Source organism: Podarcis pityusensis (assembly GCF_964106645.2).
Source record: "Podarcis pityusensis genome assembly, chromosome: 2".
Classification (NCBI taxonomy): domain Eukaryota; kingdom Metazoa; phylum Chordata; class Lepidosauria; order Squamata; family Lacertidae; genus Podarcis; species Podarcis pityusensis.
In genome coordinates, this window is record NC_138029.1 from 110,293,000 (window position 1) to 110,363,723 (window position 70,724).

Below are 70,724 nucleotides of genomic sequence, written 5' to 3' on the forward strand. Positions count from 1 at the left end.
GCAGTCGCCCCTCTCCTGAGGGCAAGGAAATGTCTCTTCTCTCTCTAAGTTTTGTATATTTTGTACATTAGTAATAAACATGGTGGGAAAATGAGTTATCTAATTTAACCCTTGTCGTCTGGGCTGGCTGTTCTTTTCCCTGGCAAATAAATTACATTGTATTCATTGAACCAGGGCTCGAGGGGGAAAGGGGTGAATGGTTTTGAATTATTACCTGAACCAGCCAATTCTCCAGCATAGGCTGGCTTGAGCGGTGCTCTCATGGAACCATCTGTCCAAGAGTGTTTCTTTTGCAAAAGAAAACGGTAAAAGAGTTTTGCTCCACAAACCAGAGACACATCTCCAGCCTTCAGTTCCTGCAAGCTCACATGCAGCAGATGAAAGCGATTACATTCTCTAGGAACTATCTAGTTCCCCAGCAAAGTACTCTGAACCTTCTGTCTGTCCCAAATCTACTACCAGTGAGCCTAGTTTCTAGTACAGTGGTACCATGGTTTAGAACCATAATCGGTTCCGGAAGTCCGTTCATAAACCAAAACAGGTTGTAACCCAAGGCGTGCTTTCGCCAATGGGGCCTCAAAAAAAAAAAAACATTGTTCGTAACCCAAAAAAATTGAGTTGTAATCGAGAAAAAGTTCGCAAACTGGGACACACACTTCCGGGTTTGGCGTGTTTGTAATCTAAAACTTATGCAAACCAGACTGTTTGCAAACCAAGGTACCACTGTATTACAAGAAGAAAAACTTATCTCAATCCACTTTCTTCATACAACTCTGTCAAATGTCCCTGCTTGCTTTCTCCTGCTGTTAGTGAACTCCAGCCATTATTTTTCCACGCAGAGTTGCTTCATTTAGGTTGCCCCTTTTTTGCACATTTGCTAAAACAAGTTTGTTGTCGAGTGCTGAGAATTTTTAAAGTTTTCTCTGAAGTTGAGCCAGGCAAGTTGGGGTTGACTCCCCTCTGCCACATAGGCCAGGCACCATCATGCAACTTGGCACCCGTCATCCTTGGCTGCTGTTGGGAGTCTCAACAACATGTAGAGAGGCCCACAGGTTTCCCCAGACGTGCTGTAGTTCGAAGAGACCCACTGTCTTGGCCTGTGTGTCGTCTTCACTAAACATGTTTCTCTGAAGCCTTTCTAATCTTCTGATAATTTCCACATGCATTTCTTAACGTGCAGGCATTATCTTCCATAATGCCAATGTCAAGGATAATAATAATAATAATAATAATAAATTTTATTTATATCCCACCCTCCCCAGCCAAAGCCGGGCTCAGGGCAGCTAACAACAATAAAATAGTACAACATTCTAAAAGCATTTCATTATAAAATTAATTCAACTCAAATTGATGGCAACCATTAGGCTAAAGTTCTGTGAAGATTGCCAAAGGAGGGAGTCAGGCTGTGCCTTGGCCAAAGGCCTGGTGGAACAGCTCTGTCTTGGAGGCCCTGCGGAAAGATGTCAAGTCCCACAGGGCCGTAGTCTCTTGTGACAGAGTGTTCCACCAGATTGGGGGCACAGCCGAAAAAGCCCTGGCTCTAGTTGAGGCCAGCCTAACCTCTCTGTGGCCTGGGACCTTCAGGATGTGATCTGGGCATAGTTAGCTTGTTTTCTGAAAGGGGCTTTCCCATTTCACACCATACATGAAACTGCAGAGCTACAAAACTAGGTATGTCATCAGTTTTGGGGTAATATCTACCAAGGGCAGGACATGACATTGTAAAGCCACTGACATTAACATCACCCTTGGTGGAAGCAGTTTAACTCGGGTGGCTTTTCTTCCTCCAAAGTTCTGCAGGATAGGTTGAACGCAACAAATAATGTGTAGTTTAAACAGTGATGGGTATGTGGCAGTCGGTCCTATGGCTCCTAAGCTACTTACAGCAGACTTTCAGAATATATAGGTGTGAATTTAAGGTGGCAGTAATGCTCTACCACTGGCAAAAGAATGGCTGACTCTACCCTTAAGCAGAGGGAGAGCCCTGGCTCAGGTATTAGTTTTGACAGAGCTGATCTGATCTGCATCTCGGAAGCTAGCCACTGCAGTGGTGATGCTGTCCCATTGCCAATAGGATTCAGGTGCCAGCCTTAGTTGGCTTTGGTACTTAGAACAGGGAGGGCATTGTCTTGTCCACTGCCTCAGGCAGCAAGATGTCTTGACCTGGGCAAAATGGGCGAGCTGTTCTCAACAGGCAGGTAGCACCATGATGGCTCAGAAATAAACCTAGGCCTGGATCAATTGGAAGACCTACAGTCTGGTCCTGTAAATTTACCAGTCCGAGATCCTGTACGAGTTCTTCTGGAGAAAGATGTTAACAACAAAGGAGTATTTTGTTGTAGGATCATGAATGGTTCATGGCGCCTTCCCTACATATTACAGTTGCCAGCTGGAGGCTGCTAGGAATAGTTTGTTGTGAGGCAGCTGCAATGGGCATGGATGGGGAAACTTGGTGCTTTAGAGCTCTTGGGACTCCCATCAGCTGGAGCAAACAAGGTCCATGTTCAGGGGTGGTGAGAGATACAGTCCAGCGACATCTGGAGAGCTTCAGGTTGCTGTTGGCTCATCATGGATGGAACCATCTTTTTCTTTTTAAAAACCACTTCTGTTGCTTATCATCTAGGGTAGAACCTACAGGAAAATCCTACATGATACCCTCCTTATATTGTTGGAACTCAACTTCCCTAAGTCCCAGCCAACATGGCCAATGGTCTGGGATGATCAGGCAACATCTGAAGGGCACTACATTGGTAACCCCTGCATTATGGCATCATGAGGTCATTTCGATTTCAAGTCTTCAGTTCACTTTTGAGGGCTGGATTCAACCAACTAGCTCCACCAATGGGAGCCCACAGAAGACATTCAACTGCTGCAACACGGCTCCCCTCCCTGTGCATTTGCTTGTGCTTGGGTGGGGGGGGAGTTGGGAGAACCTCTGGAACAGAGTGCAAGAGAAAGAGGGGAGATCCTTTCATCATGCAAATATAAACAATACACATAGCCTTGAATTCCTCCCTCAGTTTCATAATTTAAGCCATGGGTAGGCAACCTAAGGCCTGGGGGCCAGATCCAGCCCAATCGCCTTCTCAATCTGGCCTGCAGACAGTCCAAGAATCAGCGTGTTTTTACCTGAGTAGAATGTGTCCTTTTATTTAAAATGCATCTCTGGGTTATTTGTGGGGCCTGCCTGGTGTTTTTACATGAGTAGAATGTGTACTTTTATTTCAAATGCATCTCTGGGTTAATTTTGGGGCATAGGAATTCGTTCTTTTCTCTTTTTTCCCCAAAATATAGTCCAGCCCCCCACAAGGTCTGAGGGACAGTGGACCGGACCCCTGCTGAAAAAGTTTGCTGACCCCTGATTTAAGCTTTCTCTATAATTTGCTTAATTTGTTGATATCATTTGTATGCCTAAATTGTTTCTAGAGCTAATTTTATCCATTTCTCATTGAACTGTTAAAATGAGGAAGCTGTACCACAGCCTAGAGCTTATGTTGATCCATTTTTGTCACCTGATGAAGAAAAAAAAATTACTGGCAAACTTGCCTGTGTCCACTTCGTTCTGCACAATATAGTTTGCTGCTCTCAGAGAAGGGTGGAGAATGTTGACAGGGCGCCTCTTGCCAGACAAATACCCCAAATTGTGGCTAGAAAGTGGAAGTGGTGGGGAATATGGAAGGCATGCAAACTTTGCCCTAGACAGCATCTTAGGCTAAGCAATGCAAATTTAGCCTGGCTTCTAAACAGTCATTGTGCTGGCGTTAATTACAAGGCACCACGAGTAAATTAAAACAAAAACAAAAACTGAATGTTCACAGCAACGGAATGCAGGTTTCATGTGACTGAATCATTCGGTTGAAAGACTTTAGAGACTGAGACAAGCAGCAAAGGCTTGAAAAAGCTGTCCTTTGAGCAGACGTCACTCTGAGAGTTGTTTAGTTGCAAACCACAGATTCCTTTCCGATACACTTTTGAGCCTGATTCGAGTCCCGCAGGAACAATGGCTTATAAGGCAAATGGGACTTCACATGCAGTACCTTTCTTTGCCTGGATTCTAGGTACATTCTAATTGTTTAGCAGCTTGCTAGGATAAGGGATGCGGGTGGCGTTGTGGGTTAAACCACAGAGCCTAGGACTTGCCAATCAGAAGGTCAGAGGTTCGAATCCCCGCGACGGGGTGAGCTCCTGTTGCTCGGTCCCTGCTCCTGCCAACCTAGCAGTTCGAAAGCACGTCAAAGTGCAAGTAGATAAATAGGTACTGCTCCGGCAGGAAGGTAAACAGCATTTCTGTGCGCTGCTCTGGTTTGCCAGAAGCGGCTTAGGCATGCTGGCCACATGACCCGGAAGCTGTACGCCAGCTCCCTCGGCCAATAAAGCAAGATGAGCGCCGCAACCCAAGAGTCGGTCATGACTGGACCTAATGGTCAGGGCTCCCCTTTACCTTTAGAATAAGTCAAAGCTAAATGCTCTAACAAGAGAGAGCACTAACCTTGCACCAAGGGTGCAACATGAGGACAGCGGGTCTTGTGGCTTCAAGAATAGTGTGAAAGAAGAGGAGAATTTTAGCAGGTAGCACTTGTTCATCCCAGGACATCGCCAAACTGCACCTGACAATGTTCCCTCTTCTACACAGCCACAAAAAGGTTCCACAGCCCAACCCTTCTTTTCCATCTTGGTACCTGCGCCAGAGTTTACACAAGGTTGTTGTCACAAGGTTTGGAGCATGTCCCTGCATGAGAGTTTTCTAGCCATTTCAGACATATCCATGCTTGGTGCTCAGAATCATAGAATCATAGAGTTGGAAGAGACCACAAGGGCCATCGAGTCCAACCCCCTGCCAAGCAGGAAACACCATCAGAACACTCCTGACATATGGTTGTCAAGCCTCTGCTTAAAGACCTCCAAAGAAGGAGACTCCACCACACTCCTTGGCAGCAAATTCCACTGTCGAATCAGCCACCTGTCGTCTGATAGGATTAGCTTCCTGCATATTTCACCTTTTCCTTAGGGTCAGGCACATGTAGCCATTGCAAAGTAGCATTTTCCTGCTTTCTTCCACTGCCTTACGGAAGCCGAGCGCATTAAGTAGGCCTTTCCAGCTCTATTGTCACGAGGAAGAGGCCTTTTGTATTTTTAACCACAGAGACAACCCTAATAAGCAAAAGCGCTCGGGACAATTCGTGTATTTGGTAACTTGCCGAGTCAATGCTTGTTGGAGACATTTGTGCTTATGATCTATTCGTTTCCTATTACATATAATGTTTCTGAAACGTGTAACAAGCCTCTTAATTCTGTGTTATCCTTTTATCTCCAAGTTAAATAAGCAGTGTTGTTGGGTCTTTTTAAATCTAGATTGAAATTTTATTGCAACGAGCAATTCAGCAGTAAGGACACCTTAGCAACTGCATGGCAACTACACTGAAACATTTGTGTGTGCATGGACTAAACAAGCCGAGATTCCTGCATTGCAGTGGGTTGGAGTAGATGACCCTTGGGGTCCCTTTTAACTCTGCAATTCTATAATTCATAGTGACTGGGAGGAAAGAAGCAGATGGGGCTATTTGCCTGTTTCAGGTGTCTCTTTTGTGGGTGTATCACCCCATCCTGTTACCTGTGTAGATTAGGGCTAGTGCACTTAAACAGCGACTATTCTTTCACTCCAATTTCTGTTTTCCTTTTCCAGGCTCACTTTCTATAAGCAGGAGAAGACACCCTAGTTGTGTAAAAGTTTGGTTAGGAAATAAAGCTTTTGAATTTTTATTTCTGGCCTGGTTATTTCTCCCTTGCAAGGAAAGATGCCCCCCCCCCCCCACCTCAGGACTGTGTGTCTCAGGAGGCACATCTGCAAACGAGAAGAAGCTGTCATGGGTACCCCACACATATCAACCGGTTGGCTACTGGCTACAACAGAATGCTTGCTTCAAGCTAAATTTCGGGGGGGGGGGCTGCGGGCACATGGGCACATTGGCAATTCTAGCGCTAGGAAGCAGGACTTTAAAACTGCTTAGAGGCCTCCCCCTCAAAGGAGGCAGTGATGGTGGGGAAACACTTGCCTGCATCCTTCCCCTTGCTCAACCAACTTGTTCCCACCTTCTCACTCCCTATTCTCCAGAATTAAAAAAAAACTAAACCTGTTTGCAATTGCAGATAGCTCTGTTGGCTAGAGCATGGTGCTGATAACACCAAGGTCTCAGGTTCTATTCCCGATGGGACAGCTGCATATTCCTGCACTGAAGGGGGTTGGACTAGATGACCGCCGGGGTCCCTTCCAACTCTATGATTCTAAGATGAATATGATTCTCCTTAAACAAAAGATTTTAAGTAACCAAAATGGTCAAAGGTCTGGAAACGATGCCTTATGAGGAACGGCTAAGGGAGCTGGGCATGTTTAGCCTGGAGAAGAGGAGGTTAAGGGGTGATATGATAGCCATGTTCAAATATATAAAAGGATGTCATACGGAGGAGGGAGAAAGGTTGTTTTCTGCTGCTCCAGAGAAGCGGACATGGAGCAATGGATCCAAACTACAAGAAAGAAGATTCCACCTAAACATTAGGAAGAACTTCCTGACAGTAAGAGCTGTTCGACAGTGGAATTTGCTGCCAAGGAGTGTGGTGGAGTCTCCTTCTTTGGAGGTCTTTAAGCAGAGGCTTGACAACCATATGTCAGGAGTGCTCTGATGGTGTTTCCTGCTTGGCAGGGGGTTGGACTCGATGGCCCTTGTGGTCTATTCCAACTCTATGATTCTATGATTCTAAGTATATAAACGGGAAAGATACTGAGTAGGCTCTTCTATGAACTGTATTAAATGTATGAAGTATGTTGCCTTCTTCCTTGTTTATTCAGAGATATTGATAATCTGGATTACAGTGGTGCCTCGCAAGACGAAATTAATCCGTTCCGCGAGTCTCTTCGTCTAGCGGTTTTTTCGTCTTGCGAAGCAACCCTATCAGCGGCTTAGCGGATTAGCGCTATTAGCGGTTTAGCGGCTTAGCAGCTATTAAAGGCTTAGCGGCTTAGCGGCTAAAAGGCTATTAGCAGCTTAGCGGCTTAGAAAAGGGGGAAAAGCGAAAAAAAATCGCAACACTCGCAAGACGTTTTCGTCTTGCGAAGCAAGCCCATAGGGAAATTCGTCTTGCGAAGCAGCTCAAAAACGGAAAACCCTTTCGTCTAGCGGGTTTTCCGTCTTGCGAGGCATTCGTTTTGCGGGGCACCACTGTATAATCTTAGTGACTCATTATCTGATGCATTGTTGTAAACTGTGCAATTGTGTTTCCATCTCAGCACTTGTTTTTCAATGTGCTGACATATATGTTAGTTTCTGATCTTATCACTGTGCAACTGCTTGGAGTCACAGGACTCTGTTTACATTCCAGAGACCTTCCAGGCTTTGGGAAGTCTCACAGGAAAGGAGACGGGATGTGACGTTAGTGGTTTCCGGTTTCCTTTGTTCCAGTTGCTCTCTGCTTTCATAGAGAGAGGCTGTCTTTTCTGCCTGCGTAGCTTAGAAATAAAACTCTTTACAATGTAGCCCAAACCTCTTGTCTCTTTCCTGTGCTGGAAACTCTGCTGAAGAATGTGCCTGAGGCCTTATCAAAGGCTCAGGTCGTTAAACACGTCGGGAGGCGATTCCGAAAGACTTGGGGGAAGAAAATGAGCTTTATCAGCTTGGCCGAGCGGAGATCCCGACAATATATACACATCTATATAAATAAATAAATACAAAGGCAGCCCATCAGGCAAAAGCATCCTTCACATTTTAATTTATTAAGTGTACGGTGGGAGGAAAAAGAGAGAGGAGATCTGTAAAAATGACACCAAAATGCCAGCCTCGGGGGTGGGGACAACAAGCCGCTGGGAGACACACCCTCACTTTTCCAACCCCATCAAACACTTTTAACTTTCCTGCTGGTGGTGGAGAGGGAAGAGTAAGATGGAGTTGTTAGCTCCTTCTAAATGCTCACTCTTTCCTCCCTCAGCTGTCAGATAAATAGAGTCCGGCTTCTCAAGGAAAGGGAGGAGCTTCTGCTAGGAAAACCAAGGGAGGCGGGGCCTATACCAAAGAGGCCCCGCCTCTTTCATCCTCATTCCCGGGGCCGATTGACCAGGACTTCACCCAAGGCCTCCAGCACTTCACGCTTGTAATCTTCGAAGTCGCCATCTATCTGGTTGACAGAGCGGTCTTCCACCACCCAAAGGTGGCAGTTGGTCTCTGTGATAAGCCGGGCGTCATGGCTCACAACGATCACGGCTGGAAGGGGGAAGAGGCGGGATAGTTAGCGCATCCTGCTCTAAGAAAATCCCACTTGCTGCAAAAAAAACCCCACAAAAAAAAAAACCTTCCACAGGACAATATACCGCACTTTTCCATGTATAAGACAAGGGTTTTTTACTCTAAAATAATGTTAAAAAATGGGGGTTGTCATATATACGGATAGTGCATAGGGAAGACTGGTGATCAGTTGCAGCCATGAGCAGGAGCTTGTCAGCAGCGATTTGGTGGGTGATTGGTGGCTACGGCAAGGGCTGCTGGATTGGCTGCTGCTGCAGTAATTGGGCACGTGATTGGTTGCTGCGGCAAGGGCTGCTATGGATTGGCTGCCCCTGTGTCAATTGGCCGTGCAATTGCCGGCTGCTGTTGGCTTCTGCGACACGAGCGATTGTCAGCGTTTCTCAGTCGGGTTAGTGATTTTCGGCATTCCCCCCAAATTTTCTTAAATCTGAGTCCACAAAAATTTATACACGGGGGCGTCTTATACACGGAAAAATACGGTATGTGCCTCTTCTGGTCTCAAGAGCTACCAGAGAGAAGTAGTGGCTGGGAACACGAGCAGGGCATGTCCGTATTTGTACTGTATTTGTTAGAAAATGTATTTTACTAAGAATGAATTGTAAGGGTGAAAAGAAAACCAATGTAATGTAATGTAATGTGCCGTATTTATTTTTTGCTCTATAAGACTCACTTTTTCCCTCCTAAAAAGTAAGGGAAAATGTGTGTGCGTCTTATGGAGCGAATGCAGGCTGTGCAGCTATCACAGAAGCCAGAACAGCAAGAGGGATTGCTGCTTTCACTGCACAGCGATCCCTCTTGCTGTTCTGGCTTCTGAGATTCAGAATATTTTTTTTCTTGTTTTCCTCCTCCAAAAACTAGGTGCGTCTTGTGGTCTGGTGCGTCTTATAGAGCGAAAAATACGGTATTGTAATGTAACAGCCGCAAAATCTTGTGACTCCAATTAAGGTCACAGAAATGCAGAATCATGTTCACATGTGGTGGGGGTGAAAATACGTACAATTTTTTTGGCAAAGGGTGTTTAAGGAAATAGCAGAAATCACTGTGTTAAAGCTGACCAAAAGTCCAGGGGTAGCATTATTATCAATTTACAATGGGATGGAAGGTTCACAGCCTATGAAGGACTTGCTCACAAATTTATTGACAGCTGCCAGAATTATTATAGCTAGGAAGTGGAAGGGGAAAGGCGAATACAAAATGGAAGAATGGTATAAAGAGGTGTGGGATATAGCTATTAATGATAAATTAACATGAGCCATTAAGGTAAGACGGGGAATATGCAGGAGAAATGATTTTGAGGAGATAAGGAGGGTTGTTTGCAGAAATTGTACTGTTAAAACGGAAAGGGGTCAAACCATCGCTAGAGGTGTTGACATTTTGGGAGGTTGGATAGTTACAATGGAATGGTCTCGGTGGTGGGGTGCACAGTTTAATTCTTATTCATTTATGATTATTACTTTGTCAAAAAAGGAAGAATGTATAAAATGCAAATAAATGTATAAAACATAAATAAATAAATAAATAAATAAACCAAAAAAAGAAACATGGAATCATTGCTGTGTCAATTTGTTAACTCCCTTTAAAAGTGTGTGTGTGTCTGTTAGATAGGAAGGGTTGGAGCTGGCGGGTGGCTGGCTGTTTCACTGAATATGGAAATTTCAAGCAGACACTATATCTGGAGGAGTTTGTGAGGACAGACAAGCTATGGACTGCTAACTTACGCACTGCTATAAAGGAGTTTTGAAAGCAAGAAGCAAGAAGGCCCTCTCTTGGGCTCAAGGGAGAGAGAAACACATTGTATTGGACTTAATATGCATATATAATACTGCTTGTTAATATGTGCCATCCTGCAGGTGAAGAGTCATCTTCAAAATCTTGTGTGTGAGGTCTACTTCATCACTAGGGCTTTGAGGGTGAAACCGCTGCATGTAGGAAATGTAGGAAACATAATCCATATGCTCTTTAGAACGGCCTTCCCCAACCCGGTGCTCTCCAGATGTTCCACTCACCCCCTTTATACTCGTTGATGGCATCGCCCAAGGCATCGATTGACTCAATATCCAGGTTATTCGTCGGTTCATCCTGGGGGGGGGGGGGGCAAGAAAGTCACAAAAAGAGGATGAAGTACATGGGGTTGGGGACAGTCTCCTGGATTTGCATTGCTCTACAGTGGTGGTGGGTTGGGCTTGAAGAAGGATGATTCAGCTCCCAGGTTCTGCAGCAGCAGAAATCTTTGTAGTACAGTGGTACCTCAGGTTACATACGCTTCAGGTTACAGACTGCGCTAACCCAGAAATAGTACCTCGGGTTAAGAACTTTGCTTCAGCATGAGAAGAGAAATCGTGCAGCGGTGGTGCGGCGGCAGCAGGAGGCCCCATTAGCTAAAGTGGTGCTTCAGGTTAAGAACAGTTTCAGTTTAAGAACGGACCTCCGGAACGAATTAAGTACGTAACCAGAGGTACCACTGTACTGAGCAGATTTCAGAAAGCAGCCTTGCTGGGTTTCCAAGCATTAGCAACCGGAAGCCAATGCAGACTCAGGAAGGTGCTTTTAGGACCTTTAAGCTTAGCTCAGGATATGAATCAGAGGGTAGCTGAATGGGGTTGTGAAGAAAAGAGCAACAGAATTGTAAGAAGGTGCACCAAGGATTACCATCCTTTCATTAAGAGACAGGGAAAGAAAGGAAAGAAAGGAAGGAAGGAAGGAAGGAAGGGGAGAGAGAGAGAGAGAGAGAGAAAGAGAGAGAGAGAAAGGCAGGCAGGCAGGCAGGCAGGCCCTTATTGTGGGCCTCTCTGCTTAAAAGATCCAACAGTCTGGGACCGCTCCAATACACTCTGCTGGCGGTAAAGGTAAAGGGATCCCTGACCATTAGGTCTAGTCGTGACCGCTCATCTCGCTTTATTGGCCGAGGGAGCCGGCGTACCGCTTCCGGGTCATGTGACCAGCATGACTAAGCCACTTCTGGCGAACCAGAGAAGCGCACGGAAACGCCGTTTACCTTCCCACCAGAGCGGTACCTATTTATCTACTTGTACTTTGACGTGCTTTCGAACTGCTAGGTTGGCAGGAGCAAGGACCGAGCAACGGGCGCTCACCCCGTCGCGGGGATTCGAACCGCCGACCTACTGATCGGCAAATCCTAGGCTCTGTGGTTTAACCCACAGCGCCACCTGCGTCCCTGCTGCTGGCGGTAAGGTAAGCGCAATTCCTCGGGGAACAATCCCAGTGCTCCAAAATTGATTAGGTTCAAATTTATTGCTATTTTGTAGTAATGAGATAACTATCACAATCTTACAAGATATATCCCATACGCCGCCCCTCCCTCAAGGAGTTATGTGTGGGACTCACCAAAATGAGGACATCTGGTTCCCTACAAGCAAGTTCGGCAAAGACCACACGGGCTTTCTGTCCTCCTAGAAGGAAGTACAAAACAGAAGAGAGACAATGAATGTGAGATGCCCCCTCTATGCATAGGAACCCAAGAAGAGCCCATCTTGTCCAACACCCTGTTCTCACAGGAGCCAGGGAAGTGTGCAAGCAGGATCAGAGCACAGGAGCAATAGCCCCACTTGCGGCTGGTTTTCCGAGGCACACAATCAATCAATAAAATTATTATTATTATTATTATTATTATTATTATTATTATTGTTGTTGTTGTTGTTGTTGTTGTACCTCGGGTTACAAACTTAACTCATTCCGAAGGTCTGTTCTTAACCTGAAACTGTTCTTAACCTGAAGCACCACTTTAGCTAATGGGGCCTCCTGCTGCCGCTGCGTGATTTTCATTCTCATCTTGAGGTAAAGTTCTCAACCCAAGGTACTACTTCCGGGTTAGCGGAGTCTGTAACCCGAAGTGTTTGTCACCCGAGGAACCACTGTATTATTCCTTTATATACCAGAGAGCTTGCAGATCTGGATGGTGTGGGCGTGGCTCTCCAGGCCAAACCGCCCCAGGCATTTGCGGGCGTCCTGGTAGGGCAGGTTGAAGTTCCGCTGCAGGTACTCTGTCGCCGTTTCCTGCATATTCAGCTGGTCGGCATACTGCTGGTTGAAGAACCCGATTTTCTGCCAGGAGAGAAAAGGACAGGTCTTTCATCCTGCGAAAGGAAATGTCACCAGTCCGGTTGTGGCACATGCCCTGTCGAACACCCTCCCATCCGATGTCAAGGAAATAAACAACTACCTGACGTTTAGAAGACACCTGAAGGCAGCCCAGTTTAGAGAAGTTTTTTTTTAAAAAGCTTATGTTTTGATGTGTTTTTTATATTCTGTTGGGAGCCACCCAGCCAGATGGGCGGCGTATAAATAAGATTTATTACTACTACTACTACTACTACTACTACTGCTACTACTACTACTACCCCCCCACTCCCTTAACCAGTTTAAAAGGGTGCCACACTGAGGTGCTGTGTCAGCTTAGTCAAATGTTCCTGGCACCTCTGGACAGAGAAGAGGGACTTTACATCTTTCCGCAGGGCCTGCAAGATGGAGCTATTCCACCAGGCCTTTGGCCAGGGCACAGCCTGACCCCGCTCTCTCCTTCTGTAATCCTCATAGAGCTCTAGCCCAATAGTTGCCATTAATTTGATTCTGAATTGATTTTAGAATGTATTTTAATTAATCGACTGTGTGATTTTATGTACACTGTGCTATTCTTACTTCTTGTTAGCAGCTCTGAGCCCAGCTTCGGCTGGGGAGGGCGGGATATAAATAAATAAAAATTATTATTATTATTATTAGAGATCCCATTGCTCTGCACTGATTTTTCAGCAGACCACTCTTAGAGACATGCATCCATTATGCGTACATCCCCTGTACTGCATCCCACATCCAGTGGACCTGTGGGCACACTATAGCAGAGTTTCAGCAAGAAGTGAGGCTGCGTAGGGTATGTGGTGCCACGAAAGCTTCTTTATTTACAGCAAATCAAAACAACAAAGATGGCGAGTGTGAGCAGTGTCTCACACGTCTTCTCTGTCCGAGAGCAGAGAACAAAGAGCAGAAAACTAAAGCACAAAGAACAGAAGTTCAGTGTCTGTTCCATACACTTCCAGCAGTATGGAATGTAAATAAGGATCACATGATCCAGAGAGAATGAAATCCCAACATCCATGAGCTTCTTGGAGGAGAGGCGGGGAACTAATGTAATAGCCACCATAAAAGAAAGAAATCAATCCAGGGCCTCTCACATTCAACCCCAGGACCCTCTGCCTCCCAGCAGCTTCTTAAAAGCAAAGGTAGGAAGCCCCTCTGCCATATGTGTCTTATCAGTGAAGACATAAACTATTTGTTTTCATGGTTTCTTGGAACAAACCAGCTTCCAGCAGGACAAAGATCCTTCCATTTGGAGTCACAGGCTTGCTTTGCTATTCCAGATGTGAACTGCCCACCACCCGCTCAAAATGTCATTCCACATTCTCTGCTGTATTGCCATGGGTACTTACCAGCCTGTGGTTTTTCCTCATTTCCCCTCTTGTCTGGAAGGATGAAAACAGAAACAAAAACAAGTTAAGAGTGTAGTCCAAGGGTCTAATGACCTTCCCTGAGATACAACCAGATTAAAGAAGAAGTGCTTGAAAAGATCGGATTCAGCAGGGCCAAAATGCCAGATGCAAGGATGTTGCTTGCCCAGAGCTGGAAAGATGATAAGATACCTATGAGGGCGGACCGGCAGATGAAACTATTGGACTATTGCAATGATACATAGACTTTGGATATAATTGTGGACTGTAAACTGGATAGACTTATAATCTGCAGTTGGAAACTGTTTTTAATGAAACCATAGAGGAGGGAAGTCCTAGGATTCGAAAGAATATTTGTGTTAAATTTTAATATTTGCAAGAATATTTTTCTGTGAATGAACTTGTGAAACCAAAACACACACACACACCCATCCATCAAAAGGCAGCCTATTTTGAGATCGTGCAAAATGGAAAGGAATGATTCTGTGCCTGGTTAAGGTGCAAGAGGGACATTTGAGCAGCAGTGATAAGAGTTTGCTTGGATTTGACCAACACCTACTGTTCTTTTGGTCCCCGTATGGGCCACCAAAACACACACACACAGACCCTACTGTTATTTTGAATAAAATTTTGGGTTGGACAGCTCTTGGGATAGACATTTGCTCAGCAGTTAAACTCCTGAGGTCTAGGCCTACAAACCTGGGTAGGAGAGCGCTTGCTGGCTGCAAAGCAGAGCCTAAGGTTAAATGCTCTTGCAGAAAGCCCCAGATTCACAGGAGGTGAGCAGGCATAGACAACAGCTGGGCCTGCTCCAGCCAGACCGCCCTGTTCCCACCACAGGGCCAAGAAACACCACTTGCCCTGCAGGAAGGAACCCCTGATGCCAGCTCCTGTTTCAGCAGGGACGGTTGTTTTGTGAGCACATGGTCCTTGGTGTACCTGTAGCGCTTTTATAAATGTCGCTTAAAGGATTCTATAGTGAAAAAGTGGTATATGAGTCTACTAAATAAACACATGTGGCCATCCACAGATGGGTCCTGCAGCTCACCCCTTGCTCCCCAGCAATGGCGTGGCCCAATTCATGCACCAAGGGGGCTGAATTTGAGGACACACCTAGAGCAGCCCTTCTCGCTGCCTGAGCAGAAATGGGAAACACATTCCTGTCGGGATCAGCAAAGGCATGTGGTGGAGGGAAGACAAGCAGAAAAGGGAGGCCATCTCAGGAACAAAGCGGGATGATTAAAAAAAACGAGGAAGACCAAAAAGGGGGAAGAGGGGCAGGGCTCACTTACCGGCGTCAATTTACCCGTTAACAGCAACAGCAGCGTACTTTTCCCGACGCCGTTGGGACCCACAATACAGACTGAGGGGAGAGAGAAAGGCAGAGTCAACTTTGAGATTTCTGCGTGGCAGGAGATGTTTTCAGGAGATCCTCCCCGTGGCCTGCTCTCAAGAGCTGAGGCAGACAGACTTGAGAAGGGAACTCTCAGGCAAAAATAAAACACTGGAAGACGTTAAAACGGGGATAAGCAAGCGTGGCTCCAGATATTGCTAGACTCCCCACCTTTAGCTGTGATGATGGAGTCCAACAACATCTGGAAGGAACTATGACGGTTTCAAAGGACATCATGTAGCTAGCATGCTGAGGTGGATTTCTCGTTCAGTAAACAAGAGGCATACAAGTTTCTTAGAAGGACTTATTCACCGCCCCCGACCCCAAAATCACTTACTTCGAGATTCCATGTCAATCCCAAAGTCCAAATTTTTGAAAAGAGGCTTCTGCCCCTCATAACAGAAGTCCACACCTACAGGAGGGAAAAAGGAGGAGAGTGGGCTACAGGGAAGGCAATATCTCTAACTGTAGTCACCCTGTTGTAGGAAACCATGGAAATAAATTTTGTGTGTGCGTGCTATTCTCAATAAATATATTAATCTATATTAATCTATTATTATTTCAAAGTTAGTTTTGAAGAAGCAATGGAACCAAATAGAATCTGGAGATCTCAACAACAGTGTTTCTTTTTAGACGCAGCTTCACAATTAAATGTATGTTTTTGGTCTTAGTGGCTCGTTCTAGCTACGCAAGCCTGTTTTGCTTTCGTTATAGTACAAGTCCATTTCAGGTATGTTCTTATGTACTATTGCTGTAATATATTGTTGTAGCTATCATTTAAAATGATTGCCTCTTATAACTACAGTGGTACCTTGGTTCTCAAACAGCTTTGTTGTCAAACAAATAGGCTCCCAAACACCACAAACCGAGCAGTGTTCCGGTTTGTGAATGATTTTTGGAAGCTGAATGTCCGACACAGCTTCCGCTTGAGTGCAGGAAGCTCCTGCAGCCAATCGGAAGCCGTACCTTGGTTTTCGAATGGTTTCGGGAGTCGAACAGACTCCTGGAACTGATTAAGTTCAAGAACCAAGGTACCACTGTATCTGGAAGCAAAACACTCGTTACGAGAACTTAATATTTGTTAATATATTAATATTTGTTCATAGTATTTTGAGACACATGTAAAAGGTTATTCTTAAATGTTGTTGTTGTAGTAGTAGTAGTAGTAATAATAATAATAATAATAGTATATTAATATCTATATAATATTATATAATATATAATATTAATATCTATATATTATTATTATTATTATTATTATTATTATTATTATTATTATTATTAATAGTATATTAATATCTATATATCTATTTATCTATCTATCTAATGGGACGCAGGTGGCGCTGTAGTCTAAACCACTGAGCCTAGGGCTTGCCAATCGGAAGGTCGGCGGTTCGAATCCCCACAACGGGGTGAGCTCAGTCCAAGCTCCTGCCAACCTAGCAGTTCAAAAGCACGTCAAAGTGCAAGTAGATAAATAGGTACTGCTCCATCGGGAAGGTAAATGGCATTTCCACGCGCTGCTCTGGAATTGCCAGAAGTGGCTTAGTCATGCTGGCCAAATGACCTGGAAAAACTGTCTGCGGACAAACGTCGGCTCCCTCAACCAGTAAAGCGAGATGAGCGCCGCAACCCCAGAGTCATTCACGACTGGACTTAACTGTCAGGGGTCCTTTACCTTTTATCTATCTAACAGATGCCATTGATTTCTTTTCTTTGCGATTTTCCGAAGTCACCCAGACAACTGCCTGCCCCTGCTCCCCGATGGACTCTCCCTTGCTAAGTCAGACTCGTACCGTGCAAGCCCAGAATGGGTGGGCTGAGGGGTGGCGGGTTTGGAAAGGTGAATTTAACAGTGTACTCCTTTGGCCGCTTCAGCAGCTCGGGCACCTCGCTCGCCTCTTCATCCGGGTTCTTCTTACGGCATTTCTGCTGCTTTCGGGTCAGGGCCTCCTTGGTCTGCTTTTCCTGGGGACGGCCGGAGGGAGACAGGTTAACAGGGACACCGACCATTGGCAAGCATTCCTGACAGGCCCAATCTAGGCCGCTATGCTCTTTTAATCTCAGCAGACAGAAACCCTTATTTAAAAAGCGCAATACTGTGAACATTTTTTCCAGAAGGGCCACTGAGACTAGAACCAACCCCCCTCCTGTCAACTTCCACCACTGGAGTAAAAGTCTTGCCCTAATATCCGAGGCCACGCAGAAGGCTACGGGTGCAATCTTATCCCAACGGTTGTGCTTATTTAATCCCTGTAAAGAACACTGCAGCATGTAGTTCCACAGATTAACTCATGGAAAAGCTCTGCCGCCTTGGACCGCCCTGCTCCCAGGAAGCCCATAGAGAAGAACCTAACTGCGCAACTCTTTTTTGGGGGGGGGGGTTTCCTCCCGAGTTTGTGGGTCCCATGACAGAATACAAAGTGGAAACCTACTGCCTGCTTTGTTGACTTCCCTCCGGCCTTGAGGTCTTTCAGTTTCTTCTCTTGCTTCTCGTACTGTTTCAGAAGCTCCTTCTGTTTCTGCTGATACATCTTCTTGAAAGTCACTGGGGTGGGGTGGGGTGGGGGTTGAAGAGAGATGCAGAGGGGTGAAGAGAACTCTTAAGAACTGCGTTGGTTGGATCAATCAGCCTGGATCTGCATTCTCCTGTTGTTGGACAACAACTCTCATCAGACCCGGTCAGCACCCAATAGCCAGGGATGATGGGAGTTGTAGTTCAACATCATCTTGGAGATCTGAACTATCTTGGTCTTGAATTGGGAGTCTGGCTGTGGCCAGCAAAGACCTTGAGGCAATGGCTCTCCACCATGTTATGAAGCACTCCTTGGAGCCCAGTTTTTTGCTATCGCAGACAGCGCCTGAGCCTGGAAGTTCTATTTTGGCCCTGAAAAAGCCTCCATGGCAGGAACCCAGGCGTGCGTGTTTAAGCCACCTTAGTTGCAATATCTCCTGGGGGCAGGGAAAGGGTGTCAGGATTGCAAGTGAGAACTGCAGGCTGGCATACACACTTCATAACACCCAACACTTGCAGGCACCGGTATTTGCTAATCAGAAGTATATTGCTACCAGATGAGGAAGTTGCCCTTTTAGCTGTTATGGGTGATAAGGACGCATGGACTAAATCTTCCAAGAAGAGGTTTGTGAATGACAGCTGTTGTTTTGTTGTTTAGTCGTGTCCAACTCTTCGTGACCCCATGGACCAGAGCACGCCAGGCACTCCTGTCTTCTGAATGACAGGTGACAGAGATTCAAATCTCCCTGGAAATGCACCCTGGGAAAGTCAGGCATGGGGAAATCTAGTTTTGCAGATACCCCTAGACTATGGGAAGTGGATTCCAATGCGATCCAAGTCACTGCTTGTCGCTGAGCAGGGACTTGTTTTGCTCCAGGGCTCAAAACCAGCAGCAACCTGGTTTCAGTTGCTCAATCCTAGAAAATACATTTGCACATTTGATAAAGCTGTCTTGCTATCTCAGCACTTGCATATTGGCCAAAAAAAAAAAAAGGCCGGAGACACGTTAGGCTGAAACACCCCGGAGTTTTAAGATTCCACCCAATCTACTGAATCCCTAATCTTGAGCCCTCATGTTTCTAGAGGGGTGCCCCCAATTTCTCCTCCCATATTTAAAGGGGGGGGGGAAGAATGGAGCCACCTCTGCTTAGAGTTGGGCAGGGAGTTCAAATTCTGACACCTCATTACCGGACAAGCATTGCATAGATTTATTTAGTTATTCTGGTGGCAAAACTGAACTTTTCTGTCCCGCTATTCCCCATTCTCCCCCTTCCTTGAATTTAAATTGATTTGATCAGAAGCCAGAGCAAAGGGAGGAAGAGAAAAGGGAAAGAAATTGCCAAGGAGTCAGTTCTGAACTTTGCAGCAAATGGCCGTATGTTGGCTGAGTTAAGTCGTGAGGTAAAATATATTGAACAGATAGAGGGAGAATGAGTTTTGCCAAACATCAGCATTTCACGTTCTGTGTGAAAACGTCCATTTCCCTTGCCGTGGCGGAAGGCGTGGGAATTGAGAGGCAGCCCTGAAATCTTTTGCTACAGTCATGCGACTCCACTCCCAAGTCACAAGATCTGTGTCCTTGCTCCGGTTTGAACAAAGGAAGGAGCTTATGTTGTATCTGCAACAAATGGAGGCCTCTGGAGACATGGCTCTGGTGTAAGGAGATTTCACAGTCTAACAACATTCCACCCAGAAGGGGTGTTTTGGGCCTCTAAGTTTCTGAAGTGCCGCATGCTGAACTGGAAGTAGACCTCAATCACAGAGACTCAGACAGGGTTTAAACGTACAACAGTAACAGCAGCCTGGGCACATGGTGAAAATCAGGCCCTCTCCATTGAGAGCACCCCTTGAGCTCAGTTCAATTCACACGACTTCTAGATTCAACCCTCTGATTCTAACTGTATTTGAAAGCTGGCCTTTTAGGTCATTCGATACTTTACACTCTTTAAAACAACAACAACCCGTACAACACAAAAACGTGCAGGGAAAAGACTGCCCCGACAAGTCTAAAACCCTTCAAATTCCAAGGAATTTTGAAGCTGAAATGTCCGAAGTCAAAATCCAATTTCTCTAACTTGACGGATTTCTAGATTTGGGGGGGGGGGGGAGCTTCAGTTCTACAAAGTGACCTTATGACCAATATAGAATGAGCTTTCCTTGATGTTTCACTTCCTTAACTCCCCCCCGCAAAGAAACCCAACAGCACCCTAGAAACGGCATTGCCCCCCCCCCAACAAAAAAACCTGCCTAGTCCTTCCAATGTGGAGGCTTCTGTGGGCACTTACTGTAGTTTCCCCGGTAGTAGAAAAGCTTCTGCATGTCCAGATGGATGATATCCGTACACACGTCGTCCAGGAAACCCTGGTCGTGAGAGACAATAAGGAGGGTCTTCTTCCATGTTTGGAGGTAGCTGTAAGAGAGTGTGGAGCAATTGTTAGACAATGAAAGAGAGAGGACTGGTTTTCACAATTTTAACCCATCACCAGATGCTTTTAAAAAAGATTATAGGGGGCACATTTTCCTTGTAATGGAAACACCCTGCTTTGGAAGCAGTGGCCCAGAGCGCCTTCCATCAGCCCAGCTACGCCCCTACCTGGACAGGGATAGCCTAACTACTGTTGTCTATGCTCTGCTAACCTCAAGGTTAGATTACTGCAATGCGTTATATGTAGGGCTGCCTCTGAAGACGGTTTGAGGATATTACACCAATCCTGGTCCAACTGCACTGGCTACCAATTAGTTTCCGGGCCCAATTCAAAGTGCTGGTTTTGACCTATAAAGCCTTAAGCAGCTCAGGACTGCAATACCTCAAGGACTGCCTCTTCCCATATGAACCTACCTGGACCCTGAGATCATCTTCTGAGGCCCTCCTTCGTGTGCCTCCTCCTCAAGAGGTCCGGAGGGTGGCAACACGAGAACAGGGCCTTCTCTGCAGTGGCTCCCCATCTGTGGAATGCTCTCCCTAAGGAAGTTCGCCTGGCGCCTTCATTATACACCTTTAGGCGCCGGGCAAAAAAGTTTCTTTTTAACTAGGCCTTTGGTTGATCTGATTGGCATCCTATACTCTTTTAAAATGTGGCTCTATTTTATGGGGGAGTGTTGTTGGGTTGTTGTTTTTATTTTGACTATATATATTGTGGTTTTTATGTCGATCTTTTCTGTGAACCACCCTGAGACTTCCGGGTGTAGGGCGGTATATAAATTCAAACAACAACCACAGTTTCTATGTACAGATGTTCAGGGTTAGGCCGTCTTTTGAAATCAGGAACAGAGGCAAAAGGAGAAGGATGTAGGTAAGGTGGCAATTAGGAGGGGCTGAGAAATTAAGAGAGAGGGAAGAATTCTGCCCCAAGGAAAGCCTGTGACCTGTGTAAAATAAAACAGGGCCTTTTCAGTAGTGGCTCCCTGGTTGTTGAATGCCCTCGTAAGCACGGCCTGCTGGATTAGGCCAATGGCCCATCTAGTCCAGCATCTCCCAGTGGATACCCAGATGCCTCTGGGAAACCAGTGAGCCGAACAGGAATATAAGGACTCTCTCCCCTCCTGTCGTTTCCAGCAACAGGTATTCAGAAGCAATGATGCTTTCTCTAGTCAGGTGTGCCCATCTCCATCACTAACTTTGAGGGATTAAAAAATATTCCTGTTGGCCCAGGCATTTGGTGGTTGAAGAATACTGTTCCTGGCTGCCCCGAGATCAACACAGACACATATTTTAATCGCAAGTGCTTTTAGATGTTTTTCATTGCAATTGTGTTTTAGAACATTTTAATCCGTTTTAAAATGTTTTTACAAACACAGCAAACTGTGCATCTGTTCTCAGCCCTGGGCTCTTTGGGGAAGAAGGGTGAGATGTAAATCAGCAGCGTAGCGTGGGTTGTCAGCACCCGGGGCAAGGCAAGTAATTTGCGCCCCCTAACCCCTAACCTGCCGCCGCTGCCAGCTTCTTCTTGCTGCTGCCTGGGCTGGTCTGGTGTGGTTCTCTCCCGCGCTCAGCGCTGCGCTGGGCCGCCGCTGCACTGTCCCTTCCCCAGATAGTCCCTCGCTCTCTCTCCGCACCGCACGCCTGGCACCCACCCCCTCCACAGTGGGCAGCGACCCAGCGGCTCGGATTCGCACAGCCAGCACTGCAGTGAGAGAGAGTGAGTGAGCCAGGTAGGGGCAGAGAGCTGCGAGTGCGAGCGCGCCCCCCCAGATGTTGCGCCCGGTGCGGCCGGCCCCCCCTGCACCCCCCACGCTACGCCACTGATGTAAATTCAATAAATCAGTAACTAAGGCTCGCGTGCATCTTATTATTTCCCGCTAGGGCCTGTGTCTGCATGTCATAAACAATGCACAGCGTGGTTGGTTTTCCTTGGTTGACACTGGTGGCTTTTTAACTTTTATTGCAAATCGTCCAGAGGGTGGTGTCCATCGGGCAAGTAGGAGGGTGGAAATGAATGATATTAAGGCAAAGAAAAAAGGCTAGCACCAAAACTGCTTTGCCCACCCTTCACTGGAAAGCAGGCATGTTCACCCACGCAGGTGCCCACCCCCAGCTGCCGAGCTGTTATGCCCCCAAACGCACGGAGGCAGCAACTTACTTGTTAAGCCAGATGACGGCGTTGAGATCCAAGTGGTTGGTGGGCTCATCGAGCATCAGCAGTGTGGGCTCCATAAACAGCGCTCTGAAAGGAGAGAACGGTTAGCAATGACAAAGGGTCAAAGCTTGGTGGCAGAGCATCTACTTTGAAGGCCAAAGATCCTGGGTTCGACCCCCAGCATCTCCAAATGGGGCAGGGAGAAAACTGTGCCTGAAACTCTGGAGAGCTGATGCTGTCAGAGTAGACAATACTGAGCAAGACGGTTTGACTGTTCCTGCACAAGCAACAGACAGCATCTTAAAAAGCAGAGATATCACTTTGCCAACAAAGGTCCGTATAGTTAAAGCTATGGTTTTCCCAGGAGTGATGTATGGAAGTGAGAGCTGGACCATAAAGAAGGCTGATCGCAGAAGAATTGATGCTTTTGAATTATGGTGCTGGAGGAGATCAAACCTATCCATTCTGAAGGAAATCAGCCCTGAGTGCTCACTGGAAGGACAGATCTTGAAGCTGAGGCTCCAATACTTTGGCCACCTCATGAGAAGAGAAGACTCCCTGGAAAAGACCCTGATGTTGGGAAAGATGGAGGGCACAAGGAGAAGGGGGCGACAGAGGACAAGATGGTTGGACAGTGTTCTCGAAGCTACCAGCATGAGTCTGACCAAACTGCGGGACGCAGTGGAAGACGGGGGTGCCTGGCGTGCTCTGGTCCATGGGGTCATGAAGAGTCAGACACGACTAAACAACAACAACACACAAGCAACAGAGGCCATTTGCTCTTCGTGCTCAGTTCCTGTTTTCATAAACTGACTTGGCCTCTCCTTAAATAGGCCCACATTTCACTGGTGCCTAGGAGTGGACACCGGCCGCCTGATCAGTTCTGAACAGAGGAGAGGTGCAAATAAAACATCTCTTTGTGCGTGAGAGTGGCGGTGGCTGATATAGGTGTCTATCTTCCTATTGACAGGAAGGGAGGGGCACGCCTTGCGCTCCTGTCTCATTTTCAGCTCTTTTAAAAGTGGCAGCCATTTTGTGCTACATCACACCGCCAAGGCAGCCATTTTGTGTCTGGTGCCCACGGCACTTTCTCAAAATTTCAAAATGTGCTCTGTTGGCTTCCATGACAATCCCTGATCTACATTGTGTGGTGCAAGACAGAGTGCGTTTTGAGGCAGAACGTGGCAGCGGCGGACTTCCTTATGCTAAAGCCACTCATGACAGGAGAAAATGAGTGGTATATCACCGAGTTGTACACTCATGGTATACCACCGAGTTGTATACTTGTAGGAGACACAGTGAAATTAGCGGACATGACTGGATTAGGTCCATTAACGTCTACTCTGAGGAAAACTTAGTTGACAACCACTCATCACAAGCTAGCACCTGTGACCTTTCACCCCTTGCTTTATTGGACTCCCATGCCACAATCTGAATGATGCTGTATTGGATTTCCAATTAAAACTGTTCCATTACCCAGAGAATATTGCCTACGGGGCAACAAATGATAACGAATTAACTTCAAGGATACGTCATGCTGATGCTCCCATTTCTCCACCTCTCCCCACCTGACAATTACCTGGCCAGGGACACCCTCATCCGCCAGCCTCCGGAGAACTTCTTGGTCTGCCGGTTCTGCATCTCAGGGTTGAAGCCCAAACCTGCCAGGATTCTCCGTGCTTTTGCCTCAGCTGCTGCGGCTCCTGTGGCCCGCAATTCCTCATAAACCTGGGGAAAGGGGAGGAAATATATGGCGTGAGCGGAGATCAACAAAAGGGAACAGGCTAACAAACAGAAGTTGAGTGTGAACATGTCCCTTCCTTTTTTCTCACCCCACTGGAGAAGTATTTAATTTACTTTGCTGCCCTTTGTAAGATAATAATACAGTGGTACCTTGGGTTAAGTACTTAATTCGTTCTGGAGGTCTGTTCTTAACCTGAAACTGTTCTTAACCTAAAGCACCACTGTAGCTAATGGGGCCTCCTGCTGCTGCAGCACCGCCGGAGCACGATTTCTGTTCTCATCCTGAAGCAAAGTTCTTAACCTGAAGCACTATTTCTGGGTTAGCAGAGTGTGTAACCTGAAGCGTATGTAACCCGAGGTACCACTGTAATTATTATTATTATTATTATTATTAATACCCCACCCTCCCCAGCCAAGACCGGGCTCAGGGAGGCTAACACCAACTATAAAAACAATTAATTGAAAGATAGCTTTAAAAACAAGATTAAAATACGACGTTAAAATGCAGCCTCATTTCAGTGGAAACTCAAATCAAAAACTTTTTTGGGGATGAAAACGTCAAGTCTTCACCAAGGCTAACCAAGATGCCACCATCCATCTGTCCAATTCTTGGATCAGTGGGCCCATGGCCCATTTAGTCCAGCATCCTGTTCTTACAGCGGCCAACCAGATGCCCATGGGAAGCCCACAAGTAGGACTTGAGCACAAGTCCACTATCCACCTGTGATTCCCAGCAACTAGTATAACTGGACGTGCCTGTAGTTACACTTCTGCAGTTCTGCGAATGTATCTAGGGACACATTTTGAGCGATGCCAGCCGTTCCAGAACAGAGAGCTCCTTGGGCAAAATACTCCCGCCTGGGTAACCCAGTTTTGTACTGTCCCTCAGTCACAGGACAGGGAACGCTCCATGAATACCTTCTCCAGCCGCTCTGCAGCCCCGTCGTCCCCTTTCTCCAGCAGCGCCTGCAGGCGCTTCTCCTCCTCCAGCAACTTCAGCCGCTTGGTGTCAGCCTTGAGCACAGCCTGCACTGCGGGGGTCTCATCCGCAACCACCTCTGTGAAGATAAAGGAGGACACCACCGTGAAGACTCTGCTGCTTAAGCCCCACGGCCAAGGACTGAGCAGAGCCTGAACCAAATTTTTTTTTTTTTAAGAAAGAAAACCTCTGCAGCCAAAACACTCATATTGTGCTACTGAATGGAGAGGGGACAGGGCTCTAAGATCAGTGGCTGAACATCTGGTTTGCATGCAGATGTTATGGACTGGGGAACCCACAAAGGAACCCACAGGCGAAGAAGGCTCAGAGCCCAGGGACTGGTGGTGGAACAAAGCTAAGCGACCAGAGGGAGAAGGAGGAGCAGACTTGGAGATGATGTCGGAAGCTGAAGAGGCAACAAGGTTTAGTGAGCAGGAAGAGGCTGTGGCAGAGAGCAGTCTAGAATCAGAGCAGGGGTGAAGAGGCAGAGATCTGGCTGCTGAAGAAGCAGAGCGTCTCCCCCTCCTGCTGCAACCAGCTCCACTCCCCTCTGGTTTCCCAGAACATGCAGAGAAATGAAGAGGGTGCAGCAGAGACAGACAAAACAAAGGAGCCTTTGGCTGCTGCGGAAGGAACTACGGAAGTAGGGCCCATCTTAGAGAGCGGTGGGAAGGCAGAGACCTTCAGTCTTTGCAACTACCTCATTGGGGCAAGACCCTGCTGGGATCACTAAGGCTGAACTGATTTGGTTTCTTCACTGACACTGGGTGTTTTATGGCTGACCTATTCCTGACTCTGGCTCAGAAGTCCCCAGTAATATCTAGCTGGGGCTAAGAGAGACACTCTGCTGAACCCCTGGAGAGCTTCTCCCCATCGGCACAGGCAGTACTGAAATGAGCTGGTGGTTTGAGTCAGTTCCGTGAACCGTCCTGAGACCTGCGGGTATAGGCGGTATATAAATCCAATCAATTTATCTATCAATAAAATAATAATAATAATAGACGGCAGCTTTCTCTGTTCTTAATAAGAGGGACCCCCCTGCCTAGGCGGGACAATGAATGGACTGCCTCTGCAGAGGGGAGGAACGCTTCTTCCTTTACCTTGTTCACAGAGCAGAACATCAATATTGGGAGGAATGCTCAAGGCCCGGTTGGCAATATGTTTCAGCAAGGTGGTTTTGCCTTTCCTGGAGAGAGAGGGGGAGAGGATTGGAATATTGGTGCTCTCTTTAAGCAAAAGCAGCCATAGACAAAACAAGAGCTACAGATAAAGTGCTCAAAAAGAAAGCTGCAAACATACCAACAGATATTTAACATTCCATAAAACGCTACAAGGACATTTTTTAAAAAAGCACTCCTATACAGTGGTACCTCTGGTTACAAACTTAATTCGTTCTGGAGGTCCGTTCTTAACCTGAAACCATTCTTAACCTGAGGTACCACTTTAGCTAATGGGGCCTCCCGCTGCGGCTGTGTGATTTCTGTTCTCATCCTGAGGTAAAGTTCTTAACCCAAGGTACTATTTTTGGGTTAATGGAGTCTGTAACCTGAAGCGTTTGTAACCCGAGGTACCACTGTAATAAATTTATAAAGGAACATGTCGATTAAAAATGGGAGCAGCCATTTTTTAATTGGCATGTGCCCGAGGGATTGAGGACAGGAGTACTTCCTTAATATGTTTTTGCACATGTAAATGGGACCAAGACCACTGAAATAATTCCACCTGTGTGGTCCAGAGAGGAGGGAAGGCCAATAAGGACGTTGCTGGGCTGGGGAAGGAACTTTAGACAAAGTTTTGTTACATTCCCGCCTCAGGCCTCCCCCCCCCCCCGCAAATTACTCTCTGCAGCATCATGCCTGTGGTCACTGGAGATTTAGTTCAAATATTTGCGGACCACACTTCCATGTAAAATATCACAAGGCGACACACAACCTAAACAAACGCAAGGCAAAACAATTTTTAAACATCATTTAGGTTCAACAGGCCTGTCTAACTAATACGGTTTTTGAAAGGCCTCTAAAAACGAGCAGGGGTGACTCCTGGGAAACCTCTACTGGCAAGGAGTTCCATAGGGCAGGACCTGCCACAGTAAAGGCCTGACGAACCTTAGGGGGAACTAAAGACCGCACAGCAACCGAGGTGGAGCATATAAATTATTATTATTATTATTATTATTATTAGGAATCAGGCAGTGAGCTCATAAGGTACTTTGGGGCCCAAGTTGCTTATAGTTTTGTGAATTAAAGAGATAGTGTGTTTCATCATCCACTGGGGTAAGCAAACAAAACAGTGGAGATTCACCTCATAACAGACACCTACCCATTAGGCCCCACCAGGCCGTATCGGCGCCCGGCCACAATATATAGATCTGCGTTGACAAACAACTCTTTGCCGTGAGCCGAGATGCTAAATTTCTCCAGCTGAAATAGAAGGTAAAGGAAATCAGAGAGGTCCTTTTTATTATAATTTATTTAGGAGACCACTGTAAGCAGATAAAAAACATTAGCAGGATTTTAATAACACTTGTAACGTAGTAAATAACATGGATAATAGGGACTGATACAAATTATGGATTATGAAATAATAGGCAGTTGAAAAGGTTGATAGTAGAACCCAGGGAGGGGGTGGTGGGAAGTCTTGCGATTCAGAGAAATCTCTTAAATATGGATATGCATTCTGCACTGTTATAACTTTGCACTTGTAAAATTAAATAATAATAATAATAATAATAATTTCGGGGGAGGGGTGGGGAGAGGTCCTTCTTAATGTCTTTTAAGCTCTTGTTTCCATCTGCTGGCTCTGAACGTTTAGACAAGCCTACCCAGGATCCAGGTTTTAATCTACTTTTACTCTACTCTTGTTCTAACTTTTTGAAAGTCTTGAATCATTGCCATAATTTTTTTCTTCGTGATAATTTTGTTGCTTTAGCTTTTTTGTAAACTGCTTTGAGGCTACCTCCCTTCATTCTCCCAAAACACCTTTCCTGGACCTTCCACCCAAGATGTTTTAACTGGAGATGCTGCAAATTTGGCCTGAGGCCTTCACGCCTTGGCCCAACCTGTTTCCCTCCATACAGATGTTTCTGGTGGAAGATGAAGTGCAAAACATCTGGGCCAAGGCTGCCCCTCCTTGCTCTGCCAAAGGTGACTCAGCTTCCTCTTAAGCTTACATATCCGTCGAGAAAATATAATTAGGCGTCCACTCTTGAGACGCAATGGAAGAGACTAGAGGAATGATCCAGACTGGAGAAGAAGAAGAAGAGTTTGGATTTGATACCCCGCTTTATCACTACCCTAGGAAGTCTCAAAACGGCTAACATTCTCCTTTCCCTTCCTCCCCCACAACAAACACTCTGTGAGGTGAATGGAGCTGAGAGACTTCAGAGAAGTGTGACTAGCCCAAGGTCACCCAGCAGCTGTATGTGGAGGAGTGGGGATGCGAACCCCGTTCACCAGATTACGAGTCCACCGCTCTTAACCACAACACCACACTGGATCTGGTGGACAAGGGGCAAGGTGGAGCCAGTGGAACGAGACAGCCATACCTTGATGTCAGAGGCGTTCTCCAGCATGGCCTGCCGTGAGGACATCTCCGCTTGGGACACCGAAAAGTCGTTCTCTGCCGCGCTGGCTGCTTTTAAGGTTGCCACCTGCCGCTCGAACTCCAGCTGTTGGGAGGAGGAAAAAAGGTCTGGCCGTGAAACAGCAGCAAAAAAGAGACTCTTCCCCATCTACCATTTGCCAGGTGCCAGTCTGCCCAACCAACTCACCCTCCACAGTCTTATTTCTATCCAGGGAATGCTTTACCAGGATTTGACTTTACAACTGGCAGGCAGAGAAAGCCACGAGTCCTTTTTTTGCCCCCTGGCCAGCCACAAACAGGAATAACCTTTTGGGCCTTTTCCTTCGGTCCCCGGCAGAGATCTCACCTGCTTCTTCAGCTTCTTCTTCTCCTTTTTGCTGAGATGGGCGTAGGGATCGTCTTCCTTCTTCTCCCCTTCCTCTCCCTCCTCTTCTGACTGCTACAGAAATCACAAGGTGGTGCGGTTTGTGTTAGCAAATGGGGCCAGGAAAGGAAACCAAGAAGGCCCTAATACGAAACCTTTGGAGAGACCCCTCAAGGTCAGTTCAGAGTTAAGACTCCTCTCCTGCCCTCTCTCGCTTCTGGTACAGCTCTGCAGGGCTCAAGAGTCCTTTCTGCAGGGAATGAACCCCAGGAGATAGAAGAGGTGCTTCCATAGACCTCTTCAGTCTCTCCAGAAAACTTGCCGGAGTTCCGGGTCAGTCATAGGGTTGAGAAGTGGCTTGCTCATATAGCTCTCCCTTTCATTCCTTGCCCACGTGAAGTAGAAAGGAAGAGGTAGGAAGGAGGTGGGGTTTTTTTGGGTGGGGTGGGGTAAGCTGCAGTGGCACCTAGGTCTTATTGCCCCAGGCACTAGGAACAGCCTTGCCTAACCTGGGGTCCTTCACATCTTTTGGACTACAACTCCCATCAGCACCATGCTGGCTGGGGCTGATGGGAATTGTAGTCCAAGCCATCTCCAGGTTGGAGAAGGATGTTAGAAGGAGTATGGTTTGCACTCCACCCTATGCGGGACTTGTGGAAGTCAGTCGGTAGTTCACCGCACCTCAACCAGTGTGACGTATCAGCAGAGATTCCCTGCTCCCAGCAGAACAGCTTCTTCCACAATCCCCCACACAGTTCAAAGTAATGAAGTGAATGCCCTAGAGACTATTATACTTTCTCTAGGCATATTTCCTGAACTAATGGGAGGGTGAATGGCTCAGCAAGGCATACACTCAACCTCCCTGGCGTTGCTACGGTAACCCGGTGCGCCTGGCACCCTTATCTTAGAACATCCAGACGCGGGAAATATACTCCAAGCACTGTGCCATTTCACCCATTGTTAACATGACACCAACACACACACCCCGTAGCTTTTTGCCAGAACCCTCACCAATAGGTGAGTTTGCCTTGCCCAGTGTTTTTTGTTCCTAGTAGACAGGAGGAGTGGAGATCTAAGCTATGCACAGGGGCACAGATAAATATAAGAGACAGCCAGCATGGCGTAGTGGTTAGAGTGTTTGATTGAGACCTGGGCGACGTGGGTTCTAGTCCTCACTCAGCCATGAAGCTCACCTTCGGCCCACCACCCGATCTCAGCCTAAACCATCTTGCAGGAATTTTGTGAGGATAAAATGAGGGAGAGCCATGCTTGAGAACCCTGGATGAACGAAGGTGGGAGGCAAGCGCAATTAATAGAATACTAATAAATAACAAACAGCCTTTTCGCATGAAAGGAGAGAGCAGGAGCCTTAAAGCTCTCTCCTCTGCCTTCCTACATAAGGTGGAATGCAGTGTGGACAAAGCTCAACTGATGAAGCGAAGTCACAAGCTCCCTTACTGGCTGGCTGCCTTGTTTGGGCTTCTCTTTGCCCTTTCTGGCCTCTTCCTCTTGGTCATCCTCATCCTCCTCTTCCTCGTCATCTATCTCCTCAGCCTCCAGAGCGGCAAACATGTTCTGTGGAACCAAAGAAACAAAAACTCGTATAAGAACGTGACTTAAGAAGAGGCCCGCTGGGTCAGGCCAATGGGTCTTCTAGTAAAAAAAGAAAAGAAAAGGTATAGGACCGCTGGATAGTCAAGTCCAGTCAAAGGCGACTATGGGGAGCGGCGCTCATCTCACTTTCAGGCCGAGGGAACCAGCGTTTGTCCACAGACAGCTTTCCGGGTCATGTGGCCAGCATAACTAAACTGTTTCTGGTGCAACGGGACACCATGACGGAAGCCAGAGTGCATGAAAAAGCCATTTACCTTCCCGCCACAGCGGTACCTATTTATCTACTTGCACTGGCATGCTTTCAAACTGCTAGGTTGGCAGGAGCTGGGACAGAGCAACGGGAGCTCACCCTGTCGCACAGATTCAAATTGCCGACCTTATGGCCTGCAATCCCAACTGGCTCAGTGGCTTAGACCACAGCACCACCCGCAGTCCCTGGGTCTTCTAGTACAGCATCTTGTTCTCCCATGACCAATCAGATGCCTATAGGGAATCTCATAAACAGGACCTGAGCACAAGAACACTCTCCCCTCCTGTGGTTTCCAGCAAGTGCTGTTCAGCATTCCTGCCTCTGACTGTGGAGACAGAGTATAGCTTTCCTCAGGAAAAGGCTACAGTGACTGCGCTCATGCATCATGGCAAACCAAGGGTGGGGAACCTGAGCCAAGCCCCCAGTGTTGATGGACTACAAGTCCCATCATACCTGACCCCAATGGCCATGCAGGAGAGCCAGTACGGTGCAGCTGCTTATGAGCACTGGCTCAGGACATGGGAGCAGGCTTCAGCTGCGAAGACCACTGGGCGAACTTTGGCCAGGCATTGCCTCCTAGCCTAATCTACCTCACAGGGTTGTACGAGAATAAAACGGGGAGCAGGAGAACACCATGTACACCACCTCAAGCTTCTCAAGAGGCATTGTAATGTCACCACAAATAAAATAAATAAGCACCATCTGCAGGGCCACAGATACCGCACTCCTGCAGTAAGCTATGGTTGGTCGTTTATTGTGAATGCACAGATGGCTCTTGCTTCAATTTCCTCCCCGCTAGCAAGTGGAAGCAACAAACCATGATGCTCAAAGCTTAGGGTTCCATCCATTTCTCTCGAAGAAACCGTGGATTGGTAAAACCAAGGTTTGCTCTTGGCTGACAAACACTGGTTTGTTGGGATGCCGGTGGCACAGCACTACTAAGTCTTGGGGGTTGGATTTTGGCCACCAGGAATCGCCTTGAGGTGTCCCTTACCTTGGTCGGCTGATTCTTCTTCCCTGCAGCCTGTTTGGTCGCAGTCTAAAAGAAGTATGGAAAGAGATGAGAGAGGCAGAAGGGAGCATGAAAGGCAGCTGTTGCAGCAAACCCTTTCTCCTCCACATGCCCAAATCTTTCCCCTCTGCTTTAAGGTGAGTTAAGCAACTTGAGTATCAGCTATTTTAACTGTCAGGCACATAGCCCAGAAGCCTGGGATTCTCCTGTTTGTCTAAGCACCCAACCAACCACCCAACTCTTTGCATGACTCTCCTAGTCCTCTCCTGCTCTACCTTAGCTTTCTCCTTGGGTTTCCTTAACTCTTCGTTGTCTTCCTCCTCATCGCTCTGAGCCAGGATAGCAATGGCTGGACCCCCTCTCTAGGAGTGCAGGTGAAAAACAGACAAAATGTACAGGTAATGCATACCAAGTCAAAAGGGGTTTCAGCACCCTGGGTAAATGAGTAGTATTATCACTATTATTATGGTCATCATCACAACCAATTTACAGTGGTACCTCGGTTTTCGAACGTCTCGGAAGCCGAATATTTTGGTTTTCGAACGCCCAAAACCCAGAAGTAAATGCTTCCGTTTTCGAACGCACCTCAGAAGCTGAACGACTTCCGCTGAGTTTTTTCCCCCAATTTTCCCCACTGAATTTGCAGACCGCCCTTTGTGCCTCGTATTTCGAATGTTTCGGAAGTCAAATGGTCTTCCGGAACGGATTATGTTCGAAAACTGAGGTACCACTGTGTTGTTATTATTTTCATCATAATCATCAATTAGTCATCATCACTACCATAAAATTTATTTTATCAGCCAGCTTCTACACAGTCCTCTCAAGGCAACGTTCAATAAGAAACAGCTAAAAATTCAAAACAAAAAACCCAGCCAATACATTTCAGACAAAACTAAAACAAAACAAATAGATGCTTGTAGGAAAGACTCATTTATCCAGCTGGAAAAGCCTAAATTTGCGGCTTTCTGACTTCCTTCACTCTGACCAAAGCAGAAATGAAATCTCACACAAATTTAAACTTCAGCTGAGTTTCAAGACCTGAAGCTGAAATTCTGACATCCTGGAATTTTCGAGCTCCATGGGTTTCTGTTCCTCTAAGGCACTGGATTGTTTCCAGTCTCTCCCAGGTGACAACTGGGAAATTATGTTTTGTCTCCAGGGCATCTACTGACTGCCCACTATCCCTGATCAACTATCTACAATTTGCCATGCTGTATGCAAATGCTTTTTACTCTGCAAGCCCAAATCCTTCTGAAATGCTCCAATTCATTTTCCTTTTTAACTCATGCCCTGCAATTAAAATAAAATTATTGAAATTATATATTTTAGCGTGATCTGCACAGTTAATAAAAGCAAAAAAAAAAAAACTGGGAGAGCATATGGGTTTTCAAAATGGTCCACGTAGTCCCAATGGCATATTTTGGCATCAAATATACAGTTTCAAAGATAGAGCCTCTCCCAAGCCCCAGCCTCAATTGCCTATCTGTAAAATGGGAATAATATCAAGCAGCTTTATAGTGCAAGGGTGGTGGAATACAGAAATAAAAAGGTTCATAAGGCAATTTGAACAGCTTGGACTGCTCAGGCCATTCCAGGAACGTTTTATGCTCAAAAGTATGATACAAATTTACAAATAAATAATTTAAGAAGAATACTAGCAACTAAAACATTAATTTAATGTTTCGATTTAAAGGTTAAAAAACGCTGTCTTCATTATCAACGATGAAACACCAAACCTCCTGTTTTCCTTTGTTCTTCTCATTTTTCCTACTCTTCCTCTTTGTGTCTTCCTCCTCTTCCTGGGAAATAAAAGACAAGAAATTCTGATTATTATTTCCTACCACGACCAATGCAAATTAGCACAGGGAAGCCCACCTATCTAGAGTGGTCCAGCCATTGAGGATTTGCATTATTATTTTAAAAATTAAATTACGTGTGTTACAGCATAATAGTTACAATCATAAAGAATTATCAAAGCCCGTGAACACAATTAATTCCAGCCTATGATACATCCTGGAGAGCAATACTGCATTGTTCTTATCCCAACTATTATATTTGTTGCATTTTCTAACTCCCAGTGGAGGAATATAAGAAATATAAGGAGGGCTCTGCGGAATCTCCTTCCTGTTGAGGTTTCCAGGAAAAGCTGGAAGCAAATGTTGGTGCGGTACCAAAGGCATCCCTAATTGCCCGGTTTGGTTTTTGAAGACATGAATCCTGGGCATCTGGTTCCAATGCCAGTATTCCATCCCTAGAACATACGTATTAAGAACAGAAGTGCCCCTGAGCCAGTGCAGAGTGCATTTTCTTCACCCTTGTGTAGCAACAGAGAACTCCAATGGTGAGGCTTTTAAGGGGAAGAGCTGTCGGAATCTCTGTGCAACCGAGCTGATAAAGCTCATCTTCCGGAATTGCCCTCCGACGTGATTAACGACCTGAGCCTTTGATGAGGCTCAAGCACATTCCCATTCAGCAGAGAATCAAAACAGCACGCGGAAGTGATGAGATTTATGGCTACATCGCTATGCTTTATTTTCTAAGCTACGCAGACAGAAAAGAAATCATCCTCTCTCTGTGAGAGCAGAGAGCAACTAGAAAACAAAGGAACAGGAAACCAGTAACATAACACCTGTCTCCTGTCTTCCGTGAGACTTCCAACAGCCTGGAATGTCTCTGGAATGTAAACAGAGTCTTGTGACTCCAAAGCACTGCACAGTGCCAAACAGAAACTAACAAGAGCTTCCAGGTAAGAAAGGTTTTTTTTTGGGGGGGGGGTTTAACCAATCAGATGTGAACCCAAACTCTTTCCCACAACAGCGCCACCCGGAAGCATGCACTGCCCAAACAATTTGGTCCCAACATTTTTAAGGGACCACTTCCTCCTACATATCCTGTTTGCAACCCCTCACAGGACAAGATCAAGAGGGTGATCCCAGGAGGAATGGAAGCACTGGTTTAAACCTGAACAGAGAGGCACCCTCCGTGGTTATCGAGGGTTCCCTTGACTCTGTCATCTTTTTAAAACATAGGAGACTTTAATGATATAGGCAGGAGTTTGACAGCTGCTGCTAAAATATGATTTACTGGCCCACTTCTACACAGAGCCAGACCAATGGCCTATGTGGTACAGTCCAGTCCACCCCGATACTCACCTGCCCACACCTGGTTTGATATGATGTCAGGGGTGCAGCAGGTAAAGCCATGTCAGGAAAGCAACAACTGGGGACTTTAAAGTGTGCTCCCCCAAGTGGCTTTTCTCTGCAAGAGGGGCTTGCATTCAGTGCTTTTCGAATTTGGCACCCAATACAAGCCTCACTTGTTTTATTGTATTTTTAACATTTGTTGGAAGCCAGAAACCCAGCCAGATGTGTGGGGTATAAATAATAATAGTAGCAGTTGTTATTAAAAAGGTAAAGGACCCCTGACAGTTAAGTCCAGTTGCGAACGACTCTGGGGTTGCGGCGCTCATTTCGCTTTACTGGCTGAGGGAGCCAATGTTTATCCGCAGTTTTTCTGGGTCATGTGGCCAGCGTGACTAAGCCGCCTCTGGAGAAACCAGAGCAGCACACAAAAACGCTGTTTACCTTCCCACCAGAGTAGTACCTATTTATCTACTTGCACTTTGATGTGCTTTCGAACTGCTAGGTTGGCAGGAGCTGGGAGCAAGTAATGGGAGCTCACCCGGTTGGGGGGATTCAAATTACCGACCTTCCGATTGGCAAGCCCAAGAGGCTCAGTGGTTTAGACCACAGCGCCACCTGCGTCCCTTAGCTGTTGTTGTTGTTGTTAGGATCGGCTCCACTCAGAAGATACCAGCTGGCACTCCCAAGTGCAGCCGACCCCTGCAAGAAGCAGGGCTTGCTTTCACCAAGTTCAAATTTGAGTCCAAATTTGGCATGCAATGTAAGCCCTGCTTTCAGCAGGAATCTTTGCAGCCAGAGCTGCGAAGGAAGACTTGGGGAGCACTTCCCCGATTCTTCCGTTTGATCCTGAATCACCTGACATTATATGCCATCAGGCCACAGACAGGTTGGCCAGTTCTGGATTGTGGCTGGATACAGTCCCCACCCCAGTGGAGACGGTCCACCGTGCCTCTTCCAGCCCTCTCTTTATTTTGGCTCGCCCAGCACAGCCCAGACTGACCTTCTGCTTGGCTTTTGGCCCTTTCTGGCCTGGTTTCTTCTCCTTTTCATCATCTGAAGCAGCCTAAAGAAGCAGAGACGGGTTGTTTATCTGCACTAGGGAAAAGGCCAGAAAGGCATCCCTGTTGACTCTGGTTATGCACTTTGCCACACTGCCACCTCCCAAGAGCAAATGCATACAGGAGAGAGGACTGTCCTGCAGGGCTAGAAAAATCCCAGCAGTCTGATCACTTAGTTATCTATCTGCCTATCTGCAGCTCCTGTGCTTAGGAGTCCGAGACCTTTTTCCAGTGCTGGGAAGGCCGAGTGCCAAAGGGCTTGAAGATCAGTGCCAAAGAATTTGAGATCTTCAGTACAGTCCTGCTGACAGTCGTTCTCTGGCTGTTCGCATGCTGGAAAATCCCCATGTTCTGTATGTCCTTGGCTTTGCATAAATTTACCCTTCTGCTTATAAGAGGAAGGTGGAAGGAACTACACAGAATACTGAAGACCCACCTCCAAACCACCAAGAGCCCTGGGTAACCCTGCATCTCAGCCGTCATTTGACCAGGCCTTTCCGAAGTATTTCAAACCCTTCTATCTGCAGACATAGTGGCCAAAAGCAACTTCTTTTTAATAGGAGTAAATGTTTTGCATTCCGCTCATGCACTACAGAGCCCAAATACGCAAGTGAAGAAGCGTACAAAATTCCTCTTCTGGCACTGTGTCCTGGCCTACCTAATACTCTACAAATTCCCATCCTGATCCAAATCACTTCCTGTCGGATCCAGAGGGAGGCTAACCTTGTTGATCTTATTCTTGTCAGGTCTGGTTGCTTTCGGCGGTTCCTCTTCGTCGTCGTCTTCCTCCTCACTCTGATCCTGGCTCAAGGCGGCAAAGACATTTCCCCCCTAAAGAGAGAAAGCAAGCGGCAGTGAAGAAACTGCAGAGACATGTACCGTGTAACAAGCTCCCCTTTGCTTGGTCCCCAAAAGTGAAAGGCAGCTTCTCCTGGGGGATTTGCTGGTGGTGCTCCAAATTTTACCATGCAATGGTCTGGCCACAGAAATGGAGTCCATTGCGCACAAAGAAGGAGGAGGAGGAGGAGGAGGAGGAGGAGAAGAAGAAGAAGAAGAAGAAGAAGAAGAAGAAGAAGAAGAGGAGGAGGAGGAGGAGGAGGAGGAGGAGGAGGAGGAGGAGGAGTTTGGATTTGATATCCCACTTTATCACTACCCAAAGGTGTCTCAAAGCGGCTAACATTTTCCTTTCCCTTCCTCCCCCACAACAAACACTCTGTGAGGTGAGTGGGGCTGAGAGACTTCAGAGAAGTGTGACTGGCCCAAGGTCACCCAGCAGCTGCATGTGGAGGAGCAGGGAAGCGAACCTGGTTCACCAGATTATGAGTCCACCGCTCTTAACCACTACACCACACTGGCTTTGTTAGTCTCATCCATGGGCCTGAAGTTGACAGTATCCCCTCAACCTGCTGCAGACGCCCCAGGGCATTATTATTATTATTTATTTGTCCCACCCTTCCCTAACCAAAGGAAACGTCAAAATGCCCAGAAACCCACCTTCTTTTTCTTGCCAGCTTTGCTGATGGGGAGAGGCACTGGAAAGGAAACAAAAACAGTGAATACCTGCTGGGCAAGAACAGGACGTTGGGGCGAGGTGGGTCGTTGGGCTGATCCTGCAGGTTCTTCTTGGGTTCCAAGGAGCTTATTCAGCCCAGATCTCTGTCTCCAGCAGTGACTAGCCAGATGCGGAGGAAAGCTCACAGGTAAGCCACGAAATAAGCCTCACACTCTGTTTACAACCAGCAGCGCATAGCCTCTGCTAATGAAGGCAACACCACTGCTAACACAGATCTCCTTGAACTGCTAGCCTAGATATAAATCAGTGGTGGGGAAGCTGCGGTTCTGCAGATGGTAGCAATGCTCCCATCAGGTCCAGCTAGCATGGCCAGTGGTCAGGGATGATAGGTGTTGTAGTCCCTGACAACATTGGGTGGGCCACAGGTTCCCCGTCTCTGACATAAACCTGTTCCGTGAGGCCGGGAACACTAATGCAGGGGGGCCCCTATGTCCAATATGATTTGGCCCTTGGCTCATTTCACATAGGTGGAGGAAGGGCCAGAAGAAAGGAAGAGGAAAAGCTAAAATGGATGAAGGAAAGGGGAGGGGAACCCACTCCAACCAATAGTTTGGGCATCTGGGAAGAAGCCTGTTTTTATGAGCACAATTCAAGTTTCACGTTCCCGAGCACAATTCAAAGTGTTGGTGCTGACCTTTAAAGCCCTAAACGGCCTCGGTCCAGTATACCTGAAGGAGCGTCTCCACCCCCATCGTTCTGCCCATACACTGAGGTCTAGTGCCGAGTGCCTTCTGGCGGTTCCCTCGCTGCAAGAAGCCAAGTTACAGGGAACCAGGCAGAGGGCCTTCTCGGTGGTGGCACCTGCCCTGTGGAACCACCCTCCCACCAGATGTCAAAGAGAAAAACAACTACCAGACTTTTAGAAGACATCTGAAACCCAGCCAGATGGGCAGGGTATAAATTTATTATTATTATTATTATTATTATTGGGGAGGTGGCAGAAAGAGAAGGTGAGAGAAGATGCGGCCCTGCCCACTAGCCACCACAAGCTCCATTCCCCCCCCCACCTACATGCACCTTCCAACAGATAACCCCTGAGGAAAAGAAGGTCCCCAAGCCCTGTCCTAAGGACCAGTGGGAAGAAATGTCTTGGAACTCACACAGAGCAAAGGGTGACCAGCTTGTGGCTTTTCAGACGGCTGTTGGACCACATCTCCCAGCAGCCCCAGGCAGCATAGCCAAAGGGCCAGGGCTGATGGGAGTTGTAGTCCCCAGCAAGATCCTAGAGCAGGAGTGGGGAACGTGGGCCTTCCCAATGTTGATTGCAACACCCATCAGCCTTGGCCACGGGCCATAGTGGTTGTGGCCGATGGGAGTTGTCATTCAGCAACATCGGGAGGGGTAGGGGGCACCAGTTCCCTGTCTCTGGTCTAGGGGGTTGGACAGGTTCCTCAGCCCCAGTGTAGAGAATCTCTCCCCCCCCCCCAAGATCGCAGCCTCCAACCTTCCTCTTCCTCATCACTGGCTTGGGCCGACAGCTTCTTCAGCCGCTCAATCAGCTGGTTCTCGTCGTCATCGTCTTCTGCCTCTTTTTTCTTTCTGTCTTTTTTCTTGTCTCGTCGCTTCTTTTGCTGGGGCTGCTGCAGCCAAGAAAACAGACAGGGAAATGAACAAACAAATATGAAGAGAGTGGGTCAACCTGCCTTTCTTAGCAAATTATCTCCCCGTGGCACTGTGACATCCTCAGCCCCACTGAAGAGGTGGACTTTGGTAATATGGCACCCTGAACCAGAGCAAAATTTGGCACCTTCCCTGCCCAATGTTGCTTATTTTAAGAATAATTCATTTTGGTACATTTGCTTTTTAATGGATCTTCTGAGTAGGTACCTGTATTAATATAACAATTATTTATTATTATTATTATTATTATTATTATTATTTATTATTATTACTATTATTTTGTGTTCCCTCAGCTTGGCATCCTGTATGGAGAAATGGTCCACACTACCCTAAATCCAGTGCTGCCCAATGTGGTCAACTAGCATGCCCTCTGGTGACAAGACCCAAAATATATATTCCTCCCAGGTTCATGGGTTCAAGCCCCACACTGGGCAAAAGATTTCGGCATTGCAGGGGGTTGGACTGGATGACCCTCATGTCCCTTCCAACTTTACCATTCTATGATTCTACAATTCTGTGATCCTGCTTGGCACTCCTGGTTCCAAAGTTACTTACCTGTTGTTGTTGTTGTTGCTGCTCTTTCTCAACTGCTTGCTCCTCACTGGCATGTTTCTCCTCTACAGCCAGTTCCTCAAAGAACTTGGGAGACAGAAGAGGAAAAGTTTAGGATAGTGGCAGGGAGGTAGTAGCCCCCTCCCACTACCCCCTGCTGGAAAGAGGGCAAAAGGCTTCTCCATCCCCTCCAAAAACCAAAAATAAATCCTCAGTAAGCCAAAAATATTAAACAACCCACCAATTATTGGATTGGCTTTACATATAAATGGAGCTACTACCTCTCAGCTGAATTATGGAGGTGGATAAACAGGAAAGGGGTGGCAAAGCATTCTGGGACATCAAGAAGTGCTAGAGGTGCAGTTAACAACCACCAGTGCACAGTCCCCAAAATGCTGAAGTGTTTGGAGGAGGAAACAGAGTATTTGTGGAAGGTGGCAAAGTTCTCATGAAGGTCAACAGAACTACAGAGAGTGTCCAGATTCGTGGACGTCACGCAGAGCCCAAATGGGGGTGAAGTCAACAGAGGACGAGACTTACTGACTTTTTGGTCTTTTTATCCTTCTTCCCCTTCTTTACCACTTTGTCTGAAAGAAAGAATCGGGAGGTATTTGAGATACAAATCCAAGAGTATTCGTCTTCAACCACGGAAAAAAGTATATATATCTCTCTGTCTCCCCGCCACACTGAGACCAGGAACCGAGAAGTGTTCGGACACACAAAAGCACACACCATATTCCACACTCAAGTCCACTATTTACGATTGAAAGTCAGAGTGGAGCAGAGGCAGTCAAGATGCTGCTCTCCACATGTTGCTGCATTTGCATCACCCTTGACCAATAAGCTATGCCAGCTGAGGCTCATGGGAGTTGTAGTGCAGCAACATCTGAAGGGCAGCATGTTGGCCATCTCTCAGTTGAACTAGGAATGGGAAGAACTGGGCTCAAATCCCCAACCCAGCCACAAAGCTCACCAAGTGATCTTGGGTTAAGTCACTCTTTTTCAACATAACCTACTGGGCTGTTGTGGGGAGAAAACAGGGAAGGGGAAGAGAAGCACGTACTTCACCCTGATAAACTGAGGATTTTAAAGAAAGGCAGGGGGAAAGTATCAGAAATAAAAGAAAGCTGAATTACAACATGGTGCAATTACACAAGGTGCTGCAGGTTAGACAAATACATATATGTGGGTATATATGGATTCATATAGAGAGGGAGGAAAGGAAATTGAAAATATAAAAGCATTAGCCTAAGAACAATAGTAAATCATCTCAATTGCAATTTCAGAATGCCTGGCAAAATAAGAATGCCTCAATTTGTTTCTAGAAATTGGCCAGGGAAAACATGCTTCACCAGGAAAATACATTCCATATTAACTATTATTATTGTTAGTATTATTTTTTAAAAAACAAAGTTACACCACCCCTCATCAAAAGATCTCAGGGTGGTTCACAAGACAAATATACAAGATAAAAGCACAAATAAATAATTAAAATAGAAGCAACAAACACATTTAAAAGGCTGTGGGATATTAATCACCTGGCACCTATTTCTTACCATGATGTCCGATTTATTAGTTTAAAATAAAGTCATAAAGCTAAGACAAAAGTCTATTCCAGTCCTACCTGGAGACACCAGGACCTTTTGGGTGTAAATCATATACTCTACCACTGACCTACGACTAGCTGTGAACAGGTAGCATAGTTTTCTTCTTTCAATTATGACACATCCCATTTCACAGCAGACTAAGCCTGCTGGACTTCTTCCAGACCCAGCCACCTTTCCCTCCCAGCTCCAATTACCCCGGCTTGTCAAGCTCATGCATCTCACTCTGCCCACACCCCAACTCAGTCGAGCCTCTCCTGCCTCTTTAACTCCAGCCAGCTTCCTGCACAGCCAATTGAAAATGGCCTCTCTCCCTTGTCCCATATCCCCAGTTCATATGTTAGAACTGGCAATCTGCAGGTGGCCGATGGACTCCAACGCCCAGCCATCATGGTGAATCCTTAGGGAAGATGGAGAAATCTGGAGGTCCACGAGGTCCCCGCTCCTGCTATACAGGATTACTAAGCCCTTTGTTTGTGGGGCTCCTGGATCTTCCCACGACTACATACACACGGAAAATCAATGGCCATTCTGCCGGCAGTGGAAATGCAGTAATAGGAAATGCTAGTGCTAGATCCTTTTTCTCAGAGCACTCTCCTGCAGCTAGCACTGCTGCTTACAACCAGTGTTCAAAATCTGCCAGGCACCAGGTTGGGGACTGCAGAAGGAAATGTCACTTAGAGAAGGAATGGAAATATTTTCCTTGGCGGCGTCCCGTGTTTCGCTAGCCCAAAAATGGAAAATGAGCGAGAAGAATGAGAATGAGAAGAAGAATGGCAAACGTAAAACTGATGGAATACACACAGTTTGCAGATCTAACATGTAGAATAAGAGAACAAGAAGAACGCACGTTTAAAGAAGACTGGAAAATGTTAACTGAGTATATGGGTGAAAACTGTGTTCATTTAAAAACACTGGTAGCATTAATTTACATTCAACAGATTTGATGGATGTAACATTGGATTACTGAATGGTTTAGTTCATGTAAAATATGCAGGGATGTATGGTATGCAAACTGAACTACGGAAAGAGAAGAAGGGAAGTCATTGATTTAAGGGTGTTTAAGTAACTATCTTGAAATGTGATTGAGAAAATTTAATAAAAATTGTATGTGTTGAAATATTTTCCTTGAAGCTTGAAGTAGTTTTATTCTTGAATGTTTTATTTCATGTTTTAATGTGTTGTGAACCGCTTTGTTCTTTAAAATATAAAGCGCTACAGAAATGGAGTCAATTAAAATAATTCCCATGGGGGGGGGGGATCAGCGCCTAGACATTCCATTGTGGCGACTGCAGCCTAGGTTTAAGGGACCATTTAGCAATTAGATTATATATACTGTATCTGAATTTCTAACACTGCTTACGACTGTAGCTTCCGCAACTGCAGCTCTGCCTCTTTGTTAGAAGCTCAGGAGCCCCACAAGGAAAATAATTATACTATATGCAATTGGCAACTCACGGATTACAGCAATATGTGTTGGGACTCACCTGGTTCCCTTCATCATAGCCCAATGCCCCACCCTTCCTCTTCCAAATGCCTTGTCACTGGTGTCTGTAAAATGGGTTCAGCGGTTGAGAAACTTTTATGGGAATTGTTGGGCAGCTCCTTTCGCTGGTGGAAGTTAAGAAAATACAGGCTAAGGAGCAAAAGGATGCTGCCCCAGCCCCAAGTCCACATTAAACAAAATATTTCTGCGCAGTTAGCATATTTTAACCAGTCGGAACCTCTGCCCTTTTTCTAGCAAAGGACATGGTAGGAAAGAACTATGGTGTTGGCAGGAAGGAGGAACATATACTGCTTCCACAAGTGGCAACAGAACATACAGACATCATGGTCAGTAGTCACTGAAAGCTATTTTTATGAAAGTTTATTTTGTTTATTTGCTATTTATAAACAAAATAAATAAGCATTACTACGGCTAAGAGACTGAGTAGCTAATATGGAAGTTTCTGGTAGAGATCTAACCTCTGCAAACTACTCTCTCTCAGCCCCCTCATCTACAATTCAGGGAATAATAAAACAACTAAACTAAGGATTACAACTAGATCAGATCATGGATTCGAGACTCTCTCAAGACTTAAGCACTCCACAAATATCAAAGACTTGTTAAAAGCATACACACACCTTGTTTTTATATACATTAGCAGCTAAGATTAGCTGAAACTTTGATTTACTTAGTACAGGTTGGGTTTATCAGTTCAACCTAGCGTATTTTAAATTTATTTTTATATCACTGTTTTTTTTCCTAGGGAATTCCGTGGTCAAATTATCTCTAGTTATATAAATGAAGACACATATGGAAGCTCACATGTTATGGGGCCTTTTAGTCCGGTTCCTTGTCCAAGCCACAAAGTTTCATCCCCAATATTCCTCCTCTATCTAGCCAGCCACCTGAACGTTCCTTTAACACGCAAATCAAGGAGCACATCAAAAATACTAAGAATAGCAATGAAACCAGCGCCGCATCTGGCACTTCCCAGAGCAACCGGAAAAAAATCTGGGCCCTTGTCCATTTAGACAAAACCTAAGCAGCAAATTAGGAAAGAGAGAGTTGGAGGAGGGGAAAGAGAGGCAGGAGCAACTGGAGGGGGGGAGAGGAGTGTGTGTGCTAAATGCTGGCAAACACATTCAGACACACCTACGGCCAGTGCTTTTTTTGTGGGGAGATGCATACCCCTAAACATTTTGTGAATCTAAGTTTGGCCTCATTGAGGAGCAGTATTTCAATATGAGTAGGAAAATGAGAGTAACCCCTAAACTTTTTTTTAAGAAAAAAAGGAGCACTGTCTACGACTATGCGAGACCCGCTGACCACGGCAGAGCTTGCGTCTGAGCAGACAGACACGTGTATGGACAGAGGTGTGTGAACGGTGGCTGCTTGTTTTGGGTTGTTTTAAATGGCAAACACTTTTACACGGAATTGTGTGTGTTAGCCCCCCCCCCCGATATTATGCCCACTTCCCCCCTCCCCTTGGAGGTCCTCCCAACCTTCATGAGGACTAGCCTCTTTCCTCCCCGCCCAGCCCTCCCGCCTCCGCCCTCACCTCCAGCGCCCTCTCCGGGGCAGCGCTTCTCTTCTTCGTCCCCGACCCACTCCTCCTGGGGCTGCTGCGCCTGTCTCCCTCCCTTCGGCATGGCTGCTCCCTTCGCTCCGGCGCCCGCCGCCTGCTTCTTTGCGGCTCTTCCTACCGCAATCTTGGCTCAACACATGCCCGCCTGGGCCGCACTGCGCCTGCGCGGGAGGTGACGCGACCGGGGCTTCTCCAGGCCAGAAAGAGAACAGATGCTTTCGTCAGCGATCCCCGAGCGCAGGCCGGGTGCAGCATAGAGATCAGGAAGCGCCTCTCCTAGAAAGGCACAGGAGAGATCGGGTTGCCACAAAGAGATGAGGCAGCGCCTATCCTGGAGGGGCACGGGAGAGACCGGTTTGCAACGAAGAGATGAGGAAGCGCCTATCCTAGAGGGGCACGGGAGAGAACGGGTTGCCACAAAGAGATGAGGAAGCGCCTATCCTAGAAGGGCACCGGAGAGACCCGGGTTGCGACATCGAGATCAGGAAGCGCCTCTCCTAGAGCGGCCCAGCAAAAACCCGGAAGATTAGTCGCAGGCTGCAGGAGAGCAAATGGAGACGTGCAGTTTCTAGGACGTGCACAAGTTTTCTTTTCCGCTTATTTTAGCCAAGAGTGGGAAGGGGGCAGCTGCCTCCGAGAAAGACCTGCAGCGCTTTTTACTGAGAGGAATGCAGGTGCATGCCCAGAATGAAACATGTCCAGCAAGAAACAGCAACTCTGTACAGTATACACTTAAGAATGCAGGATTGCTTGGTTTAAGTACACACCTCGCGTTTGAATAATAATAATAATAATTATTATTATTATTATTATTTATTTATACCCCGCCCATCTGGCTAAGTTTCCCCAGCCACTCTGGGCGGCTTCCAATCAAGTGTTAAAAAGCACATCAGCCTCTTTCCCTCCTACCCACCTCAGGATAGGAATCCTGGGAACTGTAGTTTTTAAAAGAGTGCTGCAAACTGCACCTCTCCGAAAGGGTAAAAACTACACTTCCCAGGATTCTTTGTGGGAAGCCTTGTGCTTTAAAATGTAGTGCGAATACATGGCTATAGTCATTATAGCTGTGATTACTGATTTTTACATAGTCCCTAAGAAGAAGAAAACTACACTGGGCAGAAGTTCCAGAGTTTACAAAACCAAATATAAAAAGGTATAAGATTAATGGCAAAGCTTATCATGGCATCGATCAAGGTTTATAATCAGCTGTGAGTAGTGTCAGCTTTTTTGTGGTGGCTCTGGTCCTATCTCTAGGGTCAGTCTCCAAGAAAGGCATTGATTGTCTCTTGGCTCCCAGGCATTTGTGCAATGGGGTGCTATTTTAACATATATATGTAGCTATTGGGAGTGGTCATCAGTACACTAACAACTGAATCAGGACAGGCTGCACAAGTCCTGGACTTGGTGGTGGGACAAACAAATTTACATTGAATAATGAATGACAAGACAGAGAGGCCCTGTGGGTAGATGGTTCCTAAGTCCAGGTAATCAGTCAATTGCCTGCTTTAGATGAAGTCATCCTCCGTCTGAAGGAGGAGGTTTGCAGTTTGTGGGTGCTCCTAGATCCATCTCTCTTGCAAGAGGCCCAGGTGACCTCAGGGAATTGGAGTGCCTTTTACCAGCTTTGGTTAGTAAGACAGCTATGGCTGTTTGTGGGTCAAGATAGCCAAGCTTATATTGTCCATGTGCTGCTATATACTCTACGTGATGTGGCTCTTGAGGCTAACCTGGAAGCTCCAGCTAGTTGAAAATCCTGTTTTTATATATGCAGTTCTTTATACATTTTTATTGCATTGTAAGTGGCTTTAGGACACCTCATGGGAAGCCATTAAAAATCCAATGAATAATGTAGCAGTGACCATTAACTTAATGAAAGAATGTAAGCTTTCAAAGAATGTCAGTTCCTTTGTTAGTGGCAAAAAATCTATATAACGATACAATATGATATCTTTATTGTCATTGTCCCATACAGAACAATGAAATTGAAAACAAGACAGTTAATGGAATATTTAAAATCTGGCTGCAATTCCAAACACATAGACAGCCAGCTCTAACTGCATTCTTATTAATTAAGTCCTAATATATTAGATTGGCCCTCCAGGACATAGTAAGATCCATTATTAACCTCACTTCTTAATAAGCATTCTTAAATCAGTTGATTTCAGTGGGCCTAGACATGACACTTATGATGTCCTGCCTCCCCCATTAAAATGTTTTCTTGTTGTTTTTTATAGGGATTTGGTTTCTTTGTTTTAGATTCATCTTGGAAGTCAGCCTGGGAACGCTTTTTACGCTGAAGGTCTGAACCACATTTACAGTGGTGCCCTGCAAGACGAATGCCTCGCAAGACGAAAAACTCGCTAGACGAAAGGGTTTTGCGGTTTTTGAGCTGCTTCGCAAGACGAATTTCCCTATGGGCTTGCTTCGCAAGATGAAAACGTCTTGCAAGTTTGTTTCCTTTTTCTTAACACCGTTAATACAGTTGCGACTTGACTTCGAGGAGCAACTCATAGAACGTGGTGTGGTAGCCTTTTTTGAGGTTTTTGGTGATTTTTGAAGCTTTTCCAAAACTTTTCCGACACCGTGCTTCGCAAGACGAAAAATTCGCTAGACGAAAAAACTCGCGGAATGAATTAATTTCGTCTTGCGAGGCACCACTGTATTAAATAAACAAATGTCATCTTGTTTATAACACTTGCATACTATCTATAGGCATTTGCCTTAGATGCAAATGGCGTTGTTCTATACCAGTACAGTGGTACCTCGGGTTACATACGCTTCAGGTTACATACGCTTCAGGTTACAGACTCTGCTAACCCAGAAATAGTGCTTCAGGTTAAGAACTTTGCTTCAGGATGAGAATAGAAATCGTGCTCCGGTGGTGCGGCAGCAGCAGGAGGCCCTGTTAGCTAAAGTGGTGCTTCAGGTTAAGAACAGTTTCAGGTTAAGAACGGACCTCCGGAACGAATTAAGTACTTAACCCGAGGTACCACTGTATATGAAAACATTATTATAGCCAAACAATAATAAGTCAGCTCACATTAACAATCTTAATTTAAATCTATATATATATTAACATAAGCAGCCCACATGCCCAGATAGAAAACCAAATGAGACTGATATACAGTTGAAAGAGCAGTAAGTTATTCAGACCACTGAGGGAAGGGTGGTGGGTGTTTTTCTTCCAAGTCCATTTCTCTTGTTCATCTGTGATGCGGAAACAAACAGTATTAATTGAAATTAGTAAATTGCATGTTGCATTGCAGGGGGTTGGACTAGTTGACCCTTGGAACCCCTTCCAACTCTAGGAGTCTCAAGTCTTTGTAGTACGTAGGTGGGAATTCCGTCTGCGATTTTCCCAAGCAGCACTAGGAGGCGCTCAAGGGTTCCATCAAATGGATGAATGGAGTAGTTTAGTTCCGTCCGCTTCCTTTCCCGACAGAAATGGTACGGCCCGAGCGCCCTTGCAGAATGGCAGTCTTGATTTCTCTCCCCCCCCCGCGCCACCCTCAATGGTACCGTCCGCCAATCCCAAACCGCGTTCCATTTTCCTGGAAGGCGACGTTCCATCGCCTCCGTCCACCCCCCTTTTTATGAGTCCCGAATGGTTTCGCCAAACCACTCCGCTCCCCCCCTCTCCGCACAAGTTCTGCTCTTTCCGCTTCCTACGTCACGGCCCTGCATTCTTTCACTCGGGAGGTCCCCGCCCCTTTCCCTTTCGGCCCCGCCCCTTGCGCGGCGCTCATTGGGCCCTCGCCTCTCCGCCGAGGAGCGCTCTCCCCTTGGCCCCGCCCACTCCGGTGCCGCGCGTCGGGGCTGGTGGTGGAGGAGCAGAAGGAGGAGGAGGAGGAGGGGACGGCAGCCGGGATAGGACATGCACCGCAAGAGGCCGTTCAGCGCTAAGCAGAAGAAGAAGCAGCTGCAGGACAAACGGGAGAGAAAGCGGCAGGGTGAGCGCGGGAGGGGGCGGGGCCGTGCGGGAGGGGGCGGGGCCCCGCCTTGAAACATCTGGAAGGATGTAACATTCCCCCACCCTCTTTGGGCTGCATGTGGGGAGCATCCCCCTCTCTCTTCAACATCTGTATTCTCACCTTTCTCTTACCTCCCCCAAACATCTCTCCCCTTTTCATGATGAGAAGGGACCGATCATTAGCAACATCTGGTTCTCATGATCGCCCACATAAACATCTGGGTAGCATAAGGCCACGCCTCCTCTTCCTCCTTGAAACATTTTAGAGGGGGCGTTGGAAGGAAGAGAAAGCGTGACCTCTACCTCTCCTCCATTAAAACAAATCGGGAGTTGGATATTTATTGGCTTCTGCAGGAAACGCTTACATAGAAAGCAAATCTTCTTTCCTGAAAACGTATAGCACCTCTCTCTTCCTCTCCCTTTCCCTCTTTTCTCTCTCTCTCCCTTTTTGCAAAGCGGGGGTGGGCAGGCATAAGTGAGCCAGGCCTTTCTGCTCACGACTTAGCACCCCGCTGCTCCCCTCCTGGAAACGATTTGGAAGATGAGTCTAGAGATGTTCGCTTTCTCTCTCTGGCTTCATGTGGGGTGCATGCTGCTAATTCATGCTAATTGACAAGCCTCATTTCCCCCCCCATCCCCCTTTGCATGCACGTACATGGAATTGTCAACTCTTTTGTGGAGCAGTCCAGTCTTCTCCTTTCAATGAAATATTAAACCAGGCCCTTTTGGTAGAGGGAGCGCTAGCCTCTTACTTCTGAACCACCTTTTAAACTGTGTTCAAAATAAAATTTTAGGTCCGCCGCCCTGAATTTTTGGATAATGGTTTCTTGATGAACACTTGAAGGATGATTCTCTCTTTGGAAGGCATTGGGGGTGCTTGCTATATTTCTGTGTACACCCAACATCTGCAATGCAGTGGGCATTATAGCGTTCTCTCTTTTTTCCCCACCTAAACTGCTTAATGGAATAAACTGCCCTTCTCCAGTGCATCGGGAATGCTGTGTCCTCAACTTCCCGTAGCTGGGAGACAGAAACACTTTTCAAATAGAGAACACAACTCTTTCCTTCAGTTATTTTGGCTTAGGGCTATAACCATTGAATTTGTTCTACTATTCATATTCAGTTTTGTCCCTTGCCAGATCTTACACATGGTTTCAACAACAGCTCTAAAAGAGCAGGGAAACTGCGAAAATGGTGTGGTTTGTTAAGAAACATGTTAGAGGGGATGGAATTAAGTAAGACGAAACCTTAAAATGCAATTGTATGTAATTTGTGTTATAAATATCAGTGTTGGGTGAGCAAGAAATCACTAGTTTTGTTCAATAGTTCAATAGTTGAGTAACAAATTAATTTTCTATATGGATTTTTTATTTATTAAAGAAAAAGAACCCATTAGTAAAAGGTTGCATTAAAGTAGGGATGTGGAACCTGTGGTCGTCAAGATGTTAATGCCGGCTTGGACTGACAAGAGCTTCAGAGTCAGACCATAGGCCCTCCTAGGTCAATATTGTCTAAACCAGGGGTGCCCAAACTTTTTTCAAAGAGGGCCACATTTTACAATTTTAAACCCAAAATTGTTGAGCTTTTTTTTAGGGTTGAAGTTGTAGGGTTGAAGTTTTTCTGGGGTTTTACCCCGGGGGCCAGATTTAATCGACCGGAGGAACTGAACATTGAACTTTCTGCATGCAAAACAGATCCTTTGCAGCTAAGCCAGGTCTCTTCTCCTGGAGTCCCCCAACAACATCTGGAGGGCCACAAGGTTCCACCTTGGCCTTATTAACTTGCACTGAAATCAGTAGGGCTGTATCTGTGTTTAGAATTACATTGTAATGTTTGCATCAGGTCTGCATATCTTGCAACCCACCAAGCTGAATGCAGCCTGCCTGGTGGTTAGCAGCCCTCCTCACTGCAGGCCCAGGCAGGGTCTGCAGTATCAAGAGGTTCATATAGCGCCTGTCAGATGTGATGTGAACTCCGTTCAGCGTGGTGGACCACAAATTGCTCAGGCCTGCGCCATGTCCCATTCCACTTCCTTTATAGCTATTATTGTTATTGTTGTATTTTGTTATAACCATTATTGTCGTAGTTGCTTGTACCCCACCCATCTGACTGGGTTGCCCCAGCCACTCTGGGCGGCTTCCAACAGATATAAAAGCATAATAAGATGTCGGACGTTGACTTTGGTGCATTAAGGGGGGAGATGCACATCCCACTGTCCTTGGATCAGATCCTTGTATTCACAATTTCTGCAGTCGGAAAGCTACAGGGCTTTTGAGACCGTGATAGGTGCATGTGGTATAAATGGACACTTTGCGCAGAAACAAAGGGTAGTAGTACCGATCGGTGTGCCATTATAGCTGGAGCTACGCTAAGCCATTCATTCCAGTGCAATGCGATCATTTTCGTTGCGGTCGTATTTAAAAATAGCCAGCGTGGTCCCGGCTATTTAGCTGTACTCCTGCGCCCTGCAAGGTTTTAGTTGACTGTAGCATCTTTGGCGGGCAGAGCTAAAAGAGGAAGGTGGTGGTTAGACATCATCTTGTGTTGCTGTGTTATTGGGGGGGGGGGATTCATACGAATAAGGGAAGAGGGGAAACCCCACCTCTTGTGACAGAAAGAGAGAGATGCACTGTGCTCAAACTGCTACTGTGCCAACTCAACTAGAAACAATTCGAAAGAAAAGTGCTGAGCTTCAGTGACAGGCAGTGGGATGAAAACGCTTTATGGGGGTTATGAATTATGTGCTAATGGGACCGAAATAACTCTTTAGGGCATTAGATGGGCAGCTGGCGCTTTTTTTGCACTGGTTTCTCAGATAAGAGAGCTCCGGTTGACACAGAACAGGAAGGTGGGCATGTGTTATGAGTGTGTCATCGTCCTTTAGATAGCGAAGATAATGCCTTGCGCTTAATGTAGTGGAATCTGGATCTTTGAAGTGCCTTTCCATATCTCGTCTTTAGTAATCCTTGCAGCAGCCCTGTAAAGTTGGTTGGTGAAAATGGTCCAAGTTTTGGTTGAGACAGTCATTGTTTGCCTGATGGCACTTAGATGAGTTAATGGGTGAAGCAGCCATTCTGTTTGCAGGGGGTGGTTTATCCATAGCTGAGTGAATAAAACCAGTTCCACTTCACTTCTGGGCTGGAACTGTGGAAGAAACTGCTTCTGGGATTGCATTGCTGCACTGGGTGAAGAGGGCCCTTCCTAGATAGAATACTGTCGCACAGTGTATAGTTAAACTATGGAACTCCCTGCCACAGGAGGCAGTGATGGCCACCAATTTGGATGGCTTTAAAAGAGGATTGGACAGCCATTTCTGATAATTATTAAAGTAAAGGTAAAGGGACCCCTGACCATTAGGTCCAGTCGTGACCAACTCTGGGGTTGTGGCGCTCAGCTCGCTTTATTGGCCGAGGGAGCCGGCGTACAGCTTCCGGGTCATGTGGCCAGCATGACTAAGCCGCTTCTGGCGAACCAGAGCAGCGCACGGAAACGCCGTTTACCTTCTAGCCGGAGTGGTGCCTATTTATCTACTTGCACTTTGACGTGCTTTCGAACTGCTAGGTTGGCAGGAGCAGGGACCGAGCAACGGGAGCTCACCCCGTCACGGGGATTCGAACTGCCGACCTTCTGATCGGCAAGTCCTAGGCTCTGTGGTTTAACCCACAGCACCACCCGCGTCCCATTATTATTATTTATTATTATGATTATGATTATTATTACTACAGTATTTTATTAATACAAGTTTGTATCAAACTGCATTAATTATCGAATTGCTTTACACAACATTCCTTTTGTGTGTGCTTTTATTTGAATACGCTGATGGGAATGTTGCTTGCTAATATTACTAACATATAAAACGCATACATTTGCATTTACACAATACATATACACAACAGACTGCCTTATTTTCATAGCATAAAACATACCTACATTACTCTATATTATACCTACCTATAGTATACATATCAACATACCTACACACCTACCCCACACGGACACCCACCAAGTGACTTGACTTTCAGTCATTCTTGTTACGCTACTTTATTTTCCCAATTAGTTTAAACACATTTCATTATTTCTTTAACTCTTCTTCTATCTTAACTTTACTCTGCTTTCACTCTAATCATTTTCTGGATTCACTCAATATCTGTCAAAAGTTCTACTTTTTCCACATAGATTTTGATGTATTCCTTAAAGATAGCCCACTCCTTATTCACTCTTTGTACCATATCCCCTCCTTGGCTGGGGAGGGCTGGGTATAAATAAAAATAAAAATTATTATTATTATTATTATTATTATTATTATTATTATTATCCTCTCTGTTAATTCGGCAATATGGAAGTATTCCATCATTTTAGATAGCCAGTCTGTTTTAGTTAGGACACTGCTGCTTTTCCAGTTTTTGGCAATTAACCTTGCCTCTGTAGTTGCATACATAAATATTGGTCTGACCGTTCTTTTTATTTCCTCTGACATGATACCTAGGAGAAAGGATTCTGTTTTTCCCCCAAATGAAAATCTAAACATCTTTTTCAATTCGTTGTAAATATTTTCCCAGAATCCCACTATCTCTTTGCATTCCCACCACATGTGTAGAAAGCTTCCTGCCCTGTTGTGCATCTCCAACAAACATCACTGCAGTTTGTATACATTTTTGCCAGTATAACCAGGGTCAGATACCATCTATATTGCATTTTCATTACATTCTCTCTTAAATTATAGCACGCCGTAAATTTAATATCCCTTTTCCTCAGCCGTTCCCATTGGCTCATCATAATATTTCCCCCTAAATCCTGGGCCCACTTTACCATCACTGTCTTCACTTGCTCCTCTTCTACCTCCCATTCTAGGAGCAAATCATATAATTTGGAAATACGTTTACTTTTAGATTGGATTAAGTACTCATCCAATCTTGAAATTTCTTTCTCAGATCCTTTTTGTTTATCTTTTGGCAATCTCTGGTTAATTTGAAAATATTGCAGCCAATCGTTCAAATATTTTTTAAGTTCCTGATATTCTTTCGATTTATTATTTTCCTCTTCCAGTAATACCTTATATGTTTTCCAGTTGTTATTCATATTCTTTCTCTTTACGGTCATGATTTCTAAGGGTGAGGTCCACCAAGGTGTTTTGGGTTCTAGGATCCCTTTATATTTCATCCATATTTTTTACAACGATTTCCTTATAATATGGTGCATAAAACCCTTGTGGACTCTCACCTTTTCATCTACAGTGGTGCCTCGCAAGACGAAATTAATCCGTTCCGCGAGTCTCTTCGTCTAGCGGTTTTTTCGTCTTGCGAAGCAACCCTATTAGTGGCTTAGCGGCTTAGTGCTATTAGCGGTTTAGCAGCTATTAAAGGCTTAGCGGCTATTAAAGGCTTAGCAGATTAGCGGCTAAAGGGCTATTAGCATCTTAGCGGCTTAGAAAAAGCGGGGAAAGTGAAAAAAAATCGGAACACTCGCAAGACGTTTTCGTCTTGCAAAGCAAGCCCATAGGGAAAATCGTCTTGCGAAGCAGCTCAAAAACGGAATACCCTTTCATCTAGCGGGTTTTCCGTCTTGCGAGGCATTCGTCTTGCGGGGCACCACTGTATTAGGTATGCATGCCATCCAAATCGAGTGCCTACTCCCTCCAGATCTAACACATCAGTATCATTTAACTTAATCCACTCCCTTAACCAAGTCAAACCTGCTGCAACATGATATAATTCCATGTCAGATAGGTCAAATCCGCCTCTCTTTCTCCGATCAATCAGTAATTTATATTTTATTCTAGGTTTTTTTCCATTTCCAAACCTGGCTAGATCTCTTTTCCACTTCTTAAAACATTCCATGCCTCCTAGAATTGGCATGATGGTTTGGAATAGAAATATCATTCTAGGCAATATATTCATCTTTACTGTTGAGATACGGCCCCAAAATGATAGATGTAGCCTATTCCAAGTTTCTAAATTTCTCTTTATCTCCTTCCATACTTTAACGTAGTTTTCTTGAAATAGGTCTATATTTCTTGTTGTCATCCATATGCCGAGATATTTCATCTTTTTTTAATCTCCAACCCTGAGATTTTTTGTAGCTCACTTTTTTCTTGATTCCCCATATTTTTTACTAATAGATTTGTTTTTTTATACGTAGTTTTATCTTAAAGCCAGCTAGGTGTCCAAATTCATTTATACATTCTATTGTTCTTGGGATACATTCTATCAGATTTTCAGTAGTGATGATCAAGTCATCCACGAAGGTTCTTAACTTTATACTTCCCCCCCATCACAATCCCTTTTTAATAGCCTTGCAGATTCGTTGTTGCTGTCAAATCAAAAACTAAATACTTTAGAGACGGCTGAGGGATATCGCTGTCGCACGCCAGATTCAACCTTTTCAAACGTGACTAGATTAGAGAAGTATGACCGTTTCACCAGCCCCCCTGCCTGCACACATCAAGATGTCGAAGCTCAGCTTAAATGGTGGATCAGGCAAAGCTTTTGGGAAGTACTGTATTTTTCGCTCTATAGGACACACTTTTCCCCCTCCAAAAATGAAGGGGAAATGTGTGTGCGTCCTATGGAGCGAATGCAGGCTCCTTGGCTTCAGCGATAGCAACGCAAAGCCTCCGAAGTGCAGAGGGAGAGCTCCCCCCGCGCTCCGGAGGCTTCACGTTACTTTCGCTGAAGCCGCTTGAAGTCCCCGGAGCGCAGCGGCAGTTCACGCTGCTCTCCGGGGGCTTCAGGCAGCTATCCGCAAGCCTTCAGAGCCTAACAGGAGTTTCCGCTGCGCTCCAAAGGCTTGCGGATAGCCGCCTGAAGCCTGGAGAGCAAGAAGGGTCGGTGCACACCGATCCCTCTTGCTCTCCAGGCTTCGCTTCGCTGGAGAGGCGCTGCACAGTTTTCCCTCTCTGTGCAGCGCCCCTTCGGCGAAGCGGGGGGAGAAATGGAAGGGGCTCCGTTTTTCCTGCCGCTTCGCTGAAGGGGCGCTGAGCAGAGAGGGGGAGAATTCCCCCCCCCCGTTCTCCCCCTCCTATGGTCCGGTGCGTCCTATGGTCTGGTGCGTCCTATAGAGTGAAAAATACAGTAAATATATAATTGCACAGTGCTTGAAATCATGGATGGAAAGCTGTGGAGCTGTTAAAGAAATCCATATACAGTGGTACCTTGGGTTACAGAAGCTTCAGGTTACACGTTTTCGGGTTGCGCACCGCGCCGAACCCGGAAGTACCGGAACGGGTTATTTCCGAGTTTTGGCGCATGCACAGAAACACCAAATCGCAACCTGCACGTGTGCAGACACATCGCTGTGGGTTGTGAACGCTGCAGGTTGCAAGTGTGCCTCCCGCATGGATCACGTTCGCAACCCGAGGTTCCACTGTATCCCACTCCCTGACTTCTGGTGAAAACTTTTAGGCTCCACACACACACCGTCCATAATTGGGGCATTAGAGTAGTAGCTTTGCTCACATGAACACATAAGCAAATAGGGAGTCCTGTGCTGGTTCTTCAGGTGAGATTAATTTACTTCTGTGTTCTTCGTTTGCAGTTTTTAAGGCAGGGCCCCATCACAGTCTTTTTCCTTGCCTGTTCAGTGCATGCAGGGGAGGTAGCTTGAGTTCTTCTTCCAACTCCCAGCAGCCTCTAGGTAGTGTGGCCAGTGGTCAGAGATGATGGGAGTTGTAGTCCTGCAACATCTGGAGGAACACATGTTCCCCAGTCCTAAAGTGGTGGATAGAGGGACTCAGGCTTCAAACTTTTAATGTTCCCATGAACTAATTGTGCATGGATTTTTTTCTGTAATGTTGGTAACGGCCATTAAAGCCACTGGGACCAGGATATCTGAAGGGTGACCTTCTTCACGATGAGCTTCTTGCTTTACTAAACCACCCAAAAAAATGGGAAACTTCCTTATACAGTGGTACCTCGGGTTACAGACACCTCGGGTTACAGAGACTTCAGGTTACAGACTCCGCTAACCCAGAAGTAGTACCTCAGGTTAAGAACTTTACCTCAGGATGAGAACAGAAATCGAGCAGCGGCAGCAGTGGGAGGCCCCATTACCTAAAGTGGTACCTCAGGTTAAGAACAGTTTCAGGTTAAGAACGGATCTTCGGAACGAATTAAGTTCTTGACCAGAAGTACCACTGTACCAAGTCAGACCATTGTTTCATGTAGCTCACCATTGTCTACACCAGGGTTTCTCAAACTTGGTTCACCAGCTGTTTTCGGACTACAGTTCCCAACATCCCTGACCGCTAGTCTTGCTAACTAGCTAGGGATGATGGGAGTTGTAGTCTGAAAACAGCTGGATCTCCAAGTTTGGGAAACACTGGTCTACACTGACCAGCATCGTCTTTCTAGCTTGTTGGACTGGAATGTCTACCTTCCCCACTGGGATATGCTGCGGATTGAACTGTGAGGACCGTTTGCATGCCAATCATGTTCTCTTCTGCTGAGCCTCAGATCTCGACTGACATCTGCCTACTGCTGGCTGGCGTAGGGTCTCTGGATGCAGGGTTATAAATCAGCCTATCCTTGGAAGCAAACAGGAAAAACAGGAACGTGTTGCAAGGATCAAATACCTTCATCCTGAGGGCCAGATTAAAATGTTAAGACTGAGAACAGGAAATATGGGGAGAGGCATACTCTCAGGCGTGGCTGCTGCAAGAGAAGGCAGTGGCACTGTTGCATTGGCATGACCATTAACAGCCAGTAAGCCCAGTTGGCCACTGGGAAAGTTGTTCAGTGGTATCTCGGGTTACCAGAATTCGTTCCAGAGGTCTGTTCTTAACCTCAAACTGTTCTTAACCTGAAGCACCACTTTAGCTAATGGGGCTTCCTGCTGCTGCCGCGCCACCGGAGCATGATTTCTGTTCTCATCCTGAAGCAAAGTTCTTAACCTGAAGCACTATTTCTGGGTTAGCGGAGTCTGTAACCTGAAGTGTATGTAACCTGAAGCGTATGTAACCTGAGGTACCACTGTACTTCAGAATCTAGTCCACTGGGTGGTCCGCCCACCCATCCTATGCAAGCGTATGTGCAAAGCAAAATATGTCTTCGTATGTAAATGATCGGTGCTGAGGGGAGAGCTCTGTGTTAGTCGAGTTCTCTTCACCACGAATTAGGGGCTGGGTCTCCTGTTTCATGATTTGGAAAAATGGCTGGCTCTTTATCCTCCCCGCCTGCCAACACCGCAGCCCGGCTTTGCAGATGTGGGCTGGGAGCTGTCGATAGCAAGACTCACAGGCCCCACCCTGGGGTGAGTCATCTGTTTCCTGCCTTTTGAGCCCCTTCTCGGCCTCAGAATCCCCTCAGAAACAACCAGCAAGACTGTTGCAGCTCTTTCGGACAAATCCCCTCTCTGCTCCTCCTGTTGAGGAGTTGTTTCAGAGTCGATAACAGAAGCGCCGGCGGCCTGTCCTTTCTCCTTCCTTTGGCCTCCTCCTTTGGCCTTTGAGAACTGGATTCTTCCCTCGAGTAGTAGGAATGAGCCCTGGAATCCCTATAGTTCTACCTCCCTCTGTTAAGTCTGCAAACACCTATCCCTGCTTTTAGTTATGGTACACACCCTGGCCAAAAATATGGGGAGAGTCCAAGGTGCTGCGGTGTTCTTGTCTACTTTAAACCCCTTTTGCTGCCTCCGCAGAATCCTGCCTGGGAGCCGTTTGCCTTCAGTATTGCAACGCGACCCTCAAATCCCACTCCCTCTGCCTCTTATAATTTCGACGGGTATCTGGTGGTTTTGAGCCTTCGTGTCTCTTCTTCAAGTGATAATAGAACTATGGTTTATATCAGAGGAGGTGGACTCCAACTCCCATGATTCCCATCCAGCATGGTCAGTGGTCAAGGATGACCCATTGCTTCCCACCCCTGGTGTGGTTTTCAGCCAATGGTATTAAAAATAAAATAAATAAATAAAAATTGGATATTTTTAAAATTTAAATCAGAATTTTTTTATCTAAATCAGATTTTTAAAATAAAATGCTTTTGGAGAAAAAAATCTTCTTAAGGATAGTTTTCTGTTTAAGTTACATTATAGTTCAAAGGCTATTCATCAGGAAATAAGGATTTGTTTAAAGTTTTTCATGTGTGCTAAAACTCGGTCTAAGTTTTTTTTTAACTTAGTTGACAAACATGGATACATATGCTATAATGTTATTGTTTTAGTTAAATAAATTGTTTAAAGTGTTATTAAGGAAATGATTATTTTTCTCCTTCCAATAAAGTACAGCAGAAAAGTTGTCCAAATATAAACAGTTAACTTATTAAACCTCACAATAATTTCATAATTATCTCTCTATGTATTTCTAATAGTATAACCAAATCAGTCATTTTTGATATACAGTGGTACCTCAGGTTAGGTACTTAATTCATTCTGGAGGTCCGTACTTAACCTGAAACTGTTCTTAACCTGACGCACCACTTTAGCTAATGGGGCCTTCTGCTGCCGCTGTGCCGCTGGAGCACAATTTCTGTTCTCATCCTGAAGCAAAGTTCTTAACCTGAAGCACTATTTCTGGGTTAGCGGAGTCTGTAACCTGAAGCGTATGTAACCTGAGGTACCACTGTAACTGTAAAAACTACTCTGAAAATATATTATTCCAAAAATGAAACCTGGTTGTAAATTTTAAGATGATACCAGCAAGAATGATCCTTTCTGTAAAAAAAAGGATTTAAATCAAGTCTTACTGACTAGTGATTTAAATCGTGATATACCGTATTTTTCCGTGCATGACTAGGTTTTTTTCATAAAAAATAATTTCAAAAATTAGGGGGCCCCGTCTTATACACGGGGCCATCTCCTCCCATTTTCTTAAATCTGAGTCCCCAAAAATAGGTGGCGTCTTATAGATGAAAAAATGTGGTAATTCCCCCCTGTGCCTCCCAGAAATTGTGAGGGGGTTGGGAGAACCCCCAGAACAGCAATAGGAGGGGAGATGGTTCCATCATCAAGAGAGCAGAAGCTTTTGTACAGGCAGAGTGGTCTACTTAGCGCTACTTTGAATTCCTTTCCTAGGGTTTCAGAGTTACGACTCGGCCTCTCTGCTCACTTCCCCTTTGCTTGTCCCTCCAGGCTTTCAAGATGGCGTGAGGTCCAGCTCCAACAGCCGGAGTGGCAGCCACGACAGGCACGAGGACCATACGGACACGTCGGACAGCGAGTCGTTCTCTCTGCAGGTGCGCAAGCTGAACCAGCAGCCTCAAGTCCGCAAGCCGGGAGAACATGGCTACGATCCCAACAGGTAATGCGGGGGATTTTGCTGCGCTTGATTTGAAGAAGCATCCGGGGAGGGGCTGAAGCTGCCCCACAACTTTTAAGATACGTTCTTCATCAGGGACATATTCTCGCATGAGCTCCCCAGACCCCATTCCATTGCCTGAGCCCAATTCACAGTGCTTGTTCCCAGCTTTCAGGGACCTACATGGGTTGAGACCCAGTTAGCTGAAATCTGCTTCCATCCCACTCTGTTGATGCCCTGTGTTCCTCTTCAGAGGCCTCTCTTTGGGTGCCCTTCCTGCTGGAGAAAGCTCCAGCTTCAGGGATGGAGAACTTGTGGCCCTCCAGATGTTGCTTAACTCTAAGCCCCATGGCCTCAGCTGATGTGGCTCCTGGTCTGAGAAGATGGCAACATCTTGGGCAGCTGCTGAGAGCCGATCGCTACTAAAACCGCTCCCTTGGACCCTGCTCTTCCTACTCTCCAATGAATGCCAAGCATTTGTATTTACCACAATGCCCCCCATAGCAGTGCTGTTGCTGCAAGGCATTCTGGGCAATTACAATGGAGTCCACCTGATGCTCATTGGAGGAGCCCCTTTCTCCTGCTAAGCCCTCCCGCCCACACGTGTGCCCGGCGTAACCATAACATGCATGTTTAATTATGCTAACGAGATTGAACAGCCATAATATAGATCTGACTTTCCAGCTACTTGCAGTGGTGGAACGGCCTGTGGGCCTCTGGGGGGCATTGGACTACAAATCCCATCACCCTTGACCACTGGCCATGTTGCCAGGACTGATGGGAGCTGGAGTCCCATAATATCTGCAGGGCCATAAATTAATCATCCCTGGATTAGAGTGATTCATGGCCAGAAAACCTATTATCCTCCAGATGTGGTTGGACTTCCATTCCCATCTAGGGGTGATGGGATTTGTAGTCCACTGATATCTGGAGGGCTATAGGTTCCCCACCCCTCCTCGAACCCATTTATTTCCTTATTTGGCAAATTCTTTTTTTCACGGACGTTGGTTAATGGCCTGGGCCTACTCAATGAAAGTGCAACTTTTGTGGCCAGAATGTGTTGGTTGTTCTTAGCTTAGGTGTGATAATTTTGCTGCACGTGAGACAGTGAGTCCTCCATTCTTGTCCTGCCTTTGAATTCCCCTCAGCTGAACAGGCCGCCCTGATATGCTCCGTTTTGAAATAGAATTGAGGACCTGCTTTCAAAATTGTGATTCTGCTGCTCTGACATCTTCACGGCAGAAATCCCTTTTCCTCACACGTGCACGCGAACATTTAAGAAGTCAGCAACGTGCTTTTAACTCCTGTACTCTTCTCAGTAAGAGACTTGCACATGAGGAGGATGTAGGAAACGTTTCTCCCGACTTGTGAACATTACCAGAATAGGCCATGCTCCACCATTTCCTGTTGTGCCTCTGAGTGCAACATAGAGCAAAGGACAAGTTATCCTTTAGAAGGCAGAACAGGGAAGAGCTGTCAGTATCACCACATAACCCTCCTCCTGTGGGGTGAATGTACGTTAAAGCATGCATGCGAAAGTAAGGCACAATATTCACGTGAGCATGCAACACTATTGGCTTGTGTTCTCATGAACACTATCTCTCCTTCTGGAGCAGAGTATTCTGTCTACAGTTTCCCACCACCAGACTTGGATTTTCTCTCTCTTTTTTGTATATATTCCATGGAAATGAAAACCAGGCACTCAGCGGTTTGTTGCAAGAATGTGTGTCTTGCATGGCGAAAGTCTTGGGTTTAATCCCTGACATTGCCCCACTTGTGAATTCCAGCACCTGGCATTCAGAAGGAGAACGTAGCCATCATAGTCCTTGATCACAGCCACCTATGTTCCTTGTTAGAGAACAGCTCCAGTCAGAGGACCTTACTGGGCCTCATGGATCAGTGATCCAACTTGATGTGAGGCAGGCTCTTTTATTGCACTTTTATTGCACTCTTATTTCATAACCCATATCTCTTTTCCACCTGGCCCTATGAGGTAGGCTGAGAGAATACTCTTAAAGCTTGTGGTGTAATTTCATCCCTGAAGATAAACATCCCTGCAAAAACTTGGCCAGTACAAGGACGGAGTGAGACTTTAGAAGCCCACGAAATCCCTTCTCAACTATCTGGGGGAAGGGACAAATATGAATGAATGGAACAGGGCGCCAGTAGCAAGGGCATCCATGATGCTACTATTGTTTGTTATTGTTTTGTTTCATTGAAGGTTTTGTTGTTTAGTTGTTTAGTCCTTTAGTCGTGTCCGACTCTTCGTGACCCCATGGACCAGAGCACGCCAGGCACTCCTGTCTTCCACTGCCTCCTGCAGTTTGGTCAGACTCATGTTTGTAGCTTCGAGAACACTGTCCAACCATCTCGTCCTCTGTCTTCCCCTTCTCCTTGTGCCCTGATTCTTTCCCAGCATCAGGGTATTTTCCAGGGAGTCTTCTCTTCTCATGAGGCGGCCAAAGTATTGGAGCCTCAGCTTCAGGATCTGTCCTTCCAGTGAGCACTCAGGGCTGATTTCCTTCAGAATGGAGAGGTTTGATCTTCTTGCAGTCCATGGGACTCTCAAGAGTCTCCTCCAGCACCATAATTCAAAAGCATCAATTCTTCGGCGATCAGCCTTCTTTATGGTCCAGCTCTCACTTCCATACATCACTACTGGGAAAACCATAGCTTTAACTATACGGACCTTTGTTGGCAAGGTGATGTCTCTGCTTTTTAAGGTGAGAGGCGGAAAAGGCGGATCCAGCCAGCAGGCCAGATCCTTATCTCCCCTACCTGCTGTGACTGGTGGGAAAGCCTATCACCTGATGCTATGATGACATGGTATTTGGAAGCCCCGACAGTCAGCTGAATGTTGGGAACTTTGAAATGCTCTTCATAAGACCCTCGCAAACAGCCTTGCACGACGCTGCCTGTCCGCTGTAGTTGGGACTTCAAAGCATCACACAGGGGCTTTCAAAGAGCTCTGCACTGTGCTCTGAAGTCTCCAATTTTTGGGACTTCAGAAGCACTCTGTGTGTGTTGCTTCAGAAGGCCCCTTTTGTCTCAGCCCAGTTGCCTTCTTAACTGCCCACACCTGATATCAGGTGATTGGCAAGTGGGGGGTGGTTTGGCAGAGTGGCCTGGCAGGCCAAATGGGCTGGGGAGGCCCTGCCTCTGATTTCAGGTATTTGTGGTACCACCCTTTGTAATATATTTGTCTGGATAGTTGGCCTTGGTGAAGATTTGATGTTTTCCTCCCCAAAAAGTTTTTGATTTGAGTTTCTACTGAAATGAGGCTGCATTTTAATGTTGTATTTTAATCTTGTTTTTAAGTTGTATTTTAATCAATTGTTTTTATACCTGGTGTTAGCCGCCCTGTGCCGCCCTGGCTGGGGAGGGCGGGGTATAAATAAAATTATTATTATTATTATTATTATTATTATTATTATTATTTATTTGCCCCAGGGTAGTTTACAATATCATTTAAATAAAAAACATTAATGCAATAGACAATAAACCTGTTAAAAATGATGGGGGGGGGGGGATAACATACTTGGCACAATACACAAATTAAAGAGCTATTGAAACAGCAAAATAAAAAAGTTTTTGTTTTTAATGTAGCATCTTCCAGTACTGTTTTAAACTGCAAAGTATTAAAATACCTGACTTAACATTGCACCTGAGGGACGATAACATTTGATGCCATGCAATCGCCATAGCGTGAGTCTGTGTTGCAGACTGAGACAGAGGTTATAGATATATACACTGGCCTTTGTGGAAGTAGACAAGAAGAAGATGCTGGATCAGGCCAATGGCTGCTTCTAGTCCAGCACCCTGTTCTCACAGAGGCCAACCGAATGCCTATGGGGAGCCCACAAGCAGGATCTGAGCACAAGAGGCTTGCCACATTTCTGCAGTTTCCAGCAACTGGGATTCAGGAACACAACCAACTCTGGTTTGTAGCCATTAATCACTTTATCTTCCATGAATCCGTCTAATCTTTTAAAGCCATCAGCGTTGCAGGCCGTCATTACTGCTGGCCTTTCCTGAAACAGGGAGAAAATGTTGGGGTCACATCCTTCGCTGCAGCTTTTTTGATGTAAATTAAGTTTTCCAATAACAAATTTCCATTTAAACATATCATTCGCCTTTACTTTTAGGATTCTCAGAATCCCTTGACTTCCCTCCGCCCATCTCTGGTTTCCATTATCCATCCCTTTTTATTCCACTTATCCTATTCCCCCCCACAATTTGTTATATCTATTTTTAACTTTTCCATTCTATTTTGTCTTTTACAAGTGTTCTAATCCTGCAAAGGTTTTTAACTGTTTACAATGTTCTCTTAGGTAACCTATAAACTTTTCCCATTCTCTCCTAAACTTTTTCTCGTCCTGGTCTCTGATTCTCCTGGTCAGTTTCGCCATTTCGGCATAGTCCGTCATCTTCATCAGCCGTCCTTCTCTGGTTGAAACTTTGTCTTCTTTCCCTTTCTGGGCCAGTAGTATTCTTGCTGCTGTCGTCACATACATAAATAGTCTTTTCTGCTCTTTTGGAATCTATGTACCTATAATGCCTAACAAAAAAGCCTCTGATTTTTCCACAAATGTTATTTTAAACGTTTTCCCCCAACTCATTATACATCATTTCCCAGAATTTTTTTGTTACCTTGCACATCCACCACATGTGGTAGAACGTGCCTTCTTTTTATCTGCATTTCCAACATACTTTGCTGCAGTTTTTTCATGTGGCAGGTAACCTGGGCCTCCTTTCGGATGTATTAATAAAATAATAATAAAAATTCATTTATATCCCGCCATCCCCAGCTGAAGCCGGGCTCAGAGCAGCTAACAACAGTAAAATGATACAACATTCTAAAATCATGTCATTATAAAATCAGTTCACATCAGATTAATGGCAACCATTGGGCTAGAGTTCTGTGAGGATTGCCAAGGGAGGGGGTCAGGCTGTGCCCTGGCCAAAGGCCTGGTGAAACAGCTCTGTCTTGCAGGCCCTGCGGAAAGATGTCAAGTCCCGCAGGGCCCTAGTCTCTTGTGACAGAGCGTTCCACCAGATTGGGGCCATGGCTGAAAAAGCCCTGGCTCTGGTTGAGGCCAGCCTAACCTCTCTGTGGCCCGGGACCTCCAAGATGTTTTTGTTTGAAGACTGTAAGGTACTTCGTGTATTGCTTAAATCACTGTAATCCTAAAACTGAGCAAGACGTTTCTGGGCCTCGGGTGGGAAGCTGGGCAGTGAATTTCAGCCAAGGATGGCCCCTCACTTTTAGCTCCTGCCTGATCTTTCCTGCTTTCGCTGCTTTCCCCCTGCCTGACAGATACCGGCTGCACTTTGACCGGGAGAGTAGAGAGGAGGTGGAGCGGAGGAAAAAGATTGCCAGAGAGAAGATCTTGGAGCCTGCTCCAGAAGTTGAGACAGAGGTGGACATAGAAGACGTTTATAAGACTGGTTCAGGTGAGCAAAGGGGATCTGGCTAAGGCATTCCTGGGGAGTCTCAGCTGACAGGGGAAAATGCTGAAGATTTCCTCCCTCTGTAAAGCACTACCCCTCCTGGCCTCTGGAGGCAGCAGACAGTTTTGCCCTATGGAAGCACCATATGCAGGTGGTTTAAAAATGGGCCCAATAGGGGAAAAAGGGGATTAAGTATGAAAGTTCCCCGTATCACTAAACAGTAGGTTGATAAAGGGTTGCCACATTTTAAAGAGAAAATCTAGAGCTTTTTTTTTTTTTGCCAAAGTTGTTGAGCTTTATTTGCAAAATATCCAAAAAACAAGTTTTTGAGCTATTTTTAATGGAATTCTTAAAAAAAAAAAATCAACACTTCTGATATGGGCTGCAATACACCCTGGATTTTCCTGGACATTTAAACTGATTTCTGAAAATTCCACCTGGACCCTATTGTTGATGGTTGAATCCCGGATATGTCCAGGAAATTCCGGACTTATGGCAGCCCTGGTTTGATATATATAACATTAATGTGACTGCATGCAAGTTTAAATCTCCTTAATGGCCTGCCAACTTGCCATGTTGCCCACGTTCCATCGGTTCAGTAAGCCTCTGCTCAATTCAGGTTGTTATGTTCCCGTTCTTATCATTATGTCAGCCTTGTCCTGGCTTTCTGAAAGGCTTTATATTTCTCGGATTCTCCAAATGGTAGCCATCAGTGAAAAGCATCAATTGGAGTTGGAGTGATCAGGGAAGCTTCTTGTAGCTTTTCCCCTTAGAACTTCTCTCCTGCTTCTTGCAAGACATTGGCTATATCTTCCAACTGATCCTTAATCTTTCTCAGCACTGGATTTTCCAAAACGCCCGCCCTGGAATTATCAGATGACCAAGGACCAGCTCTTAGCCCGAGAGGAGAAGTGTTTTCGGGAATATCTCGAGAATATCTACAGTACATTCCCACCAAGCCAGCTGAGCTACTTTGAGCACAATTTGGAGGTGAGCCTTTAAAAGCCTTAAGAGGAAAGTCAGGCTGAATGGTTCAGCTGTATTGGAGCTGAGTGGGGTGATCTTTTCCACCAGTCCATTCCTTTCATGCAGCCAGAGTCAAGTGTCGAAAAAGGATTTGTAACTGGCTGTCTTGCGTAATTAACTTTGCTTTTATGGTTCAGGGTTTCAGCTATTTTGGGGCAAGAGCTGGGGCGACAAAAAGTTGTGTTTCTTTAGCCACATTCACGCCATGCCTTTAAAACACGACAATACCACTTTAACCTGTCATGGCTTCTCCCCAAGGAATTCTGGGGGCTGCAGTTTGTTAAGGGTGCTGAGAGTTGTTGAGATACCCCAATATATTCCCCTCACAGAACTACAATTCCCAGAGTTCCCTCTGAAGAGGGACTGGTTGTCATAAGCCACTCTGGGAATTGTAACTCTATGTGAGGGGAATAGTGGGGTCTCCTACCAGCTCCCAGCAACCTTAGCAAACTACGGCTCCCAGAATTCTTTGGCAGAAGTCAAGACTGTTTAAAGCAGTATTGTAGTGCTGTAAATGTATGGTGTGAATGTGGCCTTTGTCTCTGCAGCCCCCCGGTGTAACTTGAGACCTGATCCAGCCTAATCCAATTTGGTGTGCTGTCTCCTACACTCTATTGAAAAGCTGTGACTAAATGCAGGTTGTAGCTAGATCATCAAACCAGCTCCTTTCTCTCTCTCCCCCATCCCTTTTTTTATTAATGTTCAGTTCAACAAACAGAGTCCTGGAGAATGTGAAATAAAATAGTTTGCTCACTATTTTATGACATTTACGTTGGCCCTTATAAAGGTATCGCGCCCAACTGCAGATTTTGGATTCCCCCTGCCTTATGAACCAGCACTGTTTCCTTTGCCTCCAATCCTTTAAGAAACTATTAATACTAGTTAACGCCTAATTCTGTTTCCATGGATATTCGCTTCACATATTATGCCGTTTCTAAACAGGAAATGCTATTGTGCAGAAAATAGCATGAGAATCATGTGGCAATTGCACATGTGCATATTTCACTGGGTGTACAAGCAATGAAAAGGATGCAGTTGACAGCAGCTCCCCAGGATTCGTGCACCCAGTGAGACAACGTGTGCGATTTTCACACATGACAATCTAACACACGGCTTTCATGCTTTTTCCTATGTGCTTTCATTTTTTCATTTTCTTTCTTTCTTTCTTTCTTGGGTTTTTGGTGCAGTGTAAACACAGTGACGTTTGCTGATTCTGTTCCAAAGTGCCAATTAAGCCTTGGGGAGTTGTGATGGCTGGGATACCAGTCCTGACTCCAGTTTGATTTCGAGCATTGTGACCCAGGTTCAAAGGGGTCCTTTCAATCCGCTTAGGCCTAGTGTAATCTTACACAGGCCTTTTTCTAATCTCCTGGTTTCTCTTGTAGACATGGAGGCAGCTGTGGCGTGTCCTGGAGATGTCCGACATTGTGTTGCTCATTACAGACATACGGCACCCAGTAAGGACATTTTGTGGTTCTGTTGATGACTGGTGGCTCGTTCTCAATAGACCTTGTTTGCACAGACCTTTGGCTTGGTTTCTCAGATCCTTTAATGCGATTTAACTAGCTAAACAGGAGGACAATTTCTAGGGCTGAGTCCATAGGGTGCAGCCTCCCCCCGAAAAAGTATTTTTCTACACACCCCTAGGGTGGTCCTAGGGTAGCAGTTTAATGCGAATTCCTAGCTAAGAGCCACTTAAGAATAAAATGGGGAAATCCTTCAGGAGCCACATGCTCTGGGTCCTGGGGGCAGTGTCTTCCATGACAATGTGGAATGGCATTTTGTATAAAGTCACCCCCACCTACCACTACATTCTGTTTTTTTAATATTAATTTTTATTTGGTTTTACAAATTAAAATTTACTTTCAGAATCACAGATAAAACAAACAAACACAAGATTCTCTCGAATCTTTAGACTTCCCTCCATGGGTTCCGTAGTTGTCATTTTCTACTGCATATTCTAAGTCACTCCAATTATTTGATTGTTCGTTACATCCAAAGTCCTTGTTACATTACAAGTGTTTATTTGAGTTCAATTGTTTACAGTGGTAACTCCCAAATAAATCTCCCCCATTCTTTGTTAACATTTTGGTCTTCCTGGTTTCTGATTTTCCCGGTCATTTTTGCCATCTCTGCATAGTCCATCAACTTTAGTCTGCCATTCCACTCTGGTAGGGACCTTGTCATCTTTCCATCTCTGAGCTAAAAGCATCTTGCCACCTCTGGTCTAAACCACTGAGCCTCTTGGGCTTGCTGATCGGAAGGTTGGCGTTTCAAATCCCCACGACGGAGTGAGCTCCCATTGTTCTGTCCCAGCTCCTGCCAACCTAGCAGTTTGAAAGCACGCCAGTGCAAGTAGATAAATAGGTACCGCTGTGGCGGGAAGGTAAACGGTGTTTCCATGCGCTCTGGTTTCTGTCATTGTGCCAGAAGCAGTTTAGTCACACTGGCCACATGACCCGGAAAGCTGTCTGTGGACAAACGCTGGCTCCTTCGGCCTAAAGCGAGATGAGTGCCGCAACCCCAGTCACCTTTGACTGGACTTAACTGTCCAGGGGTCCTTTCCCTTTATATCACAGAGAAGAAAGAAGGAAGAAATACGTATTCTTAGCCCTCACTGTTTGGGACCTCTCACTTAATTTGGTTCTCCCCCAACCCTTCCTGCCCAGGTCATCAACTTCTCCCCAGCCCTCTATGACTTTGTGACTAAGCAGATGAAGAGGAACCTCATCCTGGTACTGAACAAGATTGACCTGGCTCCCCCATCCCTGGTGGTGGCCTGGAAGCACTACTTCAAGAGCCGCTTCCCCGAAATCCACGTGATCTGCTTCACTTCCTATCCGCAACAGGACCAAGATCCCAGCACTGGTATTTTCTTGTTCTTTTTCCAATAAATTGCATTAGCGTTTATAAAAAAGAGACACAAAACTGATACCAAATATATATATTTTTAATCCAACGTAAATGTAAATGAAATCAAAAGCATAGAGAAGAAAAAGGAAAGGAGGAAAAGGAAAGGAGAGAGAAAACAAGTGAAAACAATCAGAAGAAAGAGATAGAAAAGAACTCAAAAGAGAAAGTAGAAAAGATAAAACACAGAAATTAAAGATCTGTTCTTTCGAAGCAGTAAGTCAACATGTAAACACCCCCTTTGACTTCCATGCCTTCCTAAACTGCATGGAAGTCAAAGATGCTGCTTTGGTTGCTTGCCTCCCTTTTTCTGAGTCTTTAGATCCAACTACTTTTAAAGGAAGAGGTGTGTTGGCTCACTTTTAGGAAGAGGTGCGTTGGCTTTATTTTGCTGCTGGGTGAAATCTTGGCTCCCAGGACTTGATTTTCTGGGTTTTCTCTCTCGTCAGTGTTTAAGAAACGCCGGAAGCGTCGAAAGGGCTGGAGCAGAGCCATGGGGCCCGATCAGCTGCTGAGCGCTTGCGAGAGCATCGTGGCTGGAAGAGGTGAGTTTGCATGCGTCACTCTGAGCTCTTGGCTTACCCCTGCGGAGTTGGTTTTACTCCAGGGCTAAAATTCTTCTGGAGGTCAGCACCTGTTTGTTCTTTAAACAAGGAAAGCGCCCAGAACTCAATCCTGCTTATAAGCCGCATTTTCTGATCCTGAAGCTACTTTAGCCCATGCAAACGGAACCTCAGAAATAATGAGAGGCACTCTGTGGCTCAGTTTGTATGTAGCACTGAGCCAGCATGAGCTTAGCATGAAGGGGAAGGCTCCTGGAGAGATCGTGGCTGCTTTGTTCCACCTCCGCTGCTGCTGCTGCTGCTGTGCTACTGTGAGATAAGCCACGGTTTGGTTTACTGCGACATCTGAACCTCTGCTCATGGTTTGTTTCTTTGAGACAAACCACAGGCCTGTAAACCAAGAGCAAACCTTGGTTACCAAACCATAGCTTAGCTTACAGCAGTGCAGCAGGGTCAGGACTAGAGCGGGAGCAAAGTAGCCATGATCTTCCCTCTGGGGAGGTAAAAGGGTAAAGGTTAAGTCCAATCAAAGACGACTATGGGGTTGTGGCGCTCATCTCGCTTTCAGTCCGAGGGAGCCGGCGTATGTCCACAGACAGCTTTCCAGGTCATGTGGCCAGCATGACTAAACTGCTGCTCGCGCAACGGGACACCATGACGGAAACCAGAGCACACAGAAATGCCGTTTATCTTCCCGTCGCAGCGGTACCTATTTATCTACTTGCACTGGTGTGCTTTGGAACTGCTAGGTCGGCAGGAGCTGGGACAGAGCAACGGGAGCTCACCCCATCTCAGGGATCCGAACTGCCGACCTTCAAATCAGCAAGCCCAAGAGGCTCAGTGGTTTAGACCACAGCACCACCCATGTACTTATGTGTTCACACTAACCCATGACTAACATAGCACATGGACCAGGCCTGTGTCTGCTCTAAGGTTCCCTCCAGCTAATCTAGGCATTGAGAGTAACACAGTCCCAACAAAGTTTTGATATGATATTTGTGCAGCCCAGTTTTCCTTCTCTTTCAAGCGGAAGTAAGCCCCACATAATTTCACCTGTGCTTGGATTTGTGCATTGGATTTCAGCCTTAGATTCAAAAACGGGTTGTGTGGTACTGTTTGCATCACTGCTTGTTATGAGTCTTTTTTTGGCATCTCTTTCCTCTTTTCTCCAGTGGAC

The 70,724-nt window shown here is 46.0% G+C and overlaps 3 protein-coding genes across 10 annotated transcripts in view; 2 read left to right on the forward strand and 1 right to left on the reverse strand.

The window, feature by feature from the left end:
• The window catches only part of PPP1R10 (protein phosphatase 1 regulatory subunit 10), a 22,402-nt gene extending 22,294 nt beyond the window's left edge, over positions 1-108 (forward strand). For all 7 annotated transcript variants that reach the window (XM_080996070.1, XM_080996071.1, XM_080996067.1 and 4 more), the window contains one exon: positions 1-108. This exon is cut by the window's left edge and continues 1,034 nt beyond it. The gene's annotated coding sequence lies outside the window, so the exon portion shown is untranslated.
• A 7,625-nt stretch (positions 109-7,733) lies between these two features.
• On the reverse strand, positions 7,734-44,615 carry ABCF1 (ATP binding cassette subfamily F member 1). Of its 2 annotated transcripts, none has more exons than XM_080991693.1 (28): positions 44,374-44,615; positions 40,266-40,312; positions 39,729-39,812; positions 38,998-39,130; positions 37,475-37,512; positions 36,704-36,811; positions 35,923-35,985; positions 33,516-33,578; positions 32,055-32,141; positions 31,762-31,806; positions 30,362-30,478; positions 28,886-28,978; positions 28,502-28,624; positions 27,277-27,377; positions 26,058-26,143; positions 24,897-25,036; positions 23,815-23,963; positions 22,239-22,322; positions 19,944-20,068; positions 17,579-17,691; positions 16,940-17,111; positions 15,481-15,555; positions 15,043-15,113; positions 13,733-13,765; positions 12,185-12,353; positions 11,637-11,701; positions 10,298-10,370; positions 7,734-8,249 (listed from the first exon to the last, which is right to left on the reverse strand). In XM_080991693.1, exons 1-28 carry the CDS (start codon positions 44,462-44,464, stop codon positions 8,083-8,085), a joined length of 2,715 nt encoding a protein of 904 aa, XP_080847819.1. In that variant the 5' UTR covers positions 44,465-44,615; the 3' UTR covers positions 7,734-8,082. The 2 variants fall into 2 exon arrangements, with proteins under 2 accessions (XP_080847819.1, XP_080847818.1); XM_080991692.1 differs by having other exon boundaries at positions 38,998-39,133.
• A 3,550-nt stretch (positions 44,616-48,165) lies between these two features.
• Positions 48,166-70,724, forward strand: part of GNL1 (G protein nucleolar 1 (putative)) — a 28,074-nt gene continuing 5,515 nt past the window's right edge. The window contains exons 1-8 of the mRNA XM_080992223.1: positions 48,166-48,350; positions 59,432-59,600; positions 64,915-65,051; positions 65,887-66,038; positions 67,460-67,531; positions 68,744-68,942; positions 69,434-69,529; positions 70,720-70,724. The exon at positions 70,720-70,724 is cut by the window's right edge and continues 193 nt beyond it. Of these exons, the coding sequence (XP_080848349.1) occupies positions 48,275-48,350; positions 59,432-59,600; positions 64,915-65,051; positions 65,887-66,038; positions 67,460-67,531; positions 68,744-68,942; positions 69,434-69,529; positions 70,720-70,724 (906 nt within the window). The 5' untranslated portion in view covers positions 48,166-48,274. The remainder of the gene's footprint in view (positions 48,351-59,431; positions 59,601-64,914; positions 65,052-65,886; positions 66,039-67,459; positions 67,532-68,743; positions 68,943-69,433; positions 69,530-70,719) is intronic.

Bases quoted from the DNA above. Each gene is read 5' to 3' on its own strand.
- ABCF1 (XM_080991692.1), bottom strand. From the start codon at position 44,464: ATGCCGAAGGGAGGGAGACAGGCGCAGCAGCCCCAGGAGGAGTGGGTC. The intron at 37,513-38,997 runs GTTGGAGGCTGC...TTTCCTTTCCAG, and splicing joins CAGTGATGAGGAAGAGGAAG to TGCCTCTCCCCATCAGCAAA. The intron at 8,250-10,297 runs GTGAGTGGAACA...TCCCCCTTCCAG, and splicing joins CATCAACGAGTATAAAGGGG to CCGTGATCGTTGTGAGCCAT.